Here is a 72,089-nt window from a genome sequence, read left to right on the forward strand (position 1 = left end):
CCAGCAGATTTTTCTGTTATCTGCTGCAGTCTCCCCTTCTTAATTCCTTGAGATATCACACGAAAATGTCTGCTTTTGTAGGATTTCCAACAAAATCCCTTTGATAAATATGAACCATAGTAAGAACTAACTATTGTAGAGTGTATAAGTATTAATTCCATGGGGGGAATCCAATTAGCCATGGGGTTTATTTGGGGGCTAATTGAACTCCCCCCCCCAAGTCTCCATTCATTACCGTGTATCAGAGCTTTAACAGTAAAATGCTACACCTAATACCCAATATTTTAATGACTCGTGTGAATATGGTGAAAACATTATTGCTGGGTGTTTATCGGTTAAATGTGTTCCAGCTATACATGGAGATATGCCATGCCCCGACTTTCACTTCTGTATTTCATTTATTACAAGGAGAAACTTGCTAATTATAAATAAAAATTGCAGAAGAGCAATTATGGGTGTTGCCACAGCTTAGAACAGTCACTGTCCAAATATATACTATAATTAAATACTAACATATGTTCTAGCAATGATCGAATAATACAATTGAGTTTTGCAATTTACTTCTTGAAGGCTGCAGGTATCTCTGGGTATAATTCAGAGATGTATGGAAACACAATGTTTACGTTCATCTCCGATGTGTTTAGATCTGCGCATGCGTAGATTCCGCACTGCGCATGTGCAAACCTGCGGCTGAGATGATGCTCGCAGTGCCCCAAATGTAGCAACCTGATTGACATGCTGTTGGTGTTCTGAGGGGGTGACAGAGCGGCGGCACGGAGCATTTTCTGGGTGTGCCGAAGGCCGTGTCTGTGTCCTTGGGCAAGCTTCACTGGCCCCGGCAGCGTGATTTTCCTGGACATTCTGATTAAACTGAGGGCTACACAGATGTCCGATGGTCACGCAGCTGATCCGATGGCTGCGTCTTCGTATGCAGCATCGGTTCACAGAAGCCGTCACTGGGCGACTTTTTACTTAAGACGCCTTCTGCAGCTTTTGCATATTTTAGCGGCGCCGCAAAGCAAGGATCAATCATACTTGCCGACAATCAGCTCCAGCCTTCCGGGAGGGAGCTGATTGTCGGCTAATAGCGGGGGGGGGGGCGGCCATTGGGGGCGGAGCCGGGGGCGGGGCTGCCATTTTGGGTCACACTGGGGGCGGAGCCGCACGATTGCGTCATCGTGACTCCACCCCTCTTCACAATGCTGTGATTTTCGGCATTGTGAAGCAGGGGGCGGGGCCACGATGACGCGATTCTGCGCGAATCGCGTCACCGGGCCCCCCGCTGCGGGGATTTCTGTTTTTTTCAGGGGGGAGGTGGGGAGGGTGTGAGACTTCCGGGAGGCTTGCCTGCCTTTCCGGGGGGCCGGGAGCGGCACCCGAAAATCGGGAGGCTCCCGGCCAAATCGGGAGGGTAGGCAAGCCTGGGATCAATTCATAATTACACTTTTTTACAAGTCAAAAGTGAAATCATTAAGATAAAGAAATGGATTTGTACTTTCTTCTGCAAAATAAGGAACAACTAACTGTACAATTCTCTTTTATTTCCGCTTTCTCCCTTTTACCTCTTTGCTATTGGATCTTTAGTCTGAGTACTTTGCACACTATTCCTATAACTAGTTATAGATTGGAAGCTGCGAGCAGGGCCGGCTTGCCTCTCTGTCTGTCAGCTAACAAGCAGACAGAGAGGCAATTACCTTGTTACCAAATGTAAAACGCAATTGAAAATGCTAGCGCTATATAAATAAATGTTAATAAACAATAAAATAAGTTCATTACACAAAACATTTTCAGTTAAAACAACACTCACAGAACATGTTTATTTTTGAAAGTACTCTGAAAAACTCTAAAGATCAACAGTATACAGTATACCTTCATCACTATTTACAGCCAGAAGTATAAACTATACAGTAACAGTCCAAACAAACAACAGGCCTGTGGACGCAATGTTGATATCTACGCAGATCGCGCGACTGTTAGCCATTGCTCACGTGTGTCAGCACATGCAGAGATTGAATTGCTACTACGCTCACACAGAGGATGTACTGGCAAAAGTAAATGATATGTAGTCAGTGTTTGGGGAAGGTAACGGGGGTGTTTGGAAAAAACGCAGAGTGCCCTGACTTTTTTTAAACCCTGTTTTCTGAGTGTACATACATTAGCCACTGCGGTCTTCCTTGCAGCAGGAGAGCCCTCTGCATGTCTGGAGACCCACTGTGTCTGCAGCAGCTTAGACGTACTCAGAAGGCTGATGACCACCTGATCTGCGTTCGATGTTGCTGGTTTTGTATGTGAGTGGCGGATATGAGATGCTTTAGTGAGTGTCTCTAAGCACTGGGTGGCCAGTGGCTCATTAGCGTACTTTCACAATTGCGCTCAGTGAGAGATAACAGCTGCGTTGGCATTGGTGTCCACATCTGAAACAGGCCCAGTGTATTATAGTCATACTTGCCAAGTCTACCTGATTGTCAGGGAGACTCCCCGAAATAGCAATAATCTCCCTGACTCCCTGAAGAGTCTAGCAATCTCCCTGATTGCACCTTACCCCCATTATGAAGCTGTTACAGTGTTCTCCCCAGAAAAGTTTTTCAGCCGGGTGGCATCAAGAAGTAGCCGGGTGGGGGCCTTCGCAATAATAAAATGTTTAAAATCCTGGCCTTATAATGATTTTAACAATTTATATATTAATTATCTTCTTCTTAGAGGCCCAGATACTGTCCCCACTTGCAGGCTACACAGAATATATTTTTTATACAGCTCTGCAGATACTGGCCCCACTTGCAGGCTCTCTTTAATCAGTTCAGGTGACTGTTCCCGCCTGAACTTTTATACAGGAGGGATCTTTGCCCTCTAGCCTGACATCGCCCCTGCACTGTGATGGACAACTACCCCCCGCCCCAATGCCACATCCCCTGCTCGGCACTCTCCCCTGACCCAATGCCGTGTCCTCTGCCCGGCACTTGCCCCAATGCCGCGTCCCCTGCCCGGCACCTCTCCCCGCCCCAATGCACCATATCCCATCATCTGGAACCTTCACTAACATGTCCGTATTGCTGGCGGACAAGGAGCCTCCAATGTGAAGAAGTTGACATCGGCGCAGCTCGGCGTTGCATCCGTGTCCGTGGCAACAAGGACACATTGAGGGTGACCGGGAATGCAGTGCATTGGGGCGGGGGGGGTAAGTGCCGGACGGTGGGCTGTTTCTGCCGGGTGATGCGCCCGAAGAAAACGGCCTGAGGAGAACACTGTGTTATATAAAATAAAAAACAGAGATATATACATTCAAATGGGATTTTTAGTATAATTTCCCTGCATTGGTTATTATAAGGCACAGTGGGCCTCATTCAGAGGCGGTCGTAGGATGCAAGCGGTCGCTCAGAAACAGGGCGGCCGCTTGCATCCTGAACGGCCGCCTCCATGTCGGTCGTTAGGCTGCGGGTTAACACCCACAGCTGTAACGACCGCTAAGGGAGATGGTCGCGATGGTCAAGACCATCGGGGCTTACGACGAGACCCTAGGGTAGGGTCTCGTCAACCTTAAGCCCTAGGGAGCTTCCTGCTGTGTTTCAGCAGGAAGCTCTCCACTGACATCACTGGTGATGTCATTGGGGCCGCCCCCAAACGGCTAGCGTTCCGGCGGGAATGCCTCCGTTTGGGCAGGCATGACCCCTGCCCGTCCAGCAAACGGAGCGAGCTGTCAATCAACATCGACAGCTCACTCCGTCTGCTTCGAGCCCGCTAACGACGGATCACCCGTCGTTAGCGGGGGCTCGCGCATGCGGACGACGGAGCCGTCTCCGTCGTGCGCATGCCCTGTGGACCAACATCGAGTCGGTTGCGAGCGCTCAGCGCTCGCGACCGACTCTGAATAAGGTCCAGTGATCCCTATGGCTACATGCATTTTCTGAAAAGTTTCAGTGTGTGTTCATCAACAAGTAGATCTTACTGACTGCTTTGGGGCTCATTTACATGTGGATGTAAGTCAGGTTTATGGCACACCCCGCAGATGTAGCAGTACACGCCCACTTTACCACCACGCTCATAGGTGCTGCTTTCACAATCTCCCTGAAATGCTTTTTAAAAAGTTGGCAAGTATGATTATAGTTGCTGTGTGTTATAGTTGCTGCATAGAATCGATTGTTATAACATAAAGCAATGGGTTCCAAGCACACCATGATCACCTAGATACACACTTCACTCTTCCTACATGGCACAGCCACTGGATATTTTTAAATGCTCTCGGTACAGATATTGAGCAAAAACTTGTTAAGTAAAGTTTTCATTTCAGTTCCGTCCCATCAGGTATAAATAATTTTTTTCTGTTTAGTAATTCATCCCCATGGTGGGCATTCAATTAGCTGCTTTTTTTTTAATGATCCCTGTGATCAGTTAAGTTAGCGCTCCATTTATGATTGGGTAAATACTAATAGTGCAATTTACTGAGCCATAACCCTCATTTAGCAAAGAGCTAAATCTAAAATGCACTGGCCAGGAGGCTCTCGAAAATCGGGTGCTACCAGAAAAGATGGACAAGTCTCCCAGGGTGTGGATTCACCTGGCTGCAGCCACACACTTCCCCAGTGAATTACGTCAACGTGGCTCCGCCCCCCCGATCCACAATCCTGGTAATCATTTTTTGTGCAGAAGAAAATGATGGGTAATTGAATTGCCCGGGGAAAAAAAAATCACGGTAAACTCCTGTTTTTACCGCAACAAAAAATTATCATGTGCAGTTGAATATAAGAGTGACATATCCAATTTAATCAGCACCGTATTGCAACTTAGATGCAGTTTCGGCAAAAAAAAGATGCCCGGCACTGGTAGAGTCTCACAGGACCAAGCGGTCCAAGAGGGGCTTTTGACTGCGGCAAAGACGAGTGAGGACACATCTGTATGCTGAAAAAGTGGGTAGTTTCCAGGGAAATTCATAAAACCTAGGACTGCCTCTGGAAATGAAAGGACTGCTGGCAACTATGGAATGGCAGCCACATTGGGGGTTGAACCTGTTGCATTATTAGGAAACTCATGTCCCTGTAATGTCATTACTTCCTAGTGAATTTTGCAATACATTATTATAAATATCAATGCAGGGCATCAAATGGCCACCTGTGTCCAGGTGATGATTCCACTTTAAGTAACCATCTATGTGATCTACCTATGTGCTTACACTGGGGACAGAACAGCTACTGTCTTGCTCTAAATCTGATAAATTGATGCTAATAGCTGCCCTTAGATTTGCCCAAAACAGACCATGTTTACTTTTTTCCTTTGGCCATTCCAGATATGTCCTTTGCGCCATGAGAGCTTTTAATTTGAAGTACTTTGAAGGAATAAGGTACTGAGGAATGGGTTCAAGCAGAATAAGGATTAGGTTGTCCGTGTTCTCAGAATACAATTTGTGATGAGCAAAATAGAGTTCATAGTGGCACCACTCGCTCTGCACGAAGTGTGGCGATAAAACAAAAATGGACTTGTAGCTCTTATCGATGCAATTTATAATGTTCTCAACAATGCTTTTCCCTGGGGCAAAATTCCTCTCGTGCTGGCAGATCCGGAGGGAATCGTTCATGTTCTCGATGTTCGGCAAAAATATATTCTTAACCCAAGATGCGTCATATTCACTATAAGAGACAAAGGCGTGAAAGTCCAAAGCTTTCTCGAGTTCCTGATAACCTCTCTTGGTTCTCCTAGTCCTGTGCTTTGTTCGCGTCCACTGTCCGATCATTTTTATGAACCACGGTACATCAAAATACTTACACAGGCCAAAAATCAGAGCAAGGCCAATGATTGTCGGCACAATAATGACTGGTACCAATATGAAAATGTTGCAGTACATCTCTGGCATGTAGAAATCATTCAACTTCACCCCCTTCAAATTATCCGGGCGTTCACAAACATAGGCATCCGGCCATCCAATCATTTTCCCCGGTGACTTACTTTCTTCACTAATGAGTATTTTTATTTCACAAAAACAGTGGAATGGGTTATTACCCACATTCATTTGTTTCACACTTGGGCACTTTCCGATAGAGTCACTAGAGAGGTACGGAATTTGGTTGTGTTCCATGTTGAGCATCAGGAGACGAGGGAACAATGCACAGTCTGGCAAATCAGCCAGTCGATTATATGCTAGATTGAGATATTCTAATTTCTTCAAATGGGTTATTTGCAACGGAACATGTAAGATATCATTATTTTGCACATTTAGTGTTACAATATTTTTTGGCAAACATAGAAAAACAGAGTCGGACAGCGAACAAGATTCCAGATTCAGCTCTTGTATGCTCGGTGACCAGTGGCAATCTTCCGTTCCGTATTTAAGCTGATTCCTGCTCACATCTAGATATTGCAATGAGACCATTTTCTCCGTCATAGAGCTCACTTTAGATAACCTTTGAAGCTTATTTCCTGACAGCTTCAAGACTTGCAGCTTAGTCAGCTTCGAGCAATTTTGAAATAGACCATCCGTGATGACATTATTGGAAAAGTCAATGTACTGGAAGGTGCTTTGATTGATAGGACATGGCATGAAAAGGAAATTGGCAGAGCGTATAGTCAGATTCACAATGTTCATTTCGGAAAAGAGCCTGTACAAGTCGTCTTGAGTAAACAAAAACGTTTCTGTTGTAATATTATGCAGAAAAAGCTCTTTCATTGACGTGTTAGAATAATCGAATGGAGTTTTCGAAACAATCCCTGTCAATGTGAAATCATATAGATGTAAACTCTCAACGGACGAGTGCCACATATCCTGAAGAATGAGAACAAGTATTTTCCATGATAGGGAAAGACTTTTCACGGTTAGGTGGGTCACTCTGGAGTTCCTAGTTACATCGGAAATAGATTTGTTTAGATCTACTCCCTCTTTTTTCCATTGACCAAAATTTGACAGTTCCAAAAACATTGATGTGTTGACAGCATCAAATAGTACGCTGAAAAGGTTGTTTTGATCAGACAGCGTAGAGAGGTGAAGGTGGGTTGTATTGAGCATGAGTAAGCTATTATTTTCGTAATCTGATAGGTGATTCAAGTCAATGACCACATGCTGTAGTTGTAAGTGAGAAATAGCTTCCAGATCAGATCTTCGAATCTCAGCCGCGCCAAGGCCTAAATATTTCAGCTGCAGCAGATTCCCGAGACGTCTGCAAACGGACAATGTCTTAAATTTATTTGCTGAAATGTCCAAATGACGAAGGGGATCTGGAAAAGTGCATGAGATGTTCTCCAGCATGTTGTTGGATACATCTAAATAGTGCAGGTGTTTGATGGAATCAAAGACATTCGCGCTTAACTCCGTGATAAGGTTATGAGAAATATTTAGGACTTTAAGTTCCAACAAATTCTTGATGTCTGCTGCTTCAAGTATTTGGATGCTATTGTGTGATAGATCTAGTACTGTTGTCCATAAGGACAGATTCTTAGGCACGCTAGTCAGTGACTCGTAGGAGTAGTTAGCGACAATCTCGCTATTCTCCACCAGTGGATATGTATAAGACTGTGCACACATAAGGAAAGAGGCAAGGGTGAGAAGGAGTACGGCAGCCATATTTCCACAGTGGTCCTTTGTCTTCAAGTTACCTGGAGATTCTGATCAGTTGCATGAGTTTTTCACAACAGATTTCATCATTTTAACTGCAAAGTAAATACATATAATTAGTTGCTGAGATGACTCCACCAAGTACAGACACAATTAATAACAAACTAATGGATTAGAATAATAGTGAGAGGGAACTATCAATTTTAATTACAAAAAAATCTGTGAATATGCAATTTATTTTATTATACCCAAGGGGGGGAGAGATATCAGGCCTAGGAGAGAGATAAAGTACCAACCAATCAGCTTCTAACTATCATTTTACAGGCTGTGGGGGAGATGAATGAAGCATTGAAGAGAGATAAAGTACCAAGCAATGACCTCCTAATTGTAATTTTTTTCAAATACAGGGGAAGATGTACTAAGCTCTGAAAAGTGATAAGGTGGAGAGTGATAAACGACCAGCCAGTCAGCTCCCAACTGTCATGTTACAGGCTGTGTTTGAAAAATGACAGTTAGCAGCTGAGTGGCTGGTGGTTTATCACTCTCCAATGTATCACTTTTCAGAGTTTAGTACATCTGGCCCATTGCCTGTAAAATAACAATTAGGAGCTGTTTGGCACTTTATCTCTCTTCTAGGCTTTATATATCTCCCCCTGAGGTTTATCTCTCTTCTAGGCTTGATATATCTCCCCTAGGTGTTATAAAACTTCCACTGGGGTCACTCTACCTGGAGAGAGCTTTATACTGTCTTTTGAAATTTGTTAAATGCTGTTTTGCTTATAGGTCACAGGTTCTCAAACTTGGTCCTCAGGACCCCAAACAGTGCATGTTTTCCAGGTCTCCTCAGAATCAAAAGTGAAATAATTATCTCCACCTGTGGATCTTTTAAAATGTGTCAGATATTAATGACTATACCTGTGCACCTGATGGGTGACCTGCAAAATATAAACTGTGTGGGGTCCTGAGGACCGAGTTTGAGAACCACCGTTATAAGTAGTTTGAGGGGAATCGGTATGTAATGCCGCTGTTTTGCCGCCGGATGAAATACAGACAGCGGCAGGCCGGTGGTTTGAAATCCCGATAGGTAAAGGTAAGTACCCTAACCCATACCCTCTCCCCCGCTAACCCTCCTATAGGGGTGCCTAACCCTAACCTCCCCCCTTAGTGCCTAACCCTAACCTCCCCCCAGGGGTGCCTACACCTAACCCCCCTCCCTGCACCCTAAACCTAACCCTCCCGAGTGGGTGCCTAAAACTAACCTCCCCCTAGTGCCTAACCCTAACCCCCCCTTTCCCTAGCCTAACCCTAACCTTTCCCGGTGGGAGGACCCTAACTCACCCCCGGGGGTCCCTAAACTTAACCCCCCCATCCCCGGGCTAAGTGTTATACTTACCCGTCCGAGGACAATCAGGATGGCGTTGGCATTTCGACACCTATCTTAAGTCCCTTGTCGGGCAGGACGAGTCGGGATTTAGACCGGCGGCATCGCGTCCGCCGGTCTATTAACTACATCCCGTTTGAGGTGTGGTTTGACGATACAGGCCGTCACCTAAATTGTCCCAGTTTTTCAACCAGGAATGTTGCAGCAGTGCACAGTCCCTGTATGTAGAGCCTGTGTGGCTGTTTAATGAACAATCACTCAACCATAAAAGCAGTTATAAAGAAACATTTCTCAGCAGGTTTCCTCAATAATATGTTATTTGCTAGGTGAGAATTCCAAGCTACATCCTTGCCAGATGTATGCAAATAAACCTTCCTGAAAGGAAAAGGGACCTCTTAGGTGTTATTTACAGTACATGCCAAGATCCATCTGCAGCACACTAATTAGTTGAGTGTCTTATGCAGCTTTATTATTAGGACCAGCAAATCCAAATACTGGGCCTGTTTGTTTGCCATCGCGCATGCGTATAAGCCACACTGCGATAACGGGCGCACATAGGATTCCATCGCAGAGTGTGTGACAGGTTGTTAGCGTTTGGGGGTGGTAACGGGGGGAGAGGTCTGAGAAACGCAGGCATCTGTCCGTTTAAATGCTGTTACATGGGCGTGCATAAATTAGCCACTGCAAGTGGCTAATTTTTTTTAAACTGCAAAGTAGATACGGTACATATAATTAGTTTCTGGGGTGACTCCAGCTTTACGTGTCTGCAGGGTATACAATCGGGAAGCCGGCTGCCTTAATGCCGACTGTCATATCCCAGCGAGGGATGAAATGGCGGGCGTCTAGATGTAGACGCCTGACATTTCTCCGACGCTGGGAGACTGGCGCCCAGCATCCCGATCGAAGGGATGCCGGGCGCCGCGAGCGGAAAAGCCGCGGGGGGGAGGGTTAGGTTTAGGGCACCCGGGGGGGACTTAGAGTTAGGCGCCCCCCCGGGAGGGTTAGGGTTAGGCTAGGGGGAGGGAGGGTTAGGGTTAGGCACCCCCGGGGGGGGGCTTAGGTTTAGGCTTCCCCCCCAGGGGACTTAGGATTAGGCAGCGGGAAAGGGGGGGGTTAGGGTTAGGCACTTAGAGGGGGGATTAGGGTTAGGCACTTGGAGGGGAGGTTAGGGTTAGGGGGTTAGATTAGGTTAGTTAGTACTTACCTATCCACGATCAGGATTTCCAGCGCTGTCAGGCTTCTGCTGCCAGGAACTCTGCTGTTGTCGGCCAGGCACTGCCGGGAATCGAACCGCCGGCAATGTGGCCGGCGGTATTTCATACCGATTTCGTCTGAAGATCTCCCAAGGCTGCGGCTGGTCAGACCTGCTGTAAGGCTAAGATGGGCGCCAATGTGCGGCGATGTTACTGATATTTACGCAGGTATGCGTAATTGCACACAGATAAGAAGGCAGCAGAGGGTGGCATTATGCTTGGGTGATCTATGCAGACAGTAGCATGTTTTCACTGCTGCGCTGTGTGCGGAATCGCAGCTGAGATCGCATTAGCGTCCACCTCTGAATCAGACCCACTGGTCTAGAAGCATGCAGCCAATGTGACAACACTAAAAGCATTCAAGTGCAAGTCAGCAGCAAAGTATATTTATCATTAGCAGGTTTGGTAAAAAAAAATCCTATGATTTTTTTTCTTAGTAATGTACAGTAGTTTAATAAAATAGCCATTTCCATTAAAATGCAACATTCATTATTATTACTTACATTTAGTTATAATACACCAGCATACCCAACAGTGCTTTATAATCAGCAACAAACCATAATAAACCAAGACTTGATAATAATTGTCAAATAGGTAAGAGGGCCCATACAACTGTATAGGAAAATGTGAGATTATACATGAAGCTAAATGCTATAGATTGCATATTAGCCTGGGCAGAGTGCAATGGCAAAAATTACTACTGCTGGGCATACACTCTACAATTATCTGTCAGATATCTGTCCAATCTGGCTGGTTGAAATGAAAACCTGGTAATGTATGGGAGCAAATGACAATCGTCCATTTGCTCACAAACACTGGAAAACAGACAACTGAGCGGTGCGCGGCCAGCGCCGCACTTATAGACTCTGGGCACTAGAGTGTGCCCGGAGTCTTTTAGCGCATGCGCGCCCATTTTCTCTGTACTGCGCATGCCGCCGGGGCCATTTTCCAGCCGTTTTTCACAGCGCAGACACCTACGCTGACGTGGGACTCCGGAGAGGTAAGTATAATATGGGTGCAGGATGTGCAGTGCGGGCCCCTCCCTGGACCCAGGGGCCCGTGTGCCCCGCACACCCTGCACCCATTATAAATACTCTCCTGTCTGACAGATAATTGTATAGTGTATGCCCAGCAAAAGGGGCCTATTTATTAACATTATTTTTACTAAAATAAAGTGAAAAGTGTGTTTTCACACCCTTTTCACATTATTGTAGTATCACACAAAAGTATTAAAGGGCAATTGGAGTAGAATTTGTAACATATTTTTAGTAAGCAGATCGTATTTCCCATAATTGCAATGAGAAATGTGATCTGGCCATAGTTACTAAATATAAAATGTGAAACAATACCGGGGGAAGGCCTGTGATAATAACGCCACCTGGAGATGGCGTTAACCAGGTTTTACCCCAGTTCCCTGACTCCTGCTCCTCTCTAACAGGCAGAGCAGTCGGACCCCAGTGATCAGCTGTGTGGTCTAATAGATTAAAAAAAATTAAAATTACCACACACCTTATTCCAGGGACCAGTCATTGGTGCTCCGGTGATGTCCTCTGAGGCTCCGGTCAGCTGCTCTCCCAGCTTCTGCACTGTGACCCTGGTCAGCTACTGCACAGAATAGCTGAACACAGTGCAGGAGCCGGGAGAACAGGAGTCACAGTGCAGGAGCCGGGAGAACAGGAGTCACAGTGCAGGAGCCGGGAGAACAGGAGTCACAGTGCAGGAGCCGGGAGAACAGGAGTCACAGTGCAGGAGCCGGGAGAACAGGAGTCACAGTGCAGGACCCGGGAGAACAGGAGTCACAGTGCAGGAGCCGGGGTCACAGTTGACCGTGCCCCAGAGGACATTCCCGGGTCACCGTTCACTGGAGATAAGTGAAAGCTAAGCGTGGATGGAATCACGGGGGTGGGGGGGTCGTGAAAGGGGTTTGCGGTAGCCGGTGGCAGCACATGCGCAGACACATTCTCCTTGTATTTTCTCGGAAAAATACAGGGAGAAGTGTGTGGATGGGACTCTGGACCTTATTCAGAGTCGGTCGCAAGCGCCGATGCGCTCGTAACCAACTCGATGGTTTGGTCTGCGCACGCGCAGCGGCTGCACTGCGCGTGCGCAAGCCCCGGAGCGGCAGAGAAACTCTGTCGCTCCGGAGCTCGTTATCAAAGGGGCGGCTGTCGATGTTGATCGACAGCTCGCCCCGTTTGGTACGCGGGCCGGGGGGGTGGTTTCCAAAATGGAGGTGTTCCCAAGCGATGTCAGTGATGTCAGTGGGGAGCTTTCTGCTCCATCAGAGCAGAAAGCTCCCTGGGGCTTACGCGTGCCCAGACCCAACCTTAGGGTCTGGTCGTAAGCCCCGATGGTCGCGATGGTGATCACCATCACGACCATGAAACTGGTCGGTCGTTAAGCTGTGGGTGGTAACCCACAGTTTAACGATTGACAAGGAGGCGGCCGTTCAGGATGCAAGCGGCCGCCCTGATTCAGAGCGACCGCTTGCAACTAACGACCGCCTCTGAATGAGGTCCTCTATTCCCAAAGCTGAATCAGGCCCTTTATCTCCGCTCACTTTATCTCCATCCAAGGCTTAGTAAATAGACCCCTAGATTGGGAAGCTACAGTGCTGAGCCAAGCATGACGCAAATGGGGTAAACTTTTTAGTTTTCAAAGAGGCACAGTATTTATGTAGCCCCTATGCCAAGCAGCGGGAAGAGGGGTGGTAAACTTATTGCATCCTAAATCAGGCTTGCCTATCCTCACAATTTTGTCGGGGGCCTCCCAAATATAGGAAGTCGCCCCTGGCCCCCCGGAAAGGTAGACAGGCTTCCTGGCGTTTCCCGACACGTCCGCCCCCCCCCCCCCCCGCACTAGTGATAGAAACCTCAGCAGCGGGGGGGGGAGCGGTGACGCGGTTTGCGCTGAATCGTGTAATCGTGGCCCCGCCCCCTGCTTCACAATGCCTGTAATTGCTGCATTGTGAAGAGGGGGCGGGGCCACGATGATGCGATCATGCAGCCCCACCCCAATACGTTGTCATTGTCCGGCCACGCCCCCACTGCATACAGGCACTCAGGGCCTGATTCAGAGCCGCTCGTAAGCGGCCGCTCGTTCGCTCCGAGCGATGTTTGCATATCTGCGCATGCGTATGGGTTGTAATACGCAAGCGCGAACAAGTTAGTGCGGTCGGAAATCGTGTGCTCGCAAAATAGCGAATGCCTGCTAATTTGAGTGACAGGATGAGGCGTTTGTGGGTGGTAACGGGAAGGTGCTTGAAAACGGGGAGTGGAGATCCGAACGCAGGCGTGCCAAACGGTCAAAACGGGCGTTTTAAGGGTGTGCATAATTAACAAAGCAGCGTCATCGACCACGTCACTTGGTTGTCTTTTAGCCTGAACTGCTCGCATGATTGCGGTAGGAAAATGCTACCACAAGAATAGCGAGCAGTTCAGACGCCTTTCGATGTACTCAATTAATCTAATAAATAGCGGAGATGACGTATGATGCGAGCAGCCAGGGGGCGTTTTTTCAGTTTTTTACAAATAACAAGCGCATGTTTCGTTCGCTCGTTCAGACATAGAGGCGTCAACAGACCACAAAGAGCGAGCGCTTAATTTAAATATCCGGCCCCTTTTTCATAACGACCGTCCGCAAATAGCGTCCGGCTCTAAATCAGGCCCTCAGCTCCTTCCCAGAAGGAGTGAGCTGAATGTCAGCAAGTATGTTCTAAATACTATCAAATAGCTGACACGCTAAAAGTTTGTTACTTGAATACTAATCTAAAATCAACAAGCTCCATCTAATGCCTGAAACCACACAACAACAGTGAAAGCAATACGGATCATAAAACAGGTGAGAAAGCAAAGTCCATTTTCTTCTATAGCATAAACCAAGAGATACTCTAATGTCACGTGGCACTAACGCAAACAATGTAATATATGACAAGAGATAAAGCATATTATTTCAAAACTCTCATATTGTATAGTGCTCTACTAATATAATACCGTAACACCAAACAGGCTGGTTTTGAGGCATTTGTCCCAGAAAAGGGCGTATTCTATCAATGTAGATGTATCGTAACAAGACTGTGGGTGTAGCTGGTCGGATTAGTGCAGGAGTTATGTAACTGGCATAATGTATTGTATTATGTTCTGAAGCAGCTTGTTACATCATATGAACTATGGGCCCGATTCAGCAGTGGCAGTGCAATCGCGCCAATTCAGCTGCGAAAATATGCAAATGTTTGTAACCGCTTAGCCAGCATAGAGACGCTCACTATCGCTTTCTCACATCCGTAATTCCTCGCAGTCCTGCATATACATCAGTAACATCGATTAACATCGGACCCTCACACACAATTACAGCAGCTCTGACCTGTCTCAGAAATTGCAAGTCTCACCACACGCAGTGAGTACACAAACTGCGTATGTCGTCACAGTGGCTAATTTATGCACTGCCCTGTAACGGCGTTCAAACGGACAGGCATGCCTGCATGACCACTCCCTCGTCACCACCCCCAAAATATCTCCTGCGTCCTGGTCACAAGCATTCTGATCAACCATCTCCATAGAAAACTGTATGTAACAAGGGACCCGATTCAGATCCGCTCGCTAGGAAGCGTTCGCTCGTAGCTGCCGATGGTTCACATTGTGCGCATGCGTGCGCATCACAGTGTGCGTGCGTGAACCGCAGAGAGCGATCGGGAAGCGTTCGCTCGCTGCACATAGACTGCCCAGCAGAGTGAGTGACAGGAGAGGACGTTAGTGGGTGGTGACAGGGGCTGGCTGCTAGAAAAGGGGGAGTGGCGATGCGGAAGCAGGCGTGCCTGAGCGTCTTAACGCCGTTTCAGAGGCGTGCATTAATTATAGGCAGCGTCATAGTACTCGTCACCTGGCTGTTTACACTGAAGTGATCGCAGTGCTTGCGGTAAGGTATGGTCAGCCCCAAGCGCTGCGATCATATCCAATGGTACCCGATGTACCGATGGTTGCATACACTTCCTGGAGATGATGTGTGCAAGTGGGCATCTTAAGACAGGCTGGTGGGTGTCTGCACAAACTGAGCGATCTCATGCCAAGACATAGTGGGCGTGCTAATGCCTTGCCGTGTGCTCGCCTGCCTTCCCAAATTTGCATACGCTGGGTTGCGAGTATGGGCGCCAAGAGGGGGGGAAAGCGGGTACAGTTAACCCGGGCCTGGGCTTGCTAGAGGGGCCCGGTGGAGCCCGGGTCTGGCGTCGCCCCCCCCCTCCCTCACAGCAGCTCAGCACACAGCATATGCTGGGCTGCAGTGTGAGACTGCTCGCGGCTGCTACAGCAGCTGGAGCAGTCTCCTATGGCTGTGGGGGGGAGCGATCACACTGATCGCGCCCCCCCCCCGCGCTGGGGGGTTTACAGCACTGCAAAAGTGAGATTTTTCAAGGGGGCGTGGCCATGCCTCCCGCGATTAGGCCACGACCCCTCATTTACCCAGGCCCGGCCAGGCTCTCTCCGGCCCTGGTTGCGAGCGTATGTATCTAGCGAGTGGGTCTGAATCAGGTCCAAGATGTGCAAGTGTAGCTTTCCAGATATTCGTGTGTCGGGTAATTCCATCTTAAGATGGTGTTACACAGTTAAATTCATTGAGGTAGCCTTACCCAGGGCCAGATTACAATGGGGCAGATGGAGCTCCAGCTCCAGGCCTCTACATAAAAATAGACCCATCATCATGAGAGCATGATGATGACCAGCCACCAGCTGGCCATAAATGATAAGTATTTAAATTGTATTTCTATTTTCTTCACAAAATCATGCGATTTTTAATTTTTTATACTTTTACAATTTTTGTGGTGAAAATGAAAAAAGTGGGGGGACAAGGATAAACAGTAGCGAAATAGGTTTCTTGGGGGGCTATATGGATGGGGCAGGTGTACTTAGGATTGCAGGTGCATGCAGCAGGTGTTTTTTTTTTAAATGTTTTAAAAGTACACTTTAGAGACACAAAAATACGCTAGCACCCATTTTCAAGTACCCCAAATTTGACTGGACTATTTATTTTCACCAAAAATTACTGTTGTCTATCATTCTTCACCACTTTTACAAATATGCTTCTAGAAAGCATTTAACACAACTTAAGGACACAAGGTACGTTTATTAGGCCTATATAGTACATATCTGTAATGATTTCCAGTGTCAGTGCTTCTTATTTTGGGGTACAGACTGATTCCCCCAGTCTGCGTTTTCGCCTGTTCTGTAATTGAACACTGTGAAACGCGGGGATGCGCATGCCACGAATACGTATCCCAAACAGGTGATTGCAACTGAATGTCACTTTACAGGCTGTGGCTAATTGAATACGGGTCACAGCCTGTAAAGTGACAGTTAGGAGCAGGTTGGTTGGTATTTTATCTCTTTCCACTTTCTGTCCAAGGCTTAGTACATAGACCAATTAGGGAGACATTGGGGCTGATGATAGTGTAAAGGTGTATACGCCCACATGGTACTGGCCACACCCACACAGCACTGGTCACACCTTCTCTGCTTCTCATAATAGGCCCTTACACATTTTCTGCCTCAGGCCTGCGTGGCCCTTAATCTGGCCCTGGCCTTATCAAAGACCTTGTCCTGGCGTTTTGGATTCGTACTCTACTGCCCACCCCGAAAAAAAAAAAATTAGTTGTTGCCGCGATATGCAGCGATAACAATTCTCAGTTTTTTTGGGCTGTAATACTAAATATACCCCTATAACAAGTAGGGTGAGATGTATCAATCATTGCAAATACATGACAATACATCTCCCCTCTTCTCGCCTGTATACCGGCATTTTTGATTGCCGGCATGCAGGAATACTTACTTGTTATTTTAAGTGGGAAAATAAGCGCAGACCGTTATCTAACGGACAAAATCAGTTATTATATTCAAAAGCCCAAAACATGTATTTAGAATACAAAAGATATTGTGGCATTTATTATGTACAGATTAGATCGTGAACCATCAGGTTTTGTGACAGATTATTTACACTGGACGTGTAAAGTGCGTTATGTAATGTGCCCACTTGCCTGTGGGTATAATTACTAAGCCCAATGCTCTCTGGACATTCAATAATAAACTAAACTATGGTATACAGTACATGAATGTGATGACACCTCTGCAGAAAGAAGCACATAAGAGAATAAGTGTGACAATACTTACATAGGTCTGTGGCTGCCAAGCTTTCACAAACACAGAAATGCGTCTTTCTCTCATAAGACGCGGAGAGATGTTATTTCTAACAAACCCAGCCGTGCTCTGGCAGAGCAGGAAACACCAGCAGTTGTGTACACACTGAGCTCTTTACTGCATGGGCGGCTCTGTCTTTCACTTTCACATCACTGGTTCTCCTTTTATGAAAGTGATCATTCGGTCATTAGTGCACTGTGTATCTAAACTGAAGATAAAGATGATGAATGCTCCCACAATCAAGCTTTGAAAATATTGTCTTTTCAGAGCTTGATGAATGCTGTCCCCATACTAGTGTATAGGGACAGTGGGCCATTCTGCAAGAGGAAGGTAAGCAGGAGATATCTGTGATACTATGGTATGGGGACAGTGGGCCATTCTGGGAGAGGAAGGTAAGCAGGAGATATCTGTGATACTAGTGTATGAGGACAGCGGGCCATTCTGCGAGAGGAAGGTAAGAAGGAGATATCTGTGATACTAGTGTATGAGGACAGCGGGCCATTCCGCGAGAGGAAGGTAAGCAGGAGATATCTGTGATACTAGTGTATGAGGACATCGGGCCATTCTGCGAGAGGAAGGTAAGCAGGAGATATTTGTGATACTAGTGTATGGGGACAGTGGGCCATTCTGCGAGAGGAAGGTAAGCAGGAGATATCTGTGATACTAGTGTATGGGGACAGTGGGCCATTCTGAGAGAGGAAGGTAAGCAGGAGATATCTGTGATACTAGTGTATGAGGACAGCGGGCCATTCTGCAAGAGGAAGGTAAGCAGGATATATTTGAGATACTAGTGTATGGGGACAGTGGGCCATTCTGCGTGAGGAAGGTAAGCAGGAGATATCTGTGATACTAGTGTATGGGGACAGTGGGCCATTCAGGGAGAAGAAGGTAAGCAGGAGATATCTGTGATACTAGTGTATGGGGACTGTGGGCCATTCTGTGAGAGAAAGGTAAGCAGGAGATATCTGTGATACTAGTGTATGGGGACAGTGGGCCATTCTGTGAGAGGAAGGTAAGCAGGAGATATCTGTGATACTAGTGTATGGGGACAGTGGGACATTCTGGGAGAGGAAGGTAAGCAGGAGATATCTGTGATACTAGTGTATGGGGACAGTGGGCCATTCCGCGAGAGGAAGGTAAGCAGGAGATATCTGTGATACTAGTGTATGAGGACAGCGGGCCATTCCGCGAGAGGGAGGTAAGCAGGAGATATCTGTGATACTAGTGTATGAGGACAGCGGGCCATTCTGGGAGAGGAAGGTAAGCAGGGGATATCTGTGATACTAGTGTATGGGGGCAGTGGGCCATTCCGCCAGAGGAAGGTAAGCAGGAGATATCTGTGATACTAGTGTATGGGGACAGCGGGCCATTCCGTGAGAGGAAGGTAAGCAGGAGATATCTGTGATACTAGTGTATGAGGACAGCGGGCCATTCTACCAGAGGAAGGTAAGCAGGAGATATCTGTGATACTAGTGTATGGAGACAGCGGGCCACTTCACGGAAGGAAGGTAAGCAGGAGATATCGGTGATACTAGTTGTGGCCGGAGGCCAGCCACACAGGGTTAATGGCTGCCGCGACACCGAAGGGGTTAACCACCTGTGCTGCAGCGCCATTTTTAAAAGGACAAAAAAGCGCCAGGTGCCCATTGTAAATGTATACTTTGCGCTATGCGCTGAGTGTTAATAAGTGTGTTTTTAATGTTTTCTATGTCGCAGCCAGGACCCACTGGGGAAGTGTGGCTGCACGCTGGGAGACAGGGAGAACCAACTCCCACTGCGACCAGTGCTGAAACAGTTAAAGTCCCAGGACACAGGACAGTGTAAAAGCACACTGCACATGGTTTATAATAAACTGTATTAAAGTATATATGTATTGCTGTAATGCACTGCAGCTGATCTGCAATGCATTAGTGCATGAAGCAATGTTTATTTAATAGGCTATGCACTATATGGTTTAAGAGTATATTAGTGTAATGAGGATTTCCCTCCTGACATAGGAAGTGATATGTTAACTGTCCTGACCTATGGTAGTGGTCAAACCCATTGTGTAACAAAGCTTTCTTTGAAGTGCATTCCAAGTGAGACCAGGATAGAAGCTTTCTCTGGGAAGGTGTGAAGAGAGTCAAATTGCCAAATCTTCCTTTGAAATGGCCTGAGACCTGTCTCCTGTGTGTGTGCACTTCTGGGGAAAAAGTGTTTGTTTTTCATGATTATTGCAGGAAGACCAAAGCGAATACTATTGCTGGTTATTTTACAATGATATGTTGTCACTGTGTGATAAATGTATCAAAGGATGAATGTTATTTACTATTTCCTGTGAAATGTTATATCAACATTTTAGGAGACAGTTATTACTACAGTATATGATAAATCAGTTTTGTTTAGGTTTGGGTGACTCCTTTGAAATGTAATATGTGGTTAAATTATATTTTCTGAGGAATCATGATTGGTTGAGAGGAACACAGGGCGGATTTGCCCCCTGTGATGTTGTGTGTAAGAATGATATAAAAAGAGGGACTGTGAGCCCTGTATGTGTACAACCCTGTAACTTCTTTGAGGAGAAGAACTGCTGACTTGATAAGAATCCTGTATGCTGATTATTCCCTTTCATTCGGAAGGTTGAGTCTTCTATAAGACTGAGAGCAATAAACACCTTTTTGCCTTTACTTCGACTACATCTGTACCCTGCGACCAACAGAATTGCGCCAAAACGCTATTCCGTTCTCCTGCTGTTCTGGGTAAGAGCTCAGCGTCTCCAAGTTCAAGCCCTCTGCCAAGCTACCGTGCAGACCTTGTCCATTGTGAGGGATCAGGTGGGAATAGCCGACACCAAACCGGAGGTGTGTCCGCACTTAGTCTACGCATATGCAGCAGAACGGTTCCAGGCGCCAGCGGTAGGAGCCTGAGTGTACCTAATAAGCGGTTCCAAACGCCGATGGTAGAGTTTGGTGGTGGAAGCTTCAGTAAACGCCCACGGTGCAGTGAGCGGAGTCACTGACAGGCGGTCACTGACGGTGAGTGGGAGTCCAAATGCGCTAACCCGTGACCAGGGCCGGCCTAGACGAAAGGCGTCCGGTCACACTAGTGTATGGGGACAGCGGGCCATTCCGTGAGAGGAAAGTAAGCAGGAGATATCTGTGATACTAGTGTATGGGGACAGCGGGCCATTCTGCCAGAGGAAGGAAAGAAGGAGATATCTGTGATAATAGTGTATGGGGACAGCGGGCCATTCTGCCAGAGGAAGGTAAGCAGGAGATAGCTGTGATACTAGTGTATGAGGACAGCAGGCCATTCCGCGAGAGGAAGGTAAGCAGGAGATATCTGTGATACTAGTGTATGAGGACAGCGGGCCACTCCACGGAAGGACGGTAAGCAGGAGATATTGGTGATACTAGTTGTGGCCGAAGGCCAGCCACACAGGGTTAATGGCTGCCACGACACTGAAGGGGTTAACCCCCGTGCTGCGGCGCCATTTTTAAAAGGACAAAAAGGCGCCAGGCGCCCATTGTAAATGTATACTCTGCGCTATGCGCTGAGTGTTAATAAGTGTGTTTTTAATGTTTTCTATGTCGCGGCCAGGACCCACTGCACTGGGGAAGTGTGGCTGCACGCTGGGAGACAGGGAGAGCCAACTCCCACTGCGACCAGTACTGAAACAGTTAAAGTCCCAGGATACAGGACAGTGTAAAAGCACACTGCACATGGTTTATAATAAACTGTATTAAAGTATATATGTATTGCTGTAATGCACTGCAGCTGATCTGCAATGCATTAGTGCATGAAGCAACGTTTATTTAATAGGCTATGCACTATATGGTTTAAGAGTATATTAGTGTAATGGGGATTTCCCTCCTGACATAGGAAGTGATATGTTAACTGTCCTGACCTATGGTAGTGGTCAAACCCATTGTGTAACAAAGCTTTCTTTGAAGTGCATTCCAAGTGAGACCAGGATAGAAGCTTTCTCTGGGAAGGTGTGAAGAGAGTCAAATTGCCAAATCTTCCTTTGAAATGGCCTGAGACCTGTCTCCTGTGTGTGTGCACTTCTGGGGAAAAAGTGTTTGTTTTTCATGATTATTGCAGAAAGACCAAAGCGAATACTATTGCTGGTTATTTTACATAGATATGTTGTCACTGTGTGATAAATGTATCAAAGGATGAATGTTATTTACTATTTCCTGTGAAATGTTATATCAACATTTTAGGAGACAGTTATTACTACAGTATATGATAAATCAGTTTTGTTTAGGTTTGGGTGACTCCTTTGAAATGTAATATGTGGTTAAATTATATTTTCTGAGGAATCATGATTGGTTGAGAGGAACACAGGGCGGATTTGCCCCCTGTGATGTTGTGTGTAAGAATGATATAAAAAGAGGGACTGTAAGCCCTGTATGTGTACAACCCTGTAACTTCTTTGAGGAGAAGAACTGCTGACTTGATAAGAATCCTGTATGCTGATTATTCCCTTTCATTTGGAAGGTTGAGTCTTCTTTAAGACTGTGAGCAATAAACACCTTTTTGCCTTTACTTCGACTACATCTGTACTCTGCGACCAACAGAATTGCGCCAAAACGCTATTCCGTTCTCCTGCTGTTCTGGGTAAGAGCTCAGCGTCTCCAAGTTCAAGCCCTCTGCCAAGCTACCGTGCAGACCTGGTCCATTGTGAGGGATCAGGTGGGAATAGCCGACACCAAACAGGAGGTGTGTCCGCACTTAGTCTACGCATATGCAGCAGAGCGGTTCCAGGCGCCGGTGGTAGGAGCCTGAGTGTACCTAATAAGTGGTTCCACAGCCGATGGTAGAGTTTGGTGGTGGCAGCTTCAGTAAATGCCCACAGCACAGTGGGTGGAGTCAGTGACAGGCGGTCACTGACGGTGAGTGGGAGTCCAAAAGCGCTAACCTGTGACCAGGGCCGGCCTAGACGAAAGGCGTCTGGTCACACTGGTGTATGGGGACAGCGGGCCATTCCGCAAGAGGAAGGTAAGCAGGAGATATCTGTGACACTAGTGTATGGGGACAGTGGGCCATTCTGCGAGAGGAAGGTAAGCAGGAGATATCTGTGATACTAGTGTCTGGGGACAGCGGGCCATTCTGCGAGAGGAAGGTAAGCAGGAGATATCTGTGATACTAGTGTATGGGGACAGTGGGCCATTCTGCGAGAGGAAGGTAAGCAGGAGATATCTGTGATACTAGTGTCTGGGGACAGCGGGCCATTCTGCGAGAGGAAGGTAAGCAGGAGATATCTGTGAGACTAGTGTATGAGGACAGTGGGCCATTCTGCGAGAGGAAGGTAAGCAGGAGATATCTGTGATACTAGTGTATGGGGACAGTGGGCCATTCTGCGAGAGGAAGGTAAGCAGGAGATATCTGTGATACTAGTGTAAGGGGACAGTGGGCCATTCTGCGAGAGGAAGGTAAGCAGGAGATATCTGTGATACTAGTGTATGGGGACAGTGGGCCATTCTGCGAGAGGAAGGTGATGCTAGTGTAAGGGGACAGTGGGCCATTCTGTGAGAGGAAGGTAAGCAGGAGATATCTGTGGTACTAGTGTATGAGGACAGTAGGCCATTCTGCGAGAGGAAGGTAAGCAGGAGATAACTGTGATCTCCTGTTTTACCTTCTTGATGAATGTCAATTTTCACCTACTTTTGTAGAAATTAAGTGATGATGAATAGACCCCTTAGTCCACCTACCCCTTAGAATCAAAACCAACCTGAGACAAATAGGGCACATTTCTCAATGCCACATCTTAAAATGTGATCCTAAAGATATTTCCAGAGCCAGCCCTAGCCAAATTAGTGCCCTAGGTAAGATTTTGGGTGGTGCCCCCCCACCCCTATGGGATCCTGGAAAGAGGTGTGCCCTGGTTGAATTGGCCTGGTCTCACTGTGTTGTGGTCCCGTCCCCCATTGTGCTGTGCTCCCAGCACTCCTCTCCCAGCAGAGAGCACAGCACCCATCACCCAGCACAGCACCCCTCTCTCAGCACAGATCACGGCACAGCACCCCTCTCCCAGCACAGCACCGCTCACACCGTAGAGCACACATCACAGCACCCCTCACCCAGCACACATCACAGCTCCCATCACTCCTCTCCCAGCACAGCACCCCTCTCCCTCTTTCAGCACAGATAACAGCACTGCACCCCTGCACCCCTCAGTTCACAGCACTCATCACCCAACACAGCACACCACCCATCACCACTCTCCCAGCCCAGCATCCATCACCCAGAACACCGGCCCTCACTCAGCACAGCACCTCCCTCTCCCAGGACAGCACGGTGGCACCCCCTCACCTGACCCAGCACCCCTATCCCAGGACAGCACCCCCCTCCCCTCACCCAACACAACTTCCCTGCAGCTGTGCAATACCGTCCACATCAGAATTGGGCCCTATGGCAGTATTGGCAGGCACCAATGGACGCAGGTCCACACCGCACAACCTGCACCCATACTTTCAAGTCCTGAACTCTCCGATGTCCCACATCGACTGGAGAGGCACTACACAGAACTCCTGCAAAGTGTCCGCAGCCACCACTTTCCCGGTGTACTGTGTATGCGCAGTAGACTCGGCACAGACTAGTGCCCGGAGTCTACTGAATGTGTCAGTACGCCATGGCCGCCAGAGAGAGAGGAGGGGGCCCAGGATGGTGAGTGAACACGGGCCCCCTCCTCTCTAAATACGCCCCTGTAGCTAACTATTGCCATGTTTGTAGCAAGGGCCCTATCTGGGATCTTATAGTGGCTGTATGGAGATGTTAGTCTGCCAGAGGCTACTGATAACCTAATATTATTTATTTAGTATCACACAATGGGCTCTATTTATTAACATTTGTTTTACTAAAGTAGAGTGAAAAAGGGTGTATTCACACCCTTTTCACATTATTTTAGTTTTACATAAATTTTCATAAAATTCTACTCCAAGCCCTAATTATCACATATTTTTAGTAAACAGATCGCATTTCCCATAATTGTAATGGGAAATGCCATCTGCCTGGGATTTACTAAAAATCAGGTGGCGTTTTCCAGGGTCTCTCCCGGTTACTGGACTCCTGCTCTGTTCTAACAGGCAGAGCAGTGCCCAGGGCCTGCCCCAGTGATCAGCTGTGTGGTCTAAACAGACCACAAGCTGATGACTGCAAAAAAAAAAACAGTAAAAAGAAAAACTTACCTGAGTCCAGGGACCGGTGTTCGGTGCTCCAGTGATGTCCTCCGTGGCTCTTGTCAGCTGGTTTGCCATCCTGCACTATGACCCGATCAGCTGCTAAATAGAACAGCTGACCGGGTCACAGTGCAGGATGGGAGACTAGCAGACCGGAGCCACGGAAGACATCACCGGAGCACCAATGACCTGACAGGAGGTAAGTGAAATTAACAGGGGGGTCACGGGTGGGCCACGGGAGCGTGTGGGTGGTCGTGGGGGGTGTAGTGGCAGCGGTGATAAGGCTGCGGAGGGGATTGGCAGGGACAGAGCTTTATCGCAAGCTCTGTCCCTGCAAGGGATTTTTAATAAATCCCTGTGATATTGCCTGAATTCGCAATGTGAATTCAGTCGGTAATATCAAACTACAATCTGCATTGTAGTAAATAGAGCCCAATGTCTTGTGCATTGGAAGTTAGTTTTTAAAACGATATCATAAACAATGTTACTGGTACAGTATTTCTTGTGAATGTGACAGGGTGCGATTAGGTTCATTGCCAACATAGAGAAACGTGACATATCCAGAAGTATAAAGGAAACCTGTTCTACAGGTTCTGTTTTCTATTCAGTTGTTTACCGTGTGAGCTGTGAGCAATAAAACATGATTCAGTTGAGTGAACCAGCAGGAAACATTGTGGTCACATGACCTTGTGCAATTAAAACGAACCTGCTTTTTAACTATTGGGGCGCAGAGCATATCACTTGTTCATTATTATTATTAATAATACTACTATACAGCAAGGAGTGACCCTACTATAACACTGAACTGAATTGTCAGGCTGTTGTGTAGATCTTCCCTTACATGGGCTAATGCTGGGAATATACAGAAAATACAGTGTAACTGATTACAGGCTGACTGCGGTTTACATCATTCATTGTAACCTATGTCTGGGGTTTATTGTGCTGCCTGCATGGGGACATGTAAGTTTAGCTTTTTTCGGAGCTTGTTAGTTTGCCCCTTATCCCCATTCCCCCAGTTTTGTACTGCATTGGCTGCCTATACCTCCTGCTTTCTACTTAGTTACAGAACAAGGACACTTAAAACAGCCCTTTCATGTTTTAATCTAAAATTGGCTTGATAAATAATATGAGAAGTAGTCGACTCTTTGAGTCATAAGGTCTGAGGCAGAGTTGAATGTTCGCCAATTTGCGAAGCATATTTTGCATAGATTCTCTCTGCGCAAGCTCCAAGTCATACTTCCGGGATGTAGTCTGGAAGCCGATGGTCTAAATGCCGACCGCCAGCTTCCAGACTCTCTAATCCCGGTGTGGTACTAATGACAGACGTTGAAAACTCGACGCCTGTCATTAACTATACGCCAGAAGACCGACGCCCGGCATACCGAATGAAAGTAAGCCGGGCGCGGACAGCCGCGGAGGGGGGGAGGGTTAGGTTTAGGGCTCCCGGGGGGACTTAGGGTTAGGCACCCCCCGGGGAGGGTTAGGTTTAGGCTAGGGGAAGGGAGGGTTAGGGTTAGGCACCCCAGGGGGGAGGTTAGGGTTAGGCACCCCCCCCGGGGAAGGGGGGGTTAGGTTTAGGCACTTAGAGGGGGGATTAGGGTTAGGCAGTTAAGGGGGAGGTTAGGGTTAGGCACCCCTAAGGGAGGGTTAGGGGGTAGAATTAGGTTAGTGATACTTACCTTAGGGACGATCCGGATCTTCACCCTTGCCGGGCTGCCGCTGTATGGATTTGCGGTGGTAATACCTACTACACCCATACTTCCTTACTTATCGGCTGCCTCCTTCAGAAGGGCACAACTAATTCTGGTAGTGGTGGAGAGTCTGGCTCGGTTAAGTGCGCGGTTTGTGGAGAACGACTCATCGAAGCAGCATTGTGGCCCCACCCCTCCGAGGATGCAATTCAGCATGAATCATCAGGCCACCCGGACCGTCCACTTCACTGGAGAAGTGGGCAGCAGCCTTTGGGAAGCTTGCCCTCCAGGAGAGCCACCCAAGATTTGGGAGTATCCTGGAGGTTCCGGGATAGTAGGCAAGTATGAGCACACACAAGTGCAAGCGGTGCAGAGGCATACACACTTATTTAGCATCTATACTTACAACCAAACAGGGGTAACTGGTCTGTAACCCAAGATGGGAGATTGCACATTTCCAGCATGACAAGCGCTGAGAGAGAGAGAGCGATTGTCTTTCTTTTCCCCACAATTGCTTTGTCGTAATCTGAATACACAAAGGGTAAAACATTAAATCAAAGGGCTGTAATTTCCCCAGAATTGCCCATAGCTGTGTTGTATTTGAAAATAGCATCTGTGTCTTTTCTTTCTACTAGTGGTTGTCCATATTATTTGTCCATCCATTATTATAGAAAAAAAAACAATTGAGCATGAAACCGAAGTAAAGCAGATCGTATATAATCCTGCTAATCACGTCTCCCAAGCAAGAATGTTTCAACGTCACCTTGGCATACCGCAGAGGCACGCTATGAAAATATAAGGCATTTTATACTAACATAATATTTACTCAGTGAGTAAACACAGAGGGCCTGATTCAGAGATTTATCCTAACGCATTCGCAACTGCATTTTCTCATGGATCGCAGACGCTAGAATATGCTGTTTGGCCTGAAAGGCCTAGTAGACAGCAGTGCTTGAAATGTGGTGTTGAAGCAGGATTGCTGTTTGGCCTGAAAGGCCTAGTAGACAGCGGTGCTTGAAACGTGGTGTTGAAGCAGGATTGCTGTTTGGCCTGAAAGGCCTAGTAGACAGCGGTGCTAGAAACGTGGTTAGAAGCAGGATAGCTGTATGGCCTGGAGGCCTCAGCAGACAGCGATGCTTGAACCGTGGTATAGAAGCAGAATAGCTGTATAGCCTGGAGGCTCTGTAGACAGCGATGCTTGAACCGTGGTATAGAAGCAAGATAGCTGTATAGCCTGCAGGGCTCTGTAGACAGCGATACTTGAACCGTGGTATAGAAGCAGGATAGCTGTATGACCTGGAGGCTCTGTAGACAGCGATGCTTAAACCGTGGTATAGAAGTAGGATAGCTGTATGGCCTGGAGGGCTCTGTAGACAGTGATGCTTGAACTGTGGTATAGAAGCAGGATAGCTGTATGGCCTGGAGGGCTCAGTAGACAGCGATGCTTGAACCGTGGTATAGAAGCAGGATAGCTGTATGGCCTGGAGGGGCCTGCAGACAGCGTTACTTGAAACGTGGTATAGAAGCAGGATAGCTGTATGGCCTGGAGGGCCCTGGAGACAGCGTTGCTTGGACCCAGGGTACTTGGGTCACTTAAAAGCCGGTGAGCAGAATACACGCAGCATGTAGAAAATATAGCTGGAAGTCTGGATGCACAGAGAGCAGCTTGCATAACCAAAAGTTCCACATGAAAACTCTATAGCCGACAGGGCGGCGACAGTCCAGGAAGTTCAAATATTATCAGGTGCCAATCAGGCAACACTAGGAGTAAACATGTGAAATCCTCTGACGTCTGGGTCTCCTAGCAACCGGCAACCTAGAAGCATGGTCAGGAGCAGGAGGAATACTGGCAGGAGACAAGTCCTGGACTGGACTTGTAACAGTACCCCCCCCTTGACGCGGGGTTGAAGAACCCCCAGATCCAGGTTTATCAGGAAACTTCTGAAAGAAAAGTCTTTTCAGTCTGGGAGCATGGAGTGCATCTTCCGAAACCCAGGAACGTTCCTTTGGGCCGTAACCCCTCCAATGAACCAAATACTGTCATTTACCTCTGGAGAACTTGGAGTCCAGAATTCTTTCGACAACAAATTCCTGTTGACCATGGACAGTCACTGGACCAGGTTTGGCACTAGGCTTACTTCCAAATCTCATGAAGAAAAAAACAGTTTGAGGAGAGAGCAATGAAAAGTGTTGTTAATACGTAAAGAATTGGGTAGTTGCAACTTGAAAGCGATGGGATTCACTTGAGCAATGATGCGAAAAGGCCCGATGAATCTAGGTCCCAATTTATGAGTAGGTTGGCGCAACTTGATATTCTTAGTAGAAAGCCAGACCAAATCTCCCTTTTTCAATAAACATGGTCTTCGATGCCTGTCAGCAATACTCTTAGGTGTAGACAACGGAAGAAGAAGATGAGGAGGAGCTGTCCGAGGAGTCTTATTACGTGCACAGACTTCACATGCTAACACAAACTCACGGACATCTTTGGCTAAGGATGGCCACCAGACAGAACGGGAGAGAATGTCCATAGTCTTAGTAATGCCTGGATGACCAAAGGCTTTTTTAGAATGAAAATCCAAAAGGACAGTTTTCCTAAGTTTCTCAGGAACAAAAAGAAGATAAGCAGGAACATTCGATGGAGCTTCAGATTGGCATCTCTGGAGTGTCTCAGCTAGAGTCCGGGTTAAGGCAAAATGAATTAAATCTTTAGGAATGATGGGTTCTTCAGAAACGGAGACTTGTTGGTCAGAGAAGAAACTTCTGGAGAGAGCGTCAGCTTTAACATCTTTAGAACCAGGAACAAGATTGATGGCGCAATCATATGGTCGATGTGGAGGCTATGCATTAGCTTTTTGTTTAGAAAACACATCAGCAAAATCCAAATATTGAGGAGGAATGCTACAAGCGGACGAAACTTCAGGACATTGTAGCATCCACACAGGGAGTGAAAGGCATGAGGACTGACATTCAGGACTCCACTTAATAATCTCCCCAGAGGACCAGTCAATGGAAGGATTGTGTAATCTTAACCACGGAAGGCCCAAAACAATTGGAACCAAAGGACTATGCATAAGAAAAAATGAAATGAGTTCTATATGTGAAACACCCACGGAAAGCCGAATAAAAGGTGTCTTAACCTTAAGAGTTCCTTTAAAGATTAAGGGCCTGATTCAGAGCCACTCGCAATTAGCGCTCGCTCGTTCATAAAAAGGGGGTGGCTATTCAAATGAACCGTTCGCTCTTTGCGGTCTGTTGCCGCCTCCATGTCTGAACGAGCGAGCAAAACATACGTTCGTTTATTTGATAAAAACGCCCCCTGGCCGCTCGCATAATACGTCATGTCCGCTATTTATTAGATTAATCGAGTACATTGAACAGCGTATGAACTGCTCGCTATTCTTGTGGCTGGTTTTTCCTACCACAATATTGCGAGCAGTTCTGGCTATAAAACAACCAAGTGATGTGGTCAATGACGCTGCTGTATTAATTATGCACACCCATAAAACGCCCGCTTTGACCTTTAAGCACGCCTGCGTTCTGTTCTCCACTCCCCGTTTTCAAGCACCTTCCCCTGTTACCACCCACATACGCCTCCTCCTGTCACTCAAAATAGCAGGCACTCGCTATATACCGAACAAACGATTTTCGGCCGCACTGACTGGTTCACGCATGCGTATTAAAAACCGTACGCATGCGCAGATGGCCGAACATCGCTCGGAACGAGCGTACTGCCGCTTACGAGTGGCTCTGAATGAGGTCCAAAGCCTCCATCCAGGCCACAAATGGAAACTTCTTGCTTAAATGGAACTGCAGGAATCTTTAACTTCTGAAAGAACGCATAGTCCATAAAATTAGCTGCTGCTCCACTATCCAAAAAAGCCTGTGTCTTGAGCTCTTTATTAGCTGAATGAATGGATGCAGGAACAAGTACTGAATTCTTGGAGGAAATTGAGGCTAAACCTAAGTGTAATCCCTTCTGTACACTTAGACCCTGTTTTTTAACGAATATCAAAGGACAGTCTTTTATGGAATGAAACTTGTCTCCACAGTACAAACAGAGACCTTGTGAACGTCTTCTACGCCTTTCTCCTGGAGACAGACGAGAAGCTCCAATTTGCATAGGCTCCTCGCGATCCAGTGAAGGAGGCAACAAAGAAGATCGGGGGGACATAGTAGGCAACTGCTGCTCTCTCCGTCTTTCACGTAAACGACGGTCAATACATATAACTGTCGGCATGAAGTCATCCAGAGTCTTTGCCGGGGAATGTTGCACAAGAATGTCCTTTATTTCTTCAGAAAGACCAATCCGAAACTTGTTACGCAAAGCCGAATCATTCCAGCCTGACTCCACTGCCCATCTATGAAATTCAGAACAATAATCCTCTGCAGCTTTTTGTCCCTGTTTAAGAGAGCGAAGCTTGGATTCTGCAAGTGATACCTTATCTGGGTCTTCAAACAACAGGCCCAGCTGGAGGAAAAAGGCATCCACAGTCTGAAGGGCAACATGCGAGGAAGGCAGTCCAAATGCCCATGTTTGCGGATCACCCTGAAGCAGGGAAATAATAAGTCCAACTCTTTGTGTCTCAGAACCAGAAGAGACTGGACGCATGCGGAAATAAAGTTTACAACTCTCATGGAAATTCACAAACAAGTTTCTATCCCCAGCAAAACGATCAGGCAAGTTCATTTTGGGTTCCTTAAGAGCAGCTTGTAACGAGGAGGAACGGACATCTTCAACTTTAAGTGAGAGTTCATTAACTTTTTCAGTAAGAGTCTGAATTTGAGCTGCCAGAATTTGTGCTGGGTTCTGCGTATTCTCCATCGTAGTCCAAAGATTTGGTCGGCTATAATGTTACGATCGTCTAGCAATTGCTAGAACCGAGATGGAGGTGTTGGAGATACGTGGCACATCGAAGAACAAACACAAGAAGTATAGTTAAATCATGGCAGTTTACTAAATAAATGATATGATGGACCAGTGAAAACACAACATGTCAATGGTGCAATAAGGAGCACCATTGACTAAAGTTGTTAAATGGCCAGGAGGCCTAGTAGACAGCAATGCTTGAAACGTGGTGAAGAAGCAGGATTGCTGGATGGCCTGGAGGGCCTAGCAGACAGTGATGCTTGAAACCTGGTATAGAAGCAGGATTGCAGTATGGCCTGGAGGGCCTAGCAGACAGCGATGCTTGAAACCTGGTGTAGAATCAGGATTGCTGTATGGCCAGGAGGGCCTAGTAGACAGTGGTGCTTGAAACGTGGTGTTGAAGCAGGGTTGCTGTATGGCCTGGAGGGCCTAGTAGACAGCGGTGCTTGAAATGTGGTGTTGAAGCAGGATAGCTGTATGGCCTGGAGGGCTCAGCAGACAGCGATGCTTGAACTGTGGTATAGAAGCAGAATAGCTGTATAGCCTGCAGGGCTCTGTAGACAGCGATGCTTGAACCGTGGTATAGAAGCAGGATAGCTGTATAGCCTGCAGGGCTCTGTAGACAGCGATGCTTGAACCGTGGTATAGAAGCAGGATAGCTGTATGGCCTGGAGGGCTTAGTAGACAGCGATGCTTGAACCGTGATATAGAAGCAGGATAGCTGTGCGACCTGGAGGCTCTGTAGACAGCGATGCTTGAACCGTGGTATAGAAGTAGGATAGCTGTATGGCCTGGAGGGCTCTGTAGACAGCGATGCTTGAACCGTGGTATAGAAGCAGGATAGCTGTATGGCCTGGAGGCTCTGTAGACAACGATGCTTGAACCGTGGTATAGAAGCAGGATAGCTGTATGGCCTGGAGGGGCCTGCAGACAGCATTACTTGAAATGTGGTATAGAAGCAGGATAGCTGTATGGCCTGGAGGGCCCTGGAGACAGCGTTGCTTGGACCCAGGGTACTTGGGCCACTTAAAAGCCAGTGAGCAGAATACACGCAGCATGTAGAAAATATAGCTGGAAGTCTGGATTCACAGAGAGCAGCTTGCATAACCAAAAGTTCCACATGAAAACTCTGTAGCCGACAGGGCGGCGACAGTCCAGGAAGTTCAAATAGGATCATGTGCCAATCAGGCAACACTAGGAGGAAACATGTGAAATCCTCTGACGTCTGGGTCTCCTAGCAACCGGCAACCTAGAAGCATGGTCAGGAGCAGGAGGAATACTGGCAGGAGACAAGTCCTGGACTGGACTTATAACAGGTCCATAGAATTGGATGAAACACAATCTTCAATTCTCTTTCTTCCAATGCATATAAAAAGAAAAAAACAATACAATAGTGCAACACTGTCTTGATAGATTAATATCTATAATATATATGTAAAGCTGGACTCCTACCCGATGTTGTGTCTACTGGTTAGGTAGACTAATGGTGCATTCACACGGTCAGATTTTCTGTCAGATCTAAACGATAACGATTGTAAAAATCATTCAATTGTTCATATCTGAAAGAAAATCTGATGTGTGACTGCAACGATGCGCGTTCCCGATTGTCAGATAACGATATCTGACATCTGATGTGTTTGCAGTCAGATTTGGACGATTCCATTCATTTTAATGCTGTCTGAAATCGTTCAATCATTCAAATCGTTGGTAAAATCATTCAAATTGTTCAATCGTTCATCTGACATATCTGACCGTGTGTATGCGCCATAAGAATGCAGTATCGGGAGAGGGATAACAATGCACTTTAGATCCTCATCCAGTAATTCCTCCTTAAATTCTGCAGTAAAGGTAGAAAAAAAACAACAAAAACTTCCCCCCAAACAAAAAGGGGAAGAGAGCCTCTAATAGCGTAATACAGTTTTTATTTCCAGAATGAATATTAAAAATATGTGCAAAAATACAAAAATCAGCAATAGTAATGATGGACCCCTACCAGATGTTATGGTCTATTATAAATAATAGACTTTAAGGCATAATTCATAAGCGTCCAGGCATCCCCAGCAACTCCTCTTGCTACAGCCCCGTAGGAAAGAGTCCATCCAGAAAACTAGTGTACCTAGAGCACCTCCTCACTGACGCGTTTCGACACCTCCTATGTCTTTTTCAAAGTGTAGTATGGTGCCCTCTTGATCAGCTCTATATACCAACATCAATTTCCCTGAAACTAGACCTAATGCCAGACATGGAATAACAGCTAATCCTGCTCCAAACAACATATACTTCCTATCTTAATTGGTTCCCCTCCATTTCTCCTCATTTTCGTTGGTGCCGCTCGTTCTTCCCTCCAAAACTTTACACAGGGTTTCAGTAAAGAAACCGGAAGTCCGTTGGGGAATGCATTCCCCCTTATCACACTGTCCCTCATCCACAAGACCGAAAGTTCTGTGCTAACAGATGCGCTCTATCCAACTGTAAAACTGGAAGTGATGTAATGAATAGTCCATCATATCCGGTCCTCCTTCTCGCCGCTCACGGATCTCCAGTGCGTCCGCATATTGTGTACCAGGTGGTCGCTTCCTCCCTTTTTCTACAGACAGGAAGTTTGTAGACACAAAGCCTCTGACCCATACTTCCAGCCGCAGCCATTTTCTAGGAGACTTTTTTTCACAGTAATAAGGACATATTGGTATTGATAATCCAAACTCTAAAACTTGGAAATACAGAGTATCAGTGAAGAAACGGAACATGATAAAACTCCATCACATAAATAAAAACATCATAAAATCTAAGAAGATCACTATAAATATTTATAAAAACCATTTTACTTCAAAGTCCTTATTTAACCCTTTTCGGGTGCAAAGTCTCGAAGTCAAAAATAATCTTAATGTCAGTTTTAGCTAGTTTCACAGATGTTTCCTTCATCCTGCTGTTCCCTATGACTCTCTTTAAACCATAACATTTTTTTACTGTATATAGTTAAAATCACATTGGTAGTTCTCTTTAAAATACAAAGATAAAGCGTGTGTCTCTAAACCCTTTTTAATATTACCTAGATGTTACCCTATCCTAATTTTCAGGAGACTGCTAGTTCTCCCAATATATAACATTCCACAATAACACTCAATTGCATAAATCACATTAGATGTATGACAAGTGATAAAGTCCCTTATGGTATTTTTTTTCCATTAATCACAACTTCTGTCATTTTTTTGACCAAAGGTATTTTTGATATTTTTATACCTTTACAGCAACTGCATCTATAAAACCCAGTTGATTTATTTGTTGAAGTTTTTGGTGATGAGGGACATAAGCTTTTAACAAGATTTTATCTAAGGTTGGGAGCTTTTCTATATATGCAAACTGGAGCATCTGGTAAATCGTCCCCAATAATGGGGTTCCTTTTTATCAGGTTCCAGTGTTTCTTAAAAATGTTCTCGACATTTTAATGTTCAGAAGAAAAATTAGTTACGAAAGCCCATTGAAACCTTCCCTTCTCATCCTTGTCACGGCTGCCGACACTTGAGACTCCTGGGAGGAGGCAGGCCTACTAGGCACAATAAACTGGGGTGGCTTTAGGAATGACCTTTTCATGAAATCTCAATAGCATGGAATAAAAGTAAATAGAATTTATCACAGGAGAAATATAATAGCAATGTCTCACATAAAGTCTCAACAACACTGAGGTTCACATAAGCAATAATGAGTATAGGAGAAAACCCCCATATAGTCTTTAACACAAAAAGTTAATATGGTGGGGAACCCCGAGTCCAGTATGAGGCTAACACCTCAGGATGGTATAGAGGAGCTTCACCTGGGTGGAACCCTGTAGTGATGGAGATCCGAAGCAGAGTGAGCCCTGTGATGCGGTGAAAGATGGAGCAGGGTTGAGCCCTGTGATGCGGTGAGGTCGGAGCAGGGTTGAGCCCTGTGATGCGATGAAGTCGGAGCAGGGTTGAGCCCTGTGATGCGATGAGGTCGGAGCAGGGTTGAGCCCTGTGATGCGATGAGGTTGAAGCAGGGTTGAGCCCTGTGAAGCAGTGTGGTTCCGGAACAGGGTTGAGCCCTGTGGTGTGACTAGAATCCGGAACGGGGTTGAGCCCTGCGATGCGGTGATGATAACTGTAACGGTGCAGTTAACAACTGTAATGAAGATGGGTTCAATGTCCACAGGGGTGAGAGGCAACAGGCAAAGTAAATAGTGCAGTAAAAGGTGAAACCACAGCAATGGAGCAAAAAGCAATACTTAGGCAATGGCTATGCTGAGCTCTGTAGTGTGGCTGGTAACTGGCATCAGAAGTTTAGCTGGAACATGAGCGGAGATATAGCAAAGTCCACAGCAACCCACAAGCACAGCAGGGATCTGGCAGGAGTCCAAGAAAGACCTGAAAGTAACGTTGCACAGACACTGAGACACAGTTAGTAACAGACTTTATACTAGAGGTCTGTGATCCATAGGAAGTTCAGAACATGTGACCCAAATGGAATCAGGTTTGAAATAATGAGCAATCTAGGAATCCCACAACCTGACAACACCTTGGAAACAGATGATCACTTTAATTCTCTATTCCCTGTATGTGAAGAACGCCAGCAAGCAGGATAGCTCCTCCAACGACCACAAAGGAACTTTGGAAAAAGTAATCTATCTTTATGTACTGAAATAGTTGCAGTCCTGACAATCCTCCCTTCTTTTTTCCTTTCTGCCTTTGATAAGATCCTTCCGATCTATCGGTATTACTTTATCTAAGACATTATCTATGTCTTCTTTTTTTGTAACCTGAGGACTCAAATGTTTTCTTCATTCTAAAAGCTTGGTTGAGGAACACACTATGATCTGTACAGTTCCGTTTCAACCTTTTAAATTGGCCCAGAGGAATTGTATCAAGCCAATTGTTACAATGACAACTCTTCTTGTTGATATAGGCTTTGGAATCTGTGGGTTTTGTAAATGTTTTCAGTTTTTAATTCTTCCACATATATGTTAATATCCAAAAAATTAAAGCTTTCTTTACTACTAGTAAATGAGAACACTACATTATTATTTTTGTTATTGAAACAACTAAAAAGTCCTTCCAATGAAGTTTGATCACCCCACCAGATAAAAAAGACATCATCAATGTATCTCTGCCAGGACACCAGGCTCGCTCCAAACCGATAAAAAGGTTTGCATAGCTTTGAGCGCACCTGGTTCCCATGGCAGTACCTCTTTTATGTAAATAAAATTCGGCCTTAAAAATAAAATATTTATTAAAAAGGATAAAAGTAATTCCATCTATTAAAAAATCTTGTATACTGTGTTCCAAATTTGACTTTAAAAGTGCCGATCTGGTGGCTTCAATCCCTTGATCATGATTAATAATAGTGTATAATGAACATAAATCAGCCGTTATGAGGAAAAAATCTGTCTCCCTCTAGCCTCTATGTCTTTTCTTTCTACTAGTGGTTGTCCATATTATATGTCCATCCACTATTATAGAAAAAAAACAAATTAGCATGAAACTGATGTAAAGCAGATTGTATATAATTCTGCTAACCATGTCTCCCAAGCAAGACCTACAAGAATGTTTCAATGTCACCTTGGCATACCGCAGAGGCACGCTGTGAAAATATAAGGGATTTTATACTAATATAATATTTACTCGTGAGTAAACACAGAGGGCCTGATTCAGAGTGTTATGCTAATGCAATCGCAACTGCATTTTCTCACGTATCGCAGTTGCTAATATATGCTAATGCCTTACAAAGAACAGCTGAGCATAGGGACGCCCACTGCTGCCTTCTCATATCTGTCCAACAACGTACAGCAGCATAAACATCGGTGACATCGATGCAGATCAGGCAGCCATGCAGCAAGTTTGCCCAGCCTCAAACGCTGCAGTGCTCATGACATGCAGAGAGCTCTCATGCTGCACAGGAGATCACAATGTCTAATTTATGAAGCAGTGTTTAAACGGTCAGACACACCTGCGTTTGCCTAGCCACCCCCCATTACCTCCCCCAAACACTGACTACCTTTTACTCACTTTGCGAATGGATCCCCTGTGCGAGAGTAATCAGAAAACAATCACTGCGTGTGCGCTGTGCGGCTGACACGCATGTGCACTGGCAAACAATCGCTTGATCTGCATAATTATCCACATTGAGTACATCACCGAATCAGGCCTAGAGATTTTTAAACTTGAGAATGCAAATATACATATTTTCAGCAGAAAAAATGATACATTAGCACAATTGTGGCAAAAAAATATTTTCTATAATTAGCTAAAAAGATTCAAAAATGAAAAATAGTCCTAATATGCTTTTAAATAAATGAGAATTATGGAAACTCACATTAGTGCAAATTGTATTTATTGCAGAAAAAATCAATAGAATAACAATACAATTACATACAAACAATATCCGGGTCATTGCCGGTAAAAACAATATAGCAGAAATACGACACTGGAAAATGTCAAAACTTAATCACAGAAAATTGCCAGTAGCATCATAAAATATCACAACATAAGACCCATTTGTATATAAAGAAAAAAAAAAGCACACAAAAAAGACAAAACACAGGCAGACACGGACATAACTAGACAACAAGGTAAGAGGAGGGAGGAATGGAAGGGAATAGGTAAGTAAATTAGGATGAAAAATAGCAGTCGCCTCAAATTACATAATATACTCACAAATTTATCAGTACTTAATGGGAAGAAATTAAGGGAAATGTAATGAAAAGTATAGCTGTTAATGAATGTCTGAACCCAGTAAAAGTACACACGAATTATCTTTATATGTTATTAATTATTAATTGATACTAATCTAGGAAATTGGAGGGCGAAAAGCGGAAAATATACTTTTAAATAACACTGAGTCCTTGAAGTCCAACCAGCGACACCAAGTATCTCTAAAGGAGTCATAATCACCATCAGCCGAGGACATTATATCATCCATATCCATATATAGATCTAGCCTAGTGAACCAATCCATAACTGTTGGAGGAGAGGAGGAGCGCCATTTCACCGGAATAACCGCTTTAGCAGCATTATTCAAATGACATAATAAAGTTTTCTTGTACTGTGAGAGGGGCCTTGATGATAGGTGAAACAACCAAAATACCGGCTCTGTAGGGACCTGTTCGCCTAAAATTTTTGCGGAAAGGTTAAGGACTTCGGTCCAAAAAGGCTGTAGGAGGGGACACTGCCACCAGATATGTAGTGGATTACCTGGGGCCCCAGAGCAACGCCAGCATATATTCGGGACCCCAATCCCCATCTTAGAGAGAGTATCTGGGCATCTATACCAACGTGATAACAGTTTATATTGAGTTTCCCGAACCCCAACACTAGGAGAGCACGCGTGAGCCAACTTAAATATTTTCTCCCACTCATCATCAGTCAGGTCGGCTCCAAGCTCCCGTTCCCATACCTTGGTGAAATTGGGAAGAGAAAGGCTAGCGTCTGCTAAAAGAAACTTATAAATCAGCGAAATAGTGTGAATTGGGGGGACAGGACTAATACATAATTGCTCGAATGGCGTACAGGGCAAACATAGAGTTTTGGGGGGACCAAGAGATTGCAAAAAATGCCGAACCTGAAGATAGCACCAATATTCCCGAGAGGGTAGATTCCACTTCCCACAGACCTCGTCAAATGGCACAAAGCTACCACCACTCACCAGCTGTCCGAACCTAAATATTCCCGCCAGCAACCAGGGATAAAAAATGTTTATGTCCATACCTGGGAGGAATTGTTCATTAAACAGGAATGAGGTGAGGGGGGAGTGAGACGAAGTTATCGAGGGGGATTTACGTAGTGTTTTCCAGGAGTTTAAAGTAGGGCCAATGGTAGGGTGAGAAATTCTGGGAAGGATAGGGAGCCAAGGGGCTATTGATAAAGGGATCTTTAACATCTGATTCTCAATGCGCACCCATTGTTTAGAAGTATCTGGTCTGGACCAGGACAAGATTCTGTGTAGAATGCAGGCCTGGTAATAGCCTTTAATATTTGGGAGGCGTAGACCCCCACGTTCTTTATAGCGGAACATAACATCCAATTTCAAACGTGGCCTACCGCCACCCCAGACAAATTCTCTAATAAGGGCCTGAACTTCCATAAACCAACGCGGAGGTATTTGAATTGGGAGGGTTTGTAACAAGTAGAGGATCTTGGGGAAAGAATTCATTTTGAATATGCCCAGCCTCCCAAACCATGAGAAGGGTCCTGATTTCCACAATCTCAAATCCGAGCGTATCCTGTGCAGGAGGGGAGTAAAATTGGCCTCAAACAGACGAGAGAGATCTCTAGTGAGATTAACTCCTAGATATGTAAGTTGGGAAGAGTGCCAGGTGAAAGGAAACGCTGATTTAAGGCCTGAGACCATCTGTGGGGGGGCCGTAATATTTAAGGCCACCGATTTTGAATAGTTGACTTTAAAATTGGAGAGATCTCCAAATATCCTAAATTCCTCTACCAAATTTGGCAGAGAAACAACAGGATTTGTAATTGTGGCCAATAGATCGTCAGCAAATAAAGCCAATTTATATTCATGGTAATGTAACCTAAAGCCAGATACGTTCGGATTCAGTCTGATCGACCTTGCCAGCGCCTCCATACAAACAACAAAAATCAGGGGGGACAAGGGACAGCCTTGCCTAGTTCCATTATTAATGGAGAAGGAGTCAGAAAGGGAACCATTAACCCTAATGCGGGCAGAGGGAGAGCGATAAAGAGCAAGAACGCGTTGAAGGCAAACAGGACCCAGACCCAGGTGTCCCAATATTCCAGACATAAAACTCCAGTCTATCCTATCAAATGCCTTCTCGGCGTCTGTAGACAATAGGATTGCTGGAGTGTCAGTGGACGAGATATGGTGAATAAGGGCTATAATTTTGGATGTATTGTCCCTAGCTTCCCGACCCGGTACAAACCCCACCTGGTCATTATGAATCAGAGAAGGAAGGAAATGTTTTAATCTATTTGAAAGAAGTTTCGCATACAGTTTAATATCTATGTTAAGGAGGGAGATTGGACGGTAACTGGGACAGAGGGAGGGGTCCTTGCCTTCCTTAGGGATGACCATAATGTGGGATTCCAGGGATTGACCTGAAAAGGGGATCTCATCAGAAACCGAGTTGAAAGCCTCCAACAATGGGGGAGCTAGTTTGTCCTTAAAAGCTTTATAATAATTTATAGAGAAACCGTCAGGGCCAGGACTTTTCCTGGAAGGGGTGGATTTAATAGCTTCTAGTAACTCATTTAAAGTGAAAGGTCTCTTTAAGTCCTCACTGGCAAGGTCGTCCAGCTTAGGTAATCCAATTCTAGTGAGGTAGGCCTCTATAGCCTGTTGTTTCCCAGGAACATCAGGAAAGGCAGAAGGGGCAGGTAGATTATACAATGCAGAGTAATATGAGCAGAAAGCTTCTGCAATCTTATGGGTATCATGGTAAACTAAACCCCTCCCATCTTTAATAGAAGGGATAAAGGAATGGGCTCTTTGAGTCCGCAAAGCTCTTGCTAACATTTCCCGGGTTTATTTCCCCAACGATAATATCGGTTACAACACTTTCGGAAAGAATGTTTGACCTTATCTAGTAGAAGTTTATTTAAAGCTGAACGAGCCTGGACTAAGTCCACATAAACATCAGAGGAAAGGGAGGTTTTGTGAGTAGATTCCAAAACCTGTATTCTCTGCAGTAAGTGGTCTATCTGTCCCAACCGTTGCTTCTTCAAATAAGAACCAAGTTGGATGCATTTTCCTCTGAGGACACATTTATGGGCTTCCCATACAGTGAGGCTAGATACATCCGGGGTAGTATTACATTCTAGATAAGTATCAATGGCCTCCTCTAGCTGAGATCTACAGTAAGGATCAGACAGAAGGGACTCATTAAACCGCCAAGATCTAGTGACTGGATCAGAAAATCCAAGGGAGATGTCCACCCCTACTGGAGCATGATCAGACCAAGTCGTCACTCCTATAAAAGTGTCTTGTATCAAATGAAGGAATCTATGGCCAACTAATATATAATCTATCCTGGAGTAGGACTGATGAGAGCTAGAATAATATGAGTAGTCCCTGTCTAATGGATGGGAAATACGCCAGACGTCGGACAGCTGATGAGTGTAAAGCAACCGTCTTACCTTCCTCGATGTTCGGCAAGGGACTGAGGAGGAGCCTGACGAGGTATCCAGGAGATGATCCAGAACCCAGTTAAAGTCTCCACCTACCATCAAGATCCCCTGTTGGAGTGTATCAATTTTATCTAGAACCCTCTCGAGAAAGGTTGGCTGGCCCTGGTTTGGTGCATAAATATTAACAAATGTGAAAGGTTGATTAAAATTAGAGCACTTAACCAGTAGGCATCTCCCCTCCACCAAGTCATGCACCTCAGCATTAGTGACAGGCAAATGTTTAGCGAAAAGAATAGCAACTCCCTTAGATTTCGATTGGGAATAATTACTGTAATATGTTATGGGTAAAAATGATTACTAAGTCGGGGAGCAGAGGGGGATTGACGGAAGTGGGTTTACTGTACTAAAACGATATCTGCTTTATCCGCATGAAAGGAACGAAGGGCTTGGGTTCTCTTTTCTGGGATATTCAGTCCCCTGGCATTAATAGAAACTATACGGAGTGAAGCAGCCATATGAGGAGAGAAGGGTTAAGATTACATAACAGAGAAGAATATACCTGATAAAACAAAAAAATTATTAGAGGGACTACGTCAGAGAGGAAGGAAAGAAAAGGAAAAAGGGAAAGAACATGAAGGAATGGAGGGGAGACACAAAAAACAGAAATTGCAGTAGTATAGCAAAACATTTATGAAAGAAAAAATAAATAAAAAAACGCTGCCGGACAGTACGGGGACCACCAGGGACCCCTGTCACGGAGAAAAATTAGCGGTAGGGGGCACACAGGGGTGGAGTGCCCACGCCATCCAATAAAAAGGAATAAATCACAATCTAATAGAACACACAATATTATTAATAGAAATTGAATAAACATAATCACAGGACTCCTCATAAAAGAAGTAAACATAGTCAGAATATCTGTAGAAATAACAAAGAGGCCTGAGCGGCCTAATTCTAAACATTCCTGAAATAACAATTCTGCAAGAAAAAAAAATTAGATGAAAGAGCCAATAATGAATATCGCCTCAATGAAGGGGAACTCTCTAATGATCTAAACAAATATCAAGTAGGGACGGTGCTGGAGGGGAGTCAGGACCTTTAGGTTTCTTTTTGTGATGCTGTACTTGTTGCCAGCGATCTCTTCTCGGACGGCCTGGGGGAGCAGACAGAGGAAGTGAAAAGGCCTGCCAATCAGGAAGAGTAATAAGCTCCACGCCCAAGGCAGAACAGAAATCAGGTAAGTCCTCAGGAGACTGAAGAACTAGATGTTTACCGGCATGATTGACCTGTAGAGAGAATGGAAATCCCCATCTGTATTTGATGACTTGTTTACGCAGAGAGTCTGTAAGAGGTTTCAATAACCGCCGTTGTTGGAGAGTCCGCCAAGAAAGGTCCTGAAAAATTTGTAGGCGGGTACCATTGAACTCGACTCCTTCCAAATTCCGCACTTTACGGAGAATCTCCTCTTTTTGTGAAAAATAGTGGACCCGGCAAATAACGTCTCTTGGGCGATCAGTTGCAAGCCCCTTCGGATGCAGAGCTCTATGAGCACGATCAAATTCAACGTGATCATTGGGGTCAAGTTCCAGTATTTCTCCAAAAATTTTATTTAGGGCGGCAATCAAACCAGCAGGAGGGACATCTTCAGGAAGCCCCCGGACACGAATATTATTTCTGCGACCTCTATTGTCCAGATCATCCAGCCTGTTTTGCATTATCCTCATGTCTGACGCTTGTTGGGAGACCAATTCATGAAGATGAGGTAACTGGTTGTCAACTGATTCTTTTTCCTCTTCAAGAGTAACCATGCGGGATCCCAGATGTTTAACATCAGCTTGTACTGACGAGATCTGAGTCTGCATTGAGTCCTGGATTCGAGACTCCAGCACCTGCATGTCTTGTTTAGAGGGTAGAGATCGGACGTGGGTTAATACTTCTGTGATTTCCCCTCGCAACTGGGACAACTGAGCATGAAGGTCACCGGATGCAGGAGAGCGAGCCATGATGAGAGATGAAATCTGTTCAGGTATGGAGTCGGCAACAGGTGAATCCGTAATATGTGAAATGGACAAATATGAGCGAAGGTTAGGTTGAGAAGAATCTGCCTTTGGTGTCCGAGGATCTTTTTTCTGCAAAACTCTCTTGGTCCTGCCCATCAGGAAAAGGCTTGAGGAGGAGTCATAGGGTCATGTAGTGTGTTAGATAGATGGATGGCGGGTAGCACATTCCCCTGTTATGAAGACCACATAGCAAGCAGGAAACGGTCACATAGAGCCTCCAGGATCACATTATAGCTCCACTGAAGAGGAGAATAAGATATCTAGAAAGCGCTTTTGGTAAGCAGGTAAGGACAAGCAGGTATAATGTTATAGCAGCCTGTAGGCAGAGTAGGGAAGAACTCCAGAGCAAATGCTGGGGGCACCAGCAGAATTCCGCAGGGCCACAGCCCCGACACCAGGATCAGGATAGGACAGTAGCCAGTGTCCCCTTACACAGGGAGGCAACCCCAGGCACAGCAGGGCGGTAGCGCAACCCGGAGTCTTCAGCGGATGTTGCTGGGAGGGCTGGCCTTTTAAGGCTAGAATGAAGTGGCCATCCGATTACCCCTATGAAGGGTAAAGGCAGCCAGTCACGGGAATAGTGGGAGACTCAAGCGCCGCAGGCCCAGAGACATCAAAGCCACAGACCTGGAAACATAGCCGCCGGCGTCAGGAGGTTGGTAAGGCCACAGTCCACATCCGGCTTCAAAGAGGACGCGTCAGGCACGCCACAGCAGGAGCGCAGCACGAGCCACCCGGCGGTCGTCTTCAGCAGCTCTGGCCGTCTAAGGTAAGTCACCTGTGTGGAGGGGGGTCAGCCGTCTTCAGATGCAGCGGTGGGACCAAGCGCCACGACACCTCCGGTACAGGTCCGGAAATCTAGTCCCCGGCTTCAGGAGGTCGGGAAGGCCGCAACCCGCAAAGGCGTTTTAACACGCCTTCCGATTCCACGGACCTTCTCCTTCAAGGTGGGCAGGTGTAGGGCCGAGGTGGGGTCAAGCAGGGATGCCAGGGATACCCAGAAAGGTGCTTTTAAAGGAGGCCAGGAGGGAGCTCTCCCAAAACGCGTCCTTCGTCAGTGCTTGCTAGGCCACGCCCCCCTGGAAACTCACATTAAATAGAAACAGACCGTGACTAACACTGGGAATGCTGCAGGGACATAACATTGACATTTGTGGACTTATGGAAGAGAGAGCGGCACTGACGTAAATTTTACATCTGCTCAGATTCTAAAACTCTTCTGGCTGTACAATGTCAGCGTTACCTACCCATCGGAGTGCTGGTAGCCGTCTAATGTGTATGACGGGTTTGATATCTTTTGTTGTCATTCATTATGTCGACATGGTTGTCAGCACCGATGAAATGTCAACATGATTAGAATGGTGACAAAACAGTGTGTCCCGGTGCAGCGCTCACTTAGTAACGGATCTCCAGTGGTTCCTGCTGTGTCTTCTGGGTCCGGCAGTCAGCTGATAGTGACTTCAGGATGTATTTGAGTGGTTCCGACAGTAACAGTAACTGCTAATTCTAACCATCCCTTCTTGTAACCTAACCATAACCCCCAGTGTCTAATCCTAACCCTCCTGTAGCCTAACCCTCCCCCTTATGCCTAATCCTAACCCTCCCGTCCCATAGCCTAACCCAAAACTTCCCCCTATTGCCTAACCCTCCCGTCCCATAGAATAACCCTAACCGTCCTCCTAGTGCCTAACCCTAACCCTCCCACCCTGTAACCTAACCCTGACCTTCCCCCTAGTGCCTAACCCTAACCCTTCTGTCCCATAGCCTAACCCTAACCTTCCCCCTAGTGCCTAACCATAACTCTCTTGTTCCATAGTCTAACTCTAACCTTCCCCCTAGTGCCTAACCCTGACCCTTCTGTCCTATAGCCTAACCCTAAGCTTCCCCCTAGTGCCTAGCCCTAACTCTCTCTTGTCCCATAGCATAACCTCAACCTTCCCCCTAGTGCCTAACCCTCCACTCCCATAGCCTAACCCTCCACTCCCATAGCCTAACCCTCCCATCCCACAACCTAACTCTAACCTTCCCCCTAGTGCCTAACCCTAACCCTCCCATCCCACAGCCTAACTCTAACCATCCCCCTAGTGCCTAACCCTCCCATCCCATAGCCTAACCCTAACCTTCCCCCTAGTGCCTAACCTCCCATCCCGTAGCCTAACCCTCCGCTCCTGCAGCCTAGCCCTAACAATAACCCTCCGTTCTGTGCAGAATGTCAACATTTCACATGTCACATGACACTCTGCAGATGTCGATATGCTCTTCGATGACATTTCAACACTGTCAACATCATAACTGTTGACATTTTGTTGTCATACCACAATGCGGTGTTAACATTATGATTGTCGAAGTTGTGAATGTCGACTTAGTGATTGCATCCCGGTATGACAGCTATCCAACACAGCAGCAGATTCAGCACATTTGTGGAGGAATATAGCATCCTATGCTGTGCTGCCCTGCCCCTTCTTTGTGCAGTCCCTGAAGTAGTGATGGATCCTATTTATCATCCAGATATGACTTTTGAAACCGCTTCCTCCCTGTGATTCTCAGGGGGGGGATCTCCTGGCTGCTCTCTCTGTGCAGCTTGTGCGCATCCACGGGACATGCGCACATCGGCTGCAGCCGCGAGGTAAAATCCGCCACTGATTACATCTGTAAAGCAGAATGCCACAGCTCACATAGGAAGGCTATGTAGTCTAATTTACCAAGATCCGAACAGCTTTGCTGCACAGCAATTGGCCTCGTTCGATAACACCAGCTTTGCCAACCTTCGGATGCCTCCCCGGCAGCATATACTATGCACGTTTTCCCAAAAGGAAGTGCCTCTGGAAAAAGGATCCAGAATAATTAGCACTTAAAATAATTTCTTATCGCTGCCACTATACAATCTGTGTTTCCAGACACCTGTACAGATAAGCTAAAACTACTTTCCTGTTACCTATCTGTGTTAAATACCCGTATTAAACAGAAACGTGTTTCCAACCATTTGAAAAAAAAAATCAAAAAGATATATGTACTAAGCCTGGAGAGTGATAAAGTGGAGAGAAATAAAGTACCAACCAATCAGCTCCAGTCATCTTTCAAACACGGCCTGTAACATGGGAGTTAGGAGCTGATTGGCTGGTACTTTATCTCTCTCCAGTTTACCACTCTCCAAGTCTTTATGCAAGAAACCCATTGGGTGGAGAGCAGTGGTTCTACGCCATAAGCACCTAGGATTGGGGAGTGTGTCACGGCAAATTATCACAGGAAGGTCAGGGGAGTAGCCATTCTCTGTAGTAGAAAATGTACAATACTCCATTTGAAATAAAGTGGAGGACTCCAATGGCAGATATTTCATTTAGATGTGGTCATATGGTATTCAAAATACACTGGTAAACCTATACACCCTAATGTTGCCACTTATGAGTTCATCGGACATTTGTCTCTGAGTGATACCCCTTATGCAATGCCCCCATTAGTAATGCCCCCTGTAGTAGTGTCCCCTATAGTAATGCCCCCAGTAGTAGTACCCCATGAGTAATGCCCCCAGTAGTACTGCCCCCAGAAACAATGTCCCTTATAGTGAAGCCGTTTGCGCAGAAAAAAAACAATACTTACCTTAAGCCCCGCTCCTGCGTTCACTACCTCCGGTCCGTCTGGCTGATCCTCTGAACTATGGGAGAGACGTCATGATGCCTCTCCCATAGTGCACTGCACACTGCGGGAGCTTTAGCTCAGGAGTGAGCTCCAGAATCTGGCACTGCGGGGAGGAAGCCGGGCGCCCGCTGATAACAAAATCTCAGCGGGCGTCCGGCAAATGGAGGTGGGTCGGAGGAGGCGAAATTGGTTCCGTCTCCAAATAGAAGTGACGGAACACAGTACCGTCCCATTCCAGCCACCTTTAACCCATGGTCTAGGGCCATAATTTTCAGTGTGCGACCGGTCCCGCCGCACAGAGCACAGGGCTTTGAGGGCGGCACAGTCGCTGCCCGATGGTCCTTGCTTCTGGCTAGCAGGGTTCCTGGAACGGCACCCCCTTGAAGCCAGTTATACTGCCCATAGCATCCTTTGGATGCTACAGGCAGGCCACCCTACCATGTATACCGCTGCATGGAGTTTCTTCTAGATGCTCCGTGCATTACCGCTCTTCCGGGTGCTAGTTGGCCCTACCCTCTATGCATGACATCATGCTCAAAGGGGCATTGAGGTTCCACAACAACATCACTTTGAGGAGAAGCTTGTGAGCTGGGAGACCAGAAGGGTTGAGGGTGTTGAGAAGCTACACATGGTAGTTGTCAGGGGTTGGTTTTTTGTGGACTCGGGGTGGAGGAGGGGACACAGAATCAGAACTGTAGAAAAACTTGGGTTGTTTAATGAATGGAATGGTAGACATGAAAAAAACAAGTCCAGGGCAAAAGTAGAGATGGGTCAGAGTTAAATAATAAGTCCAGCAGCAAATAATAAAATCCGGAATGAAGATAACAGGAGTGGAGCGATAATGTTTAGGTATGTCCAGAGGGAAACAAACTGTAGACAGGGGTCGATGCGGTAAGAAGGTAGTCTGGCTGGTGAGTGGGATTTCAACAGTAGCGGTAGGAGGTGTTGCTGGTAGGTGTTGGGAATCCTGAGGCTACCTGAAACCGGCAGGAAGCTAGGCAGAACCGAAGTCAGCTGCGTAGAGGAGCTCAGATAAGTGTGACCAGACTCGGCTGATACACATTGCACTGGCAAAGTAAGGAAGCTGTGAACTCCCCTAAATCCCCAACAGCAGAGCGTGATTGGCCGGACAGAACAGCTGACCTTTAGGGGATTGGTTCCCTAGGTCACATGGCCCAATGCAAGATGGCGGCGCCCATAGAACTGTAGCTTGGGAACACTGTGCAACACTCCCATGCTGGCATGACCTACCAACAAGGAACCACCAGATGCACCCCGTGCCAGTCTCCATACTCCTGCACCACCACTGGATGGCCCACTCCAGAGCGCCCTAACAGGCAAAGACCATGGACTTACCGGTAAGGAACCCCTGGTCGTGACAGTAGTGGACTGCGTCATCCATTTGCACTACCGAATCCACAGACCTGGACTCCATTTCTGCTCCTTCTATCATCTGCAGTGTGTCATTCATGACGGTAGCCGTGTCATTCATGGGGGTCAGATTGGCACCCTCACATAGCCAGTTCATTTACTTTTTTGGGGGGGATATTAGCAATATATGGGTATATCCTGGCTGTGAGGTCTGCTAGGTTCTTCACTATTGTGCCTATGCCTGCAGGGATGGTCACCTTTCTCTCAGACTCGCATTTGAGTAGGAGTTCAAAGAATTGCCCAGCGGAGACATCACCCTCAACTGGACCCTCATGTTCTTCCTGAGAGAGAGTTTCCAGATGAGGGGCCACAGATACGATGCCTTGACACACACCTTAACTTCATCAGCTCAAATTCCCCTCGGTACTGCTGGCAGAATCTGACGGAAGTCTCCAGCTAGCAGCATGTTATACCACCCATCTGTCACAATCGTGGGATTTAGAAGCTGTGTTGGTAGCTGGGTGGCTACGTGGAGCGGCTGGGCAGCCGTGTGAAGACGTTGGTAGCTGGGAAGCTACGTGGAGTGGCTGGGTAGCCGTGTGGAGACGTTGGTAGCTGGGAAGCTATGTCGAGCGGCTGGGTAGCCGTGTGAAGACGTTGGTACCTGGGAAGCTACGTGGAGCGGCTGAGTAGCCGTGTGAAGACGTTGGTAGCTGGGAAGCTATGTCGAGCGGCTGGGTAGCCGTGTGAAGACGTTGGTAGCTGGGAAGCTACGTGGAGCGGCTGAGTAGCCGTGTGAAGACGTTGGTAGCTGGGAAGCTACGTGGAGCGGCTGGGTAGCCGTGTGAAGACGTTGGTAGCTGGGAAGCTACGTGGGGCGGCTGGGAAGCCGGAAGGTGAATACTAATCTAGATAGCAGAAAAAACCTTTGGAGCACAGTGGAAAGGCTCACTTAGTAAACTAAGAAACTAGTTGCACTGGCAACTTGTGTCAGCATTGGGGATCCTTTTATAGTGGACGCTGGGAGCTGACAGGCTGAGAGAGAAGGAGAAGACTCCTCATTGGTGGTAGTGGAGTCACATGGGCAATCCAAGATGGCCACGCCCATGGACCGGAGGACAGCACTTCTTGGAAGTAGTCAGCGGGGACCAGCAATCAGCAGGAGCCGGTGTGGAAGCAGCACAGCAGCGGGACCCTCCAGAGGACAACAGCGGAGACTGCCCTGAGAGAGGAGGAAGCAGCGTACAGCACGGGAGCTGGAAGACAGCGCGGGTCAACGCCCGCAAAGGTAAGTGACGGGGTCTGATTCTGGGGTCTCCAGAGCGGCGTGTGACACCATCACTGCATCGATGTCTTTGACGGTTCTGCTTAGTGTCTTAAAACCCCCCTTGTGCCCCATAGTCCTTTAATCCCAGACAATGAGGTTACAGTCCCGCAGCACTTGGGCCATGTTGCTTTGTTACCCAATCACCTTGGTCAAGAGAAAACATTATACCCCTTTTCAGCTCCTTAGGAGTTTTTAGCTCAACGTCATAATTACTAATATTAGCGAGGGTCTCAGTGGAGAACTCTACCATGGTCATCCAAGCCATCTCGTACAGTCTATGTGAAAACAGGGCCTGATTCAGACACGCTCGCTAGATGCGTTCGCTCACAGCCATCAACTGCCAAAGTATGCAAATCCCGCTATCGCACAGCAAGACATTAGCACGCCCACTATGTCTTGGCGTGCGATTGTGGTGTGTATTTAGATGCCCACCAGCCTGTCACAAGACGCCCACTTTCCCTTTGTAACATACGTCATCTCCAGGAAGTGTATGTAACAATCAGTAAACATCGAGTACCATCGGAAACCCATACGCACCACTTGTGGCTATCCATACCCAACCGCAAGCACTGCGAGTGCTTCAGTGTGTAAATCAGCCATGTGACGTGTTTTATAACGCTGCATCTTAATTATGTACGCCTCTGTAACGGCGTTAAGATGCACAGGCACGCCTGCATTCGCACAACCACACCCCGCTTTCCATTGACCAACCCCTGTCACCACCCACAAAAGGCTCATCTAGTCACTCATTCTAGTGAAGCATATATGGTCAAGGGGCGATCGTTCCGCGGTCGCATGGACTGGTTAGCACACGTGCACTGCATCCTAGCGAACGCATCCTAGCAAGCGGGTCTGAATCGGGCACACGGTTCCAATTCCTTAAGACAAACCTCTAGCTCACAGATATTTGGAGATTACTCAATCCCACGGATAGGACGTTTATATTTCATTCTGCTGTGCATCACTCTTGGTCCCAGACTCAGGCCCGCCAAAAGACACATGGGGCCCGGGTAAGAGGGGTGTGGCCTAATCACAGGAGGCATGGCCACGTCTCCTTAGGTAAAAAAAGCAGAGAAAAGTTTTGCGGGCATAGTGAGCCCCTTCAGCCCTGGGCGCATAACCAGTAGGGGTGTGATCAGCTTGATCACTCCCCCCACAGGCATAGAAGACTGCTGTGGCTGCTTCTTAGCAACTGCGAGCAGCCTCCCAGTGCAGCCCAGCTCACAGCAGCATGTGCTGGGCATCTGTGATGTAAGAGGGGGTAGCGGTGCCAGACCCGGGCCCCCGCCGGGCCCCTCCAGCAAGCCCGGGCCCGTGTAATTAGTACCCGCACCCCCCCCTCTCGGCGCCCCTGCCCGGACTGATATGATCTTGGTATCGGAGACTCTGCCAAAGTTCATAATATCTTGGTGTCCAAGATATACTGATTGGTGTACTGACTGTCAGGACAGTAGCTATATAGGTACTAATACACCAATACTGGTAGCACAGGGAAAGTCAGTAACTATCCCTCATTGACCCATATTCCCCTGCCTGTCTTTCTCTCTCCCTCATTCTCCCACAAACACAAATTTGTACGTTTTACAACAAATTTAATATGTTTGAAATAAACAATATTTTATAATGTAAAAATCTCAAGTTTTAAAAAAATGATCCGTTATTATGTTAATAATGTTATAAGCAGTACATCTCATGGCAAACAAATGTAGAAAAAAATATTAAATCGAAAAACATTAAATTAGGGGTTAAAACAAAATTGCATTTTAAAAGCAGAGTACATGTGACAATTATGCTTAATCATTGGACACTTCTGGAAATGTTCTCTTTTTTATATCTTCCAATGCTTCAGAAAGCCTCCAGTAAATGTTGTTCCTGTTGGCAGTGAAATAAATAATCTTTGATTCTGTCTTGCCAATGAACCAGCACTTCCAGCTTTTAGCACCAGTATTTCAAATAATGAGTTGTTATTTTTTGTGATTCCATAAGGTGTTACAGGCTCTGGGATGCCAGGCGGAGGTAGCATCGGGTCTCTGTTCTCTTCCAGTCCACGCATACTATCAGCAGAGCTTTTGCTGGTGGGGCGGACTCCAGTATTACGGAGGTAACAGAGTTCCTACACTTGTCCTTGTTTTGGGGTATGTGACAGATATGCACGACCAACGCGTGCCACCCAGCCTTACGGCGTCGGGATTTCATCCGCCGTCCTTATTTTGGCGGTAAAACATACCGATTCGTAGTTTATGCCACATACAATTTACAATACTTGTTCCAATATGCTCTCTAATAATATGTTAATTTGGGCAAATCTCACCATGGGGCTTATTCATCAAAAGTATGTGAAAATTAAAATTTTCACATACTTTTGTAAAAAATAAGTGTCAGGGCCATTCATCAAGTGCCGAAAAAGCATTTTTTTCTAAACTTGATGGTGTTACTGAACGTCACTCTGAGATGACATTCAGCCCCCGATAACCTTCACAGGCTGCTGATTAAGATCCCTCCCTGCAGTGCCTGCACTGCCAAGTCCCGATGCTGAGAGCTCCGTGGCTCTGCAGACATGTGACCACACTGCTTCTGCTGGACTCACCGCCGGCCGATGACACGGAGACAGGTAAGAGGGAGCCTGGGGAGAGGATGTGTCGTCGGGGGCAGTCAGGAGTAGCGGGGGTCTGATCCCCCCCCCGCCACTCCTGACCGCCAACGCTGATGGCTGCTTGAGCAGCAGAGGGATCTATTTAGATCCCTCTAGCTTGTTACTTACCTTTGGCGGCTCCGGGCTGTCACAGGCTTCCTCCTCTGGTCCTCTTGTGCTCATCTGCAGGGGGAAGCTTGTGCGGCTACAGTACTGCGGCGGGCACGAAGGAGCTGGATCGTGGCGGGGGCGGCCGGCCGGATAAGACACTGGCGGCCGCGGGGGGGGTGGTAGACACCAGCTGTTGTGGGGGGAACCGGATTGGACACCAGTGCAAAGAATACACCAGTGCCACGGGAAGGAAGCGGTGACCAGCTGGACACCGGCGGCAGTGCTGGGGAGGGGGGTGCCTCTGTTACTCAAGTGGCACGAAGAGGATGGGGTGCCCAGAATACACCAGCGGCCACGGGGAGGAAGGGGTGCCCTGACGGACACCGGCGGCAGCGTGTGGGGGTGAGTGGGGGACATACAGAGGCGGCTGCGGCAGGACTACAATTCTGAGGAGGGGGTGTCTGGGTTGAAATACAGATGCAGTGAGGAAATCCTTGTGGATACCTCAGCTGCATTGGGAAAGATCAGTTTTCCGAAAAGCTGACTACGCAAAAAGTGCATCTTTTCGGATGTGATACTTTTGTTAGTGAGGCATGATGAATGTCTCCAAAACATTTTTTAAACTCGCAGCATGTCTAAAACATAATTATTATCACTAGTGATAATTATAATAATTAATAATAATAGTTTTATTTATATAGCGCTTTTCTCCTAAAGGATGCAAAGTGCTTTACATTTACAGTACAAAATACAAAATAATCTTAAACAAGGGACATTAGTGAAATGCTTGGGTGAATAGGTGAGTCTTGAGTCTATTTTTGAAGGATTCTAGAGTGGAGGCCTCTCGAACTGTGCGGGGAAGTGAGTTCCAAAAGGTTGGAGCCACAAAACTGAAAGCTCGACCCCCAGACGAATTCCGTGAGATTCTAGGTACTGTTAATAGTCCTTCGTCAACGGATCGCAGTAATCGAGTGGAACAGTAAGGAATCAGAAGCTGCTTCAGGTACCCTGGGCCGTGGTCATGAAGGGCTTTGTAAGTTAGTAATCCAATCTTGAAAACAATTCGCCATCTGACAGGCAGCCAGTGAAGGGAGTAGAGAATGGGTGTTATGTGGCTGGAATGGGGCTGGTTGGTTAATAGCCTGGCAGCTGCGTTTTGTACCATCTGCAAGCGGTGTAATTCTTTTGCTGGGAGACCAAGGTAGAGGGCGTTGCAGTAGTCTAGGCGTGATGATATACAGTAAATGCATGTGTGACTTTAGGCAGATCTTCTGAGGGAAATAAGTGCTTGATTTTGGCTATGTTCATAATTATGTAAGATGAATAGGCCCCTATATATTTTACTTAGGTCTGTTCGGTCTGTGTTCTTGCTAGTGATGTAGCGTATGTGTAAGAGGAAATCTCTATGGTTTCAATGTTGTAGGTTAATCATATTATTATTATTATTATCCTTTATTTATAATATGGAGCCACAAGGGTTCCGCAGCACCTAACAAAATACATAAACAGTTGAACATAATAAGAGAACAGTAACTTACAGTACAAGACAATGCAGGACAAGTAAATGGTATATAAACATTGCTGCAATAGCGGTCATTTCACTCAAATAACAAGCAGGGTGGCAGAAGTGAAGGGTTAGGTGCCATTGTAAGGAGTATGGAGTAGATTAAGTAAGGAAAGGAAAAGCACATGGGGGAAGAGAGCCCTGCTCGTGATAGCTTACAATCTACAGGGGAGGGGCAGACATACAGGGGTCAGTGGTGACACAGATAATCATATGTGGTTTATAAGTGATATTCCATCAGAACCATAATCTGGACCTTTTAATGCTTTGGGAATTTCCTTATTTTCTTGGTGAGACCTTCTTTTTCGGTGTTCTTCTCGAGACATTCGCATCAGTGGTTAGTTTATTTATTGTAAAACATACAAATTTGTTTACCAATATTATTGCACACATTTAAGGATTGTTTTTAGGATATCACCCATCAAAGGGTGCTATCCACACCAGCTTAAACTTTACTATAAATTATAAACTATAAATTACTAATTTACTATAAATAAACATTAAATAATGTAGCTGAAGTACCCGGCATTGCCTGGTTTTAAATCTTCAAGTTGTTAAATTTTATTATGGGATGTTGTCCAAATCCATGCAGTAGAAGGCCCAGAACAGGCTCTCTGGGTCAAAGATATGCCCGGCCCACTTCGTCGTGAGGTCCGACTGGGACCCCAACAACTCCATTAGGCATCTCAGACCAATTGCCACCCCACTGGGAATTTTTCATCCAAATCCATCCAGTGGAAGGCTCAGAACACGCTCCCCAGGTCAAAGTTCTGCCCAGCGTACACCAATTGGAAGTCCGACCTGACCTCAACCCCCTAGTATGTCTTCTGGGATCCAATGTTACCCCTCTGTGAAGTTTTGTCTAAATCCATCCAGTGAAAGGCACAGAACAGGCTCCACGGGTCAAAGTTCTGCCCAGCGTACACCAACGGGAGGTCCGACCAGGACCTCTACCCCCTAGTATGTCTTCTGGGATCCAATGTTACCACTCTGTGAAGTTTTCAACTAAATGATGCGATGTCGTACAAATCCATCGAGTGGAAGGCCCAGAACAGGCTCCCCCGCATTGGTTTCATCCTAATCGGTGCAGGGGTGTCCTAATGCATAACCTGACAAACAAAAAGACCAATGAATTTTATATATAGAAGATATAGTGAATCTTTGTCATCTGGATGAGTATCCAAGGAGAAGGTTACCTTTCGAGAAGTAGAGATGGTTACCCAACAACCACTCCCTACATAAATGTGTTTTTAAACAAATCTCTGGTACGCATTCAAATTGTAAATTTCACATTAATTGAATGAACTAACCTAACACATGTGCTGAATGCCGCTGAAAAAAACCCAACATTTTTCAAAGAGTTTTGCCTTTTGCAAGCCACACCCCATATTAATAGTTTTAGAGGCACAGGTTTGCTTTGGTTCCTTGGTCCAGTATAGTGATGGTCACTTCAGTAGTCATAAAGGCTGCTTTGGCCATGTTAAGGCTCTGTCGTCCAGTAGAGGTGTGCATATGTTTATGCAAGAATTTATATGATTATGGTGTACATCAGGTGGCCCTCCAGATGCAGTGGAACTACACATCCCAGCATGATGTGCTATTAGGGAATGCTAAAACTGTGGCAGGCGAAACTTTTTTATATACAGTTAGTAGAGTACATTAAAGTAGGATTTCTTTACAGATGGTCATGTGACAGTTGGAAGTAGTTCAGGTGAGCAGTTACCATGGGAATTGTGCGGGCGTTGGGAAATAATGCACAGTCATGTGATCTAGTGTGTCCAGCCAGGGCCAGCTCCAGGGGTCGGAGCACCCTGTGCCAGCACTTTACAGTGCGCCCCAACATCGAGTGCGGCAAAGCTGTGCGCGGCCGAAAATGGGGGCATGGTCTAATTACCATAGGTCACGCCCTCTGCATGATGTTATTTAGAGGCGTGCCCGCATGGCACGCCTCCAAATAACATCAGGCTGGGGGGGGAGCCTCACTAGTTGATCTTCCCCCAGCCCCTCTCCCGTCACTGAATGGCTGCCGCGTGCATCCATTTAGACTCCGAGGTCTGGTACCGCAGCGGTGGGGGTCACCAACCTCCCAATTTTACCACCGGCTGGCCACTTCGGCCTACGGGTGGAACAGCGGGACAGTACTGTCCCACTGAAATTGGGATGTTGGGGAGGGGTGCGCCCTCTATGGGTGGCGCTCCTGTTCGACCTCACTGGTCGAACACCCATAGAGCCAGCCCTGTGTCCAGTCATGTTAGTGGGATGCTGTCATTATAACGCAATATTTACATTGGAACTTTGCAGCTCCGCCACGCCCAAACCGTTGCCCCAATCTTTTTATTTTGATACTGCAACCATATTTTTACGTTCAGCCAATCTCTCAAAACAGGTATCACAGTAAAAAAAATTTATAGAATATATAGATAATGACTCTCCCATTATATACTGTGAATGATGTTTAGTGGTTTAATTTAAGAGAATAACAAAAGAATGCAGAAACAAATAAAGAGTATGATCTACAGAATTACACTATACTGTGTGACACAGTTAGGTTAGGGGGTCCCTCTCCTGGGTAGAGGACTCCTTCCTTAAACACACACACAGCAGCAGGGAAGCAGCACACCAGTCTGGATGCAAGTACAAGCTGGTCGGCGCCAGTCTTTATTGTACAATGTCAGAAACATAAAGAAAACATAAATATAAATCCTAGCCCTGTCGGGGCACTAACTTCACAGGTAGTTCCCTCACTACCAGAACCTGGCAGGGCCTAATGCCCTCGCCAGCAACAAAGCACAGCACAACACTTACAGTTAGGTTTTCCAAGTGTCTCTGAGCAAACTCCCTGTCTGCTCTCCCAGGTGAGACAATCAGCCCTAAACACACTAGGCTTATATTGGCCACTCTCAGGTGAAAAACTAACAAGCCTGTTACCAGGCTGCGAGAACCAAAACCTGGAGTGGCCGTGGGTGGAGCCCTCCCTCTCCTCCACAACCCCCAGGTCCCAAACCGGCTTTTCAAAAAGCCGAAACTCAAGCCTGCTACACTGCAGACTTTCTCCTGGGGATTTTAAACACATAGGACAGGAATCTGGGATAAATGTCCCTGCCACAGACCACTTTACTAGTGATCCTATCACATATCCCCCCCCTTTGTTTCGACCTATGGGGCGGAACAACTGAAGCCCCCAAACAATGAACGCGTGACAACGCGTCTGCTTTAAACAACAGGCCCCCTGGCCTGTGTTCCACCGAAAATTTAAAAGTTTGTAATGCCCACTTTATGGCCAACGCCTCCTTCTCCACTGTGGCACCGGGTAGGCATCGAATTTTGAAACACTGTTCAACTTTCGGAAGTCATTGCAGAAACGCACACTCCCATCGGGCTTTGGAATGAACACAATGGGACTTTACCATTCACTATGTGATACTTCAATAACCCCTAACTCTAGCATATTTTTAATTTCTTTCGACACCGATGCTCTTGGTGCATCTGGTAACCTATAGGGCTTTAGATTAACTTTAACCCCTGGGTCAGTGATGATGTCATGTTTAACGACCGAGGTTTTCCCAGGTACGTCAGAGAACAGCACCCTATTTCTAACCAGAAACTCCTTGACCTCTCGTTGTTGAATTGCCGACAGGGTTTTTGCCACTGTCACTTCGGGAACTAAGGGCCCTGGACTTACTGGAGGGGCTCGGACGGCCGACAGTACCGTTCTATCTTTCCAGGGCTTTAACAGATTTATATGGTATATCTGTTCCGGCTTTCTTTTCCCCGGCTGGTAAACTTTGTAATTGACCTGTCCCACTCTTTCTAAGATTTCAAAGGGCCCTTGCCATTTAGCCAAAAGTTTATTTTCCACAGTGGGAACCAACACTAACACTCTGTCCCCAGGAGCAAAGCTGCGTAACTGAGCATTGCAGTTGTATACCCTCTGCTGTGCCCGGTTCCAGGTGCCCTCTTACTACCGGCACCTCTATAATAGGCAATGGAACTAGAGGGCCCTTAGAACGTGGCCTGGGAGCATGATACTGACACTCAGGGCAGGATGCGCAAAAGTCAGATACCTCTTTATGAAGCCCGGGCCAGAAAAACCTCTGCATTATTCGCTCAGTGGCTTTCTCTATCCCTAGATGGGCTGCAGTTATATGACCATGGGCCAGATCCAACACTGTTCTTCTGTAGGCTTTGGGAACTATTAGTTGTTCCACAATATCTTCCCCCTTCTTAGTCACCTGATATAACAAATCCTGACACATTACCATGTGGGGATAGGACAAAGGACTATCAGGGTCTACGGGTTTACCATCAACTACTTTTACATTCTCCCTGGCTTTTACCAAAGTAGGGTCATTCAACTGCTCCACGGCAAAGACCTCTCTTCTGACCTCTAAATCAGGCAGATGATCAACTGGCCCAACAACACTTCCCACCCCAATGGGAGGCACATCATTTGGCGGGCCACCGTCACGCTCCGCATTCTCCAGTTCGCCAACCATAGTAGAAAAAGGGAATAACTCTGACTCAGAAGAAACTCCCTCCTCCACTACATCGACAACCCTCTCAAATGGACTGGGGTTGTTCACTTCTGGAACAAAACGGCTTTCCCACAACTTCCAGAAGTGAGCAAAGTCTCTCTCCAATATTGCATCGCACATCAGTCCATGCACCAAACCCACAGAAACTATAGCAGAGCCACATGGTGTCTCGATGTTCACCTCGGCCGTAACATAATATCGAGTATCCCCATGTATGCAGGTCACACCAACAGTTTTCCCTGTATGCCTCAAGGGGTTCACCAGCTCAGCTTTTATAAGTGTCACCAAGCTACCAGAGTCTAACAGTGTCTCTACTCGGTTGCCATCTGCAGTGAGTACACACATGTGCTTATCAGTCTCAGCCTGCCGGTCAGCCGTACAGGCTGTCTGTGCAAAGAAAGACCCCCTGTGGTAGACATGAGCAGTATCACATTGCATAGGTTCAGTTGTAAGTGAACAATTAGCGGAAATATGGCCGAAGTCACCACACCGGAAACACTGAATCATATTAATGTCTAGTCGTTTACGGGGCAAGAACCTTCCTGGCCTGGCAGGCCTGTCTCCAGGTTCTACACCCTCAGTCTTAGGTACATCCCACCGCCCAGCACCCTTCTCCCCTGGAACAGTCTTACCAGTGTCGGTGGGAGTTCGCCGGGGCGCCATCGGGGCTTGGTGGGGCATACTCCTCAGCTCCTCAGCCGCCACGTAATTCTCCACTAGCTCGACCAACTGGTCCGCGGACTTAGGGTCTGCATGGCTCACCCACTTGCGCAGAGTCGCGTGTAATGATCGCAGGTACCAGTCCATCACGATCCTTTCCACGATCTGTGGTCCCGTCAGCGTCTCGGGCTGTAGCCATTTTGAGGACAGATGGACGAGGTCATGCATCTGTGAACGTGGAGGCTTGTCCATATGGAACTGCCAGCGGTGGACCCGTTGGGCACGAACAAAGGTGGTGACTCCCAAGCAAGTTAGGATCTCCTGTTTTAGTTTTTTATAGTCCTTGGCATCAGCCAGGCATAAGTCGAAATATGCTTTTTGTGGCTCCCCAGACAAAAAAGGTGCCACCAGACTTGCCCACTGCTCCTTGGGCCAACTCTCCCTTTCGGCCGTTCTTTCAAATAGGCCTCCACATCATCGCCCGAAGTCATCTTTTGGAGGAAGTGACTGGCTCGTACGGAGTGAGTGGTGGTGGGAGGACCAGTATTAACATCTCTGGGCCGGGCGACCAGGTGCTGTACCACCTCTCTTATGGCCTGGCTGTTTTCCGCTAAGGCCTGGCGGGTTTCCTCAATGGCGACCTGTTGTTGCCTGGCGGATTCCTGCTGAAGTTTGTTAGTCTCCTGCTGAGCTCTGGTAGCTTCCTGCTGAGCCCTGGTAGATTCCTGCTGAGCTGCTGTAGCTTGGAGCAAGGCCTTAATAATGTCCTCCATTTTGTCCTGGGGTGTAGGTTGGAAGCTGAACCTTGCCTCTCTGAGCATTGGCTGACGCCTCCTCTATGGGACTCCAAGGACACAGTGTTATTTCCACACTCACAAATTGGGTGTCTGTCCCTTTAATTTTTAAATGGAAAGTTTTCCTCTTGCTGCAACTTTAGTGTGTGTGGTTGCCCGCATTCTCCTGGGTAGAGGACTCCTTCCTTACACACACACACAGCAGCAGGGAAGCAGCACACCAGTCTGGATGCAAGTACAAGCTGGTCGGCGCCAGTCTTTATTGTACAATGTCAGAAACATAAAGAAAACATAAATATAAATCCTAGCCCTGTCGGGGCACTAACTTCACAGGTAGTTCCCTCACTACCAGAACCTGGCAGGGCCTAATGCCCTTGCCAGCAACAAAGCACAGCACAACACTTACAGTTAGGTTTTCCAAGTGTCTCTGAGCAAACTCCCTGTCTGCTCTCCCAGGTGAGACAATCAGCCCTAAACACACTAGGCTTATATTGGCCACTCAGGTGAAAAACTAACAAGCCTGTTACCAGGCTGCGAGAACCAAAACCTGGAGTGGCCGTGGGTGGAGCCCTCCCTCTCCTCTCACCCACAACCCCCAGGTCCCAAACCGGCTTTTCAAAAAGCCGAAACTCAAGCCTGCTACACTGCAGACTTTCTCCTGGGGATTTTAAACACATAGGACAGGAATCTGGGATAAATGTCCCTGCCACAGACCACTTTACCAGTGATCCTATCACAACTGTTATTGCCTTCTCTTCTATGTTTGAAAATGCATCCTTACTATTGAGAGAAATTACGTCAATCACCGGGAGAATGTCTCGACGGCCATTTTCCCAGTCATCTGCGCATGCGCAGTAGAAGTGTCCCCAGTAATAAGGCACGCACGCCATGTTACCGGAGACCTGTGCATGTGCAGTAGAGGTGTCCCCTGTACCATATTGTGGGTGTCATGTTACCGGAGACCGGCGTATACGCAGTAGACTCTGGCACAATGCCATATTCTACAGAGGAGAGGGGGCCCACACGGAGTGGTCTGCAGATGGGCCCACTCCTCTCTTAAACCACCCCTGATTAAACTGGCTCCTACTGTGTCAATGTCTAATCAATTTCTCTCATCTGAGTTCATAGGTGAGAATACACATTCCAGAAGAGGTTAGTTTCTGCAAGTGGGAATAGAAATTCCTCCACAGTTGAAAACACCGAAACATCAATTCCTTCCTCAATTATTGTTTTTTTTTAAAAGATGAACCCATTTATCTTCTAAGTATAGACTGGCTTCTGAATTAGAAGTCCACTTCTCCCAGTTTGATTGAAGATGCCTTTCAAGAATTTTCTAATGGTCAAAAATATTGTTCTTTATCAATATTAATGGAAGAAATTTGCTGTACAACTGCTGAAGATGATCTAGCACCAGACCAGCCAGACCAGCTTATATTTTACTTTGAGGTTAGCCCAAGCCAGGACAAAATGGCTAATTCCTCTGTAGGATTTAGAGCTACATACTTTTCAATATAGTTCATACAGGCATCGTAATACTCGTCACACTGGCTATGATTCTGAACACATTGTTCGGTTAAGTCCCTCCTCATCGTGCAATGCTTGCAGCATTGGATAGGCTTCTGTGGGCAGAAAATGCTCTTCTTTTCTGTCACAAATGTTCTCAACAAGTTTGCTGAGACTGGCTAATAGATCTATAGCTGTCATTTCCTCACTCTGTGTTTGCTTAATGCAATTGTGGAACACTGAGCTGGCACTGTAGGAATGCCTACCCTCCAACATGACCCCTTCCATCAGGTACAAAATGCTCTGCTCCTGGACTTCCCACCTAATTTGTGATTGCAGTCACCTGTGTTGAACTAGTTTATTGATGAGACAGGTGTTTCACCACAGGTGTCTGCAATCATAAATTGAAAGTGAAGTCCAGGAGCAGAACATTTTGTACCAAATGGAATGGGTCATGTTGGAGGGTCTGGGAATGTAAGCCACAACATGGATGTGTTCCAGGTCCAAATCTATATTTCAGGGTTTGGGAAAAGGAATTAAGATTTCAGAGTATTAAACATAGATAGTTACTATCCTGTCAATTGCTGGAGACAAAGACAACCACTTTGGTTTTGAATGTTGTAAAATGTCTTTGTACTGTGCATCAGCAAAATGACAAAACTCTCCTAGACCTGCCACATAGACAGTATATATATGTGAATATCTTACAATTGTTTCTACATCAACTGCTAACACATCACTGGCACTTTTAATACTGTTGTGTAAAATGTGGGCAACACACCCCATTCCAAAAATGTTCCTTTTAAATGTGACTTTAGTTTCACAAAAACATTGCCTTTTTCACCGCGGTTGACTCTTCCAAAGTTGGTGTTCGTATTACCTGCAGATAATGCTATTATTTTATCTGTCAGCTAATATTTGTTCAGAATTTCAATAATCAAACCTGAGATCAGGTCAGAGGTTTCTCCCTGAAGCTTAGTAATGTGAATCCTTTTCACCATGATACCTATACCTTACCTATACCTTACATAAAGAAGCCAACAAGAACTTATGCCTTTATGATTGGAACTGTCTATCATACCCCGGCCTCACTTCTTGGTCTTTTGCCCTTAATCTTTCTCCCTCACTGATTGCTGGGCCTACCCATCTTCCGCCCTTCACTTGGGCATCCTGAAAACTATTTTTTGGGACGCCTGAATGCACACCCAGAAACCGGTACGTTCCCATAAAAACCCGGGATGTACTCAGCACCGGATGTGGATGGCTACCTAATGGTATATTACAAAACTTTTGCTCTGCAACTTATCACACATATGGTCCACCTGTTTCTCAAAATTATGCATGGTGCCCCTTATCACCCAGACTCAACGATCTCCCGTATCATAGTTATACCTAAACCCGGTAAAGACTCCATCCTTTGCACCAATTATTGGCCCATCTCCCTGCTGAATACGGACCTCAAACTTTTTGCCACGGTCTTGGCCACTAGGCTAAATACAGTCCTAGCCTCGTTGATTGACCCTGACCAGTTGGGATTTATTCCAAATCGTCATGCCTCAGATAACACTAGGCATACCGTCTATTTGATTCATCACATCAATACTGTACCTCTACTACACCCTCAGTAGTTCTTGCATTAGACGCAGAGAAGGCCATTCTTATTTTCCACGTTGTCTTCTTTTGGTTTCCAAGGTCATTTTGTTATGGCTATTAAGGCTCTCTATTCCTGCCCCTCATCTATGGTTATGACATATGGTCTTTGCTCCCCTCGATTTAATTTAAATAACAGCAGCCATCAAGGCTGTCAGTTATCCCTTTTAATTTCATCTTTATGCATAGAATCCATGGCAGCCCGTATTAGATCCAACGTAAATATTGGAGGGTTCTCTGTGGGACACAAACAATATAAACTATCTCTATTTGCGGATGATGTCCTCCTAATGCTTTCTAATCCTTTAATATCTCTCCCCAATTTACAAAAGGAACTTCTTTTATATGGCTCTCTTTCATGGTATAAGGTTAACCACTCCAAATCCGATGCCCTGGCGTTAAACATCCCTTCCCATGTTTATTCGATTCTAACCTCTAAATTTTCATTTTTATGGAGACCCTCAGCCATTAAATATTTAGGGATATTTATATGCAAATCCTATTCTGCTCTTTATCGTGCCAACTATACCCCTATGATAAATTCACTCACGCATGATTTGGTTAGATGGAGCCACCTGTACATTTCATGGATAGGCAGGATTAATGTTCTCAAAATTAATTTCCTTCCATGTATATTATACCTATTCCAAGCTGTACCTGTGACAGTACCGCGCACCACTCTAGCTTCTCTACAGAAACATTGTGACAAGTTTATCAGGGCGAGTGTTAAGCCCAGAGTCAAACATACGATTCTAAGTAAAAGTGAGACTTCGGGTGGCTTGGGTCTCCCCATTTTACACTCATACTAGACAGCATGCCAACCGTATCATTTCTTGCCACTCACCTCCAGGGGTGAAAAAATGGGTAGATATCAAAAATTGTTGCAAAGCTATTCACTTGACTCCCTGATTTGGCTTCCCAGATGACGTAGACCAACCACGGCCTACTTGATTTCCACTGTCAATTTTACTCTCAATCTGTGGGACAAAACAAGTTCTACTTACAACCTCTCCTCCTATCTATCACCCTTGTCCCCAATTTGGGATCATCCTGATTTTCCTCCAGGTTGTGTATGTTCAATGGCTGCACCGTGGTGTAAGCGTGGCATAACTTGATTTTTTCATATCAAAGGGAACATTGCCCCTTCTTCATTTAGTGAACTTCAGGAGCTATTTGGCGTTCCCTCCTTGTCTCAATATCAATACACTCAAATTAACAGTTTTCTCCACTCTCAACTTAAATCCTCTCCACTACGATTGCCTATCTCATTTGAACATATGTGTTTGTATTCAATTGGAAGGAGGGGGAACATTTCAACGATTTATAATTCAGTTCTTGTCCCTGATCCCCTTTGCACGAACTGCATGAACTAGCATGGGAACTAGCTCTGTCTAAGGGGCCTAATCATCAAATGATAAATAGCCCGGTAACCATGCAAAAATGCTAGTTTCCGCATTTTTAGGTTACGAGATAATCATCATCAGGGGTCCGATATTCAGCAAACGTTTGCTTCCGAGAACAAGCGCCATCTTCAGATAGCACTTGTTCTCGGATCCCCGCTTGTTCTCGGATCTATAGGAAGAAGTTACGAGGATGTGAAGAGGGATCTGTCTTCTCACGGACTCCCCGGTGGCTTTGCGCATGCGTGAGCTCGAGTCACGCATGATTAGCCGGGCCGGCAGGGAGGAGGTAAGTAACGCAACTACATCTATAGCCGCGATACTAGCTGAGGGGACAGCTGCTCTTCGGAGCAGCTGTCCCCGCATCGGAGCAATAATCAATTGCTCCGGTGTCAAGTTTCCCCCGCTGCAAGTTGGATACTTAAGTATCCCTCGCAGCGAGACCAATACTTAATCACCGGTGATGAATAGGCCCCTAAGTCCTTAGATTTGGGAAAAGATTAGAATACGTATAGCTAAAGCTTCTATTTGCGTGGCAACCAATGAAACCTGTTATAAAGTTTATACCCGGTGGTATCTGGTTTCCATTAGACTTCACGCCATGTTTCCTGCGACATCTATTCAATGTTGGAGGATATGTACGGAAGAAGGGACTTCTATCACATATGGTGGACATGCCCTTCCATTCGTTCTTTCTGGAACTTAGGGCCTGATTCAGACCTGGTCGCGAGCGCTGAGCGCTCGCAACCGGGTCGATGGTGGCCCACCGGGCATGCACACGACGGAGCCGGCTCTGTCGTGCGCATGCGCGAGACCTGGATAGCGACGGGCGCTCCGTCGCTCTGGGTCTCGCACCAAAGGGGACGAGCTGTCGATGGTGAGTGACAGCTTGCCCCGTTTGGTAGGCGGGCAGGGGGGGTGGCTGGCCAAACGGAGGCGTTCCCAAAGGAACGCCTGCCGTTTGGGGGCGGCCCCACTGACATCACCAGTGATGTCAGTGGGAGAGCTTCCGGCTCTCTGGGGCCTGCGGCCACAAGAAGACCCTACCACAAGGGTCTCGTCACAAGCCCGATGGTCGCGATGGTCTTGACCATCGCGACCATCATCCTGGCCGCTCGCAATAGCTGTGGGTGGTCACCCACAGCGATGCGAGCGGCCAGGAGGCCGCACCATAAAAAAAAAAAAAAAAGCCTCTGAATCAGGCCCTTAGTTGGTAGTCTGATTACTAGAACTCTGGGCCCTGGTATTAATCTTGAACCTGCTGTGACTTTGTTATGCGCCCTGATCCCTGGGTTACCTAAACCTCAGGACAAATTAATTACCCATATGTGCAATACTGCTAAATCCCAGGAGAGCAGCTTTGGTGGCAAAAATCAATTATATAGCTTCTATGGAATGTATCACTAGCCTACAAAACAACACGGTTGCTACATTTCATGATACTTGGTCCCCTTGGTATCTGGCGCAATCCCTAACTATACCCGGACCCTGCTGATATTTTTGTCTTTATCCACATTTTATACCTTTTATTATTTTCCCCCCACCCCTTATCTTTTTTCTTTTTACTATGTATATTATTTTTAATTTTGTTTTTCTTTCTCATTCGAACATAAAAAAAAGAAGGATGACCTCTTAGGCCCTCATTCAGAGCCACTCGCTATTTGCGGTCGTTCGTTCTAAAACAAGGGGTGGCTATTCAAATGAACCGTTCGCTGTTTGCGGTCTGTTCACGCCTCTAGGTCTGAACGAGCGAACAAAACTTCGTTTTTTGGAAAAATACGCCCCCTGGCCGCTCGCATCCTACGTCATGTCCGCTATTTATTCGATTAATCGAGTACATCGACCAGGGTATGAACTGCTCACTATTCTTGTGGTTGGTTTTTGCTACCACAATTTTGCGAGCAGTTCTGGCTATAAAAGAACCAAGTGACGTGGTCAATGACGCTGCTGTTTTAAATATGCACACCCATAAAACGCCCGTTTTGACCTTTAAGCACGCCTGCGATCGGATCTCCACTCCCCGTTTTCAAGCACCTTCCCCTGTTACCACCCACATACGCCTCATCCTGTCACTCAAATTATCAGGCATTCGCTATTTGGCGAGCACATGAATTTCGGCCGCACTGAGTGGTTCGCGCATGCGTATAACGATCCGTACGCATGCGCAGTTGGGCAAACATCGCTCGGATCGAACGAGCAGCCACTTGCGTCCGGCTCTGAATCAGGGCCTTAGTTGTTTAATCTCCATTCTATTTCAGATGGTCTTTTCTATAATACGTTAGCGATCTCTTTCGTAATACTTTCTATTTGTTAATTAATGTACTTTTCGTATATATTGATATTTTGATGTGTGGTCACTCTACCCACCTTCATTGTATTCTAATATTGCTATGCTGACCATATTTGTATCTTCTTGGTTGGTTAACCTCAATAAAAATCTTGCATGTATAGCATCCCTAGACTAAAGAAGTATTTTAACATTTTCCTTATTTACCCCCTTTTATCAACACCAAGGGAACTGCAGCTCGGGGACGCTGGCTCTCTTTGATTTCAGTGTATTCATTCAGTGTGTTCTATAAATGTTGACAATTAGCAGGTGTAATACTCTGGGAAAAGCTTGCTACATATTATTCCCCATTGCCTCCCACAAATGGTCAATGCCTCTCAATCAATTTGCAAATAAAGCCTCACTGCGAGCGATACTGGTAATGTAACCTGACACATGAGAGGTGCGACTCAGACGCACTCACAGATTTTCAATAATCGCTCGACTGTGTAAACATCGGCAATGCCTCCATCTCTGAATTAAGCCCTCTATCTGCTCCCAAAAAACATACCCCACACCACCATCACCACCAAGTAACAGTGTAAATACTCAGCAATATGTGGCCCGTTTATCAGCATGAGAGGAATTGAGATTCGTCAGAAGAGGAACATCCTGAAATCCCCCGGCGTTCCTGTTCCTCAGTACACCATACACGGCAACAGTCCTGTTGTCAGCTGTCAAACGTCTAGACAGAGGAGGCGGTTCAGACCCGGACACTAAGCCACGATCGCTCGCATCTAAAAGGGCCGGGTATGCAAATTCCGCGATCACACTGTCTGGTGTAAGGACGCCCTCTATGTCTTAGAGAGTGACGGCAGAGTGAGCGCACGCCGGTATAAAGACGCCCACTTTTCTTACTTTGGACACGTCATCTCCAGGAAGTGTATAATATATCAGAACCATCGAGAACCATCAGAGTTGCACGCAGCGCTTGAGGTAGACCCTACCCCACCGCAAGCACTGTGATCACTGCAGGCTGAAATACAACCAAGTGACGTGTACAATGACGCCTCCATGCTAATTATACACACCCATAAAACTCAGTTTTGACGGCCAGACACGCCTGCGTTCGCAGCCCCACTCCCCTGTTCACAACACCTTCCCCTGTTACGCATGCGCAGACGGGTGACAATCGCCCATAGCGAGCGATCGTGGCTTAGCGTCCGGGTCTGAATCAGGCCCAAAAGTTAAATATAATCATTAACTCCATCGGCAATAATGGTTGCAGCTGTTTCAACTTTTTATGTTCTTTTTAAAAAAAACAAAAAACACATTATTAATGGTTTACACCAGTGGTTCCCAAACTGTGCACCGTGGCACCCTAGGGTGACTCGAGACACTTGCAGGGGTGCCTCAGGTTGGTGGTCCAGCACCAAATCAAATTATTTATGGTCAATGTAATAAATAATTTGGCCCCTTAAAAAGTGGGAGGCACATATAGAAACCATTGTAATTCCTTCACCGTTCACCTGATTTGGATGTAATCACCCTCAAATTAAATCTGAAAGTCTGCAGTTAAAGCACATCTTGTTTGTTTCATTTCAAAGCCATTGTGGTGGTGAATAGAGGCCAAAATATGAAAATTCTGTCAATGTCCCAATATTTATGCACCTGACTGTATATATATATATATATATATATATATATATATATATATATATATATATATATATTAGGGGTGTGCACCGGACACTTTTCGTGTTTTGTGTTTTGGTTTTGGATCTGGATCTTTCTTCGTGTTTTGGATCTGGATTGGTTTTGCCAAAACCACCCTTCCGTGTTTTGGGTTCTGGGTTTTGTGTTTTGGATCTGGATTTTTTCTTAAAAAATAAAAAAAAAACGCTAAAATCACATAAATGGGCCTTTTTTTGTTCCTACGCTATTAATAACCCCAATAACATTAATTTCCACTCATTTCCACTCTATTCTGAACACCTCACACCTCACAATATTGTTTTTAGGCCAAAAGGTTGTACCGAGGAAGCTGGATGACTATGCTAAGCGACACAAGGGGGCGGCACAAACACGTGGCCCATCTAGGAGTGGCACTGCAGTGGCAGACAGGAAGCCAATCAGCGTTATGGTGCCCATTTGCATGTAGCACGAACCCGGGAGATCCGTGCTACATGCATCTGTGTGATTGGCACAGAGCAATGACAGGTCCGTGAGACCCGTCTGTGCTGCTGTGGTAAAAAAAAAAAAAAAAACCTGTGTAAAAAAAGAAAAAAATGGCGTGCACCCCCCCAAAAAAGAGCAACCAGCCCCGGGCATTAGTAACCCAGTGCTGGGTGTGCTTAAATACAGGGGACAAATGACGTAGGGGTCCCCTGTACTTAAGCACAACCAGCACCGGGCTAGTCAGAACCAGCGCTGGTTGCCAAAATACGGGGGACAAACGACGTAGGGGTCCCCTGTATTCTGCGCAACCAGCTCTGGGCTCTGATCCGGTCCTGGTTCTGGAAATATAGGGGACAAAAAATGAGTAGGGTTCCCCTGTATGTTCCAGAACCAGCACTGGACTTTTTCTAGCGGGGGGCTGATGCCACAGCCAGGGGAGCCCTTTCACCGGGCCCCCCAGCCGCAGCATCAACCCTGACCGCTAGTCAGCCCAGGCCGGGGATCCCTGGAGAGCTGGGGACCCCCCCAATAAAGGGGTCACCCTCTCCAGGGCACCCCAGGCCCAGGCTGATAGCCCGGGGCTATCCCCGCCACCCCTGGTGGCGGTGGGTGGCGGGTTGATTGTGTGGTGTGGTGTAAATAAAGAATATCAAACATTGTCTTTACAAGTAGAACTGCAAGTCCCAGCTAGCCTGCCCCGCATGCTGGTACTTGGAGAACCACAAGTACCAGCATGCAGGGCATTAAGGGCCCACTAGTACCTGTAGTTCACCTGTAAAAAAAATGTTTAAAAAAACACAGGACACACACACCGTGACAGTATAAGTTTATTAAACATACATACACACACACACATGTACACATACTCACCTATGTAACCTGTAGCATCGGTCCACTTGTCCGGTAAAGTATCCCTAGGGGACCTGTGAAAAAAAACATACTCACCATCTCCTATGCGAGGTTCTGTCCTCTTCGTTCCAAAGTAGGCATCCCCGGACTTGGCAAAAAAAAAAAACGAAAACGCGATCCACGAACTTAGTACCGTTCTATAGAACGGTACTTCCCGAATGAGAGCTTAGCGGCGGGGTATCACCATGGAAACCCCGCTGCTAAGCGTTCATTGGCTGAGAGAGGTCATCTCCCGTCTCTCAGCCAATGAACGGCTCCCTCCATTGTAGTCAATGGTGGGAACCGCAGGGTAAACTTTAATAACCTTGCGGCTCCCAGCATTGACTACAATGGAGGGAGCCGTTCATTGGCTGAGAGAGACGGGAGATGGCCTCTCTCAGCCAATGAACGCTTAGCAGCGGGGTTTCCATGGTGATACCCCGCCGCTAAGCTCTCATTCGGGAAGTACCGTTCTATAGAACGGTACTAAGTTCGTGGATCGCGTTTTCGTTTTTTTTTTTTGCCAAGTCCGGGGATGCCTACTTTGGAACGAAGAGGACAGAACCTCGCATAGGAGATGGTGAGTATGTTTTTTTTCACAGGTCCCCTAGGGATACTTTACCGGACAAGTGGACCGATGCTACAGGGTTACATAGGTGAGTATGTGTACATGTGTGTGTGTGTATGTATGTTTAATAAACTTATACTGTCACGGTGTGTGTGTCCTGTGTTTTTTTTAAACATTTTTTTACAGGTGAACTACAGGTACTAGTGGGCCCTTAATGCCCTGCATGCTGGTACTTGTGGTTCTCCAAGTACCAGCATGCGGGGCAGGCTTGCTGGGACTTGCAGTTCTACTTGTAAAGACAATGTTTGATATTCTTTATTTACACCACACCACACAATCAACCCGCCACCCACCGCCACCAGGGGTGGCGGGGATAGCCCCGGGCTATCAGCCTGGGCCTGGGGTGCCCTGGAGAGGGTGACCCCTTTATTGGGGGGGTCCCCAGCTCTCCAGGGATCCCCGGCCTGGGCTGACTAGCGGTCAGGGCTGATGCTGCGGCTGGGGGGCCCGGTGAAAGGGCTCCCCTGGCTGTGGCATCAGCCCCCCGCTAGAAAAAGTCCAGTGCTGGTTCTGGAACATACAGGGGAACCCTACTCATTTTTTTCCCCTGTATTTCCAGAACCAGGACCGGATCAGAGCCCAGAGCTGGTTGCGCAGAATACGGGGGACCCCTACGTCGTTTGTCCCCCGTATTTTGGCAACCAGCTCTGGTTCTGACTAGCCCGGTGCTGGTTGTGTTTAAGTACAGGGGACCCCTATGTCGTTTGTCCCCTGTATTTAAGCACACCCAGCACTGGGTCACTAATGCCCGGGGCTGGTTGCTCTTTTTTTTGGGGGGGGGCACGCCATTTTTTTCTCTTTTTACACAGGTTTTTTTTTTTTTATTTACCACAGCAGCACAGACGGGTCTCACGGACCCGTTAGTGCTCTGTGTCAATGACACAGATGCAAGTAGCACGGATCTCCTGGTCCGTGCGTGCATCTGTGTCATTGAAATACACAGCAGCACAGACGGGTCTCACTGACCCATCTGTGCTCTGTGTCACTGTCAATCACACAGATGCATGTAGCACGGATCTCACGAGTCCGTGCTACATGCAAATGAGCACCATAATGCTGATTGGCTGAGAGCCGTGACAGACGGCTCTGTCAGCCAATCAGCACTTTGCCCATTAAAGGCAAAGGCATTTTTTTTTAAATGGCCGCTCGAGGCAAAACCTCGAGATCCGACAGCAGATCTCGAGGTTTTGCCTCGGGAGAGGGATCCGGGGCAGACAGGGAGATCCGAGCTTGGGCTCGGATCGCCCCGGATCCCCGAAGTTCGGGTGGGTTCGGTTCTCAGGGAACCGAACCCGCTCATCCCTAATATATATATATATATATATATATATATATACACACACACACACACACACACACACACACAATGGCATAACTAGGGTATTTGGAGCCCAGGGCAAATTTTAAAATGGAGCCCCTCCCCCCAGTATGTGTGCACGCCTCAGGCACACGCTGCGAAAAATGGGCATGGTCACAAGGGGCGTGGCCACTGAAAAATGGGGCATGTCAACATGACACGCGCCCCTTTCTTGTCACTGGGAACATTTCTTTCCATTTGCGCCTTAATGCAGTGCCCCCTATGCAGTGCCCCTAGTAGTGGTCCCCCTTATGCATGCCCCCCAGTAGTACCCCTTACATAGTACTCCCAGTATACAATGCCCCCATTAGTGGTCCCTCTTATGCAGGCCCCCAGTAGTGCCC

At 46.6% G+C, this 72,089-nt stretch overlaps 1 protein-coding gene across 1 annotated transcript; it reads right to left on the minus strand.

Moving 5' to 3' along the window:
• Positions 1 to 1,824: 1,824 nt before the first annotated feature.
• Positions 1,825 to 17,409, minus strand: LOC148511619 (toll-like receptor 6). Its single transcript, XM_088442017.1, has 2 exons — positions 17,326 to 17,409; positions 1,825 to 7,629 (listed from the first exon to the last, which is right to left on the minus strand). Exon 2 carries the CDS (start codon positions 7,541 to 7,543, stop codon positions 5,153 to 5,155), a length of 2,391 nt encoding a protein of 796 aa, XP_088298143.1. The 5' UTR covers positions 7,544 to 7,629; positions 17,326 to 17,409; the 3' UTR covers positions 1,825 to 5,152.
• Positions 17,410 to 72,089: the final 54,680 nt, after the last annotated feature.

Source organism: Taudactylus pleione, unplaced genomic scaffold (genome assembly GCF_031769625.1).
Source record: "Taudactylus pleione unplaced genomic scaffold, aTauple2 ptg000302l, whole genome shotgun sequence".
NCBI classification, from domain to species: domain Eukaryota; kingdom Metazoa; phylum Chordata; class Amphibia; order Anura; family Myobatrachidae; genus Taudactylus; species Taudactylus pleione.

What these genes read in the sequence shown, in the direction of transcription:
- LOC148511619 (XM_088442017.1), bottom strand. Translation starts at nt 7,543, where the DNA reads ATGGCTGCCGTACTCCTTCTCACCCTTGCCTCTTTCCTTATGTGTGCA.